At 44.3% G+C, this 70,836-nt stretch overlaps 1 protein-coding gene and 16 non-coding genes across 17 annotated transcripts; 5 read left to right on the top strand and 12 right to left on the bottom strand.

The window, feature by feature from the left end:
* Positions 1-2,389: 2,389 nt before the first annotated feature.
* Positions 2,390-2,462, top strand: trnav-aac (transfer RNA valine (anticodon AAC)). Its single transcript has one exon. It is a non-coding gene; the product is annotated as a tRNA-Val (tRNA).
* Positions 2,463-2,860: 398 nt separating this feature from the next.
* Positions 2,861-2,933, top strand: trnav-aac (transfer RNA valine (anticodon AAC)). The gene has a single exon. It is a non-coding gene; the product is annotated as a tRNA-Val (tRNA).
* A 5,516-nt stretch (positions 2,934-8,449) lies between these two features.
* On the top strand, positions 8,450-8,523 carry trnat-ugu (transfer RNA threonine (anticodon UGU)). The gene has a single exon. It is a non-coding gene; the product is annotated as a tRNA-Thr (tRNA).
* Positions 8,524-21,213: 12,690 nt separating this feature from the next.
* trnat-agu (transfer RNA threonine (anticodon AGU)) lies at positions 21,214-21,287 on the top strand. The gene has a single exon. It is a non-coding gene; the product is annotated as a tRNA-Thr (tRNA).
* Positions 21,288-25,554: 4,267 nt separating this feature from the next.
* Positions 25,555-25,636, bottom strand: trnas-uga (transfer RNA serine (anticodon UGA)). The gene has a single exon. It is a non-coding gene; the product is annotated as a tRNA-Ser (tRNA).
* A 6,127-nt stretch (positions 25,637-31,763) lies between these two features.
* Positions 31,764-31,837, top strand: trnan-guu (transfer RNA asparagine (anticodon GUU)). The gene has a single exon. It is a non-coding gene; the product is annotated as a tRNA-Asn (tRNA).
* A 10,173-nt stretch (positions 31,838-42,010) lies between these two features.
* On the bottom strand, positions 42,011-43,212 carry LOC137335569 (zona pellucida sperm-binding protein 4-like). Its single transcript, XM_068000883.1, has 3 exons — positions 42,981-43,212; positions 42,182-42,360; positions 42,011-42,112 (listed from the first exon to the last, which is right to left on the bottom strand). Exons 1-3 carry the CDS (start codon positions 43,201-43,203, stop codon positions 42,011-42,013), a joined length of 504 nt encoding a protein of 167 aa, XP_067856984.1. The 5' UTR covers positions 43,204-43,212.
* A 4,901-nt stretch (positions 43,213-48,113) lies between these two features.
* trnak-cuu (transfer RNA lysine (anticodon CUU)) lies at positions 48,114-48,186 on the bottom strand. The gene has a single exon. It is a non-coding gene; the product is annotated as a tRNA-Lys (tRNA).
* A 2,873-nt stretch (positions 48,187-51,059) lies between these two features.
* On the bottom strand, positions 51,060-51,132 carry trnaf-gaa (transfer RNA phenylalanine (anticodon GAA)). Its single transcript has one exon. It is a non-coding gene; the product is annotated as a tRNA-Phe (tRNA).
* A 1,077-nt stretch (positions 51,133-52,209) lies between these two features.
* On the bottom strand, positions 52,210-52,282 carry trnak-cuu (transfer RNA lysine (anticodon CUU)). The gene has a single exon. It is a non-coding gene; the product is annotated as a tRNA-Lys (tRNA).
* A 2,869-nt stretch (positions 52,283-55,151) lies between these two features.
* trnaf-gaa (transfer RNA phenylalanine (anticodon GAA)) lies at positions 55,152-55,224 on the bottom strand. The gene has a single exon. It is a non-coding gene; the product is annotated as a tRNA-Phe (tRNA).
* Positions 55,225-56,242: 1,018 nt separating this feature from the next.
* Positions 56,243-56,315, bottom strand: trnak-cuu (transfer RNA lysine (anticodon CUU)). The gene has a single exon. It is a non-coding gene; the product is annotated as a tRNA-Lys (tRNA).
* Positions 56,316-59,164: 2,849 nt separating this feature from the next.
* Positions 59,165-59,237, bottom strand: trnaf-gaa (transfer RNA phenylalanine (anticodon GAA)). The gene has a single exon. It is a non-coding gene; the product is annotated as a tRNA-Phe (tRNA).
* Positions 59,238-60,255: 1,018 nt separating this feature from the next.
* Positions 60,256-60,328, bottom strand: trnak-cuu (transfer RNA lysine (anticodon CUU)). Its single transcript has one exon. It is a non-coding gene; the product is annotated as a tRNA-Lys (tRNA).
* Positions 60,329-63,176: 2,848 nt separating this feature from the next.
* trnaf-gaa (transfer RNA phenylalanine (anticodon GAA)) lies at positions 63,177-63,249 on the bottom strand. Its single transcript has one exon. It is a non-coding gene; the product is annotated as a tRNA-Phe (tRNA).
* A 1,019-nt stretch (positions 63,250-64,268) lies between these two features.
* Positions 64,269-64,341, bottom strand: trnak-cuu (transfer RNA lysine (anticodon CUU)). The gene has a single exon. It is a non-coding gene; the product is annotated as a tRNA-Lys (tRNA).
* A 2,849-nt stretch (positions 64,342-67,190) lies between these two features.
* trnaf-gaa (transfer RNA phenylalanine (anticodon GAA)) lies at positions 67,191-67,263 on the bottom strand. Its single transcript has one exon. It is a non-coding gene; the product is annotated as a tRNA-Phe (tRNA).
* Between the last annotated feature and the right edge of the window lie 3,573 nt (positions 67,264-70,836).

Genomic DNA, 70,836 nt, shown 5'->3' with positions numbered 1-70,836 from the left:
AGCAACATTTTTGGGCCACCCCCTCTGCCTCCTTGAGTCGATCTCATTTGTGCTCCCGAATCAGAGTGCTGTTCTTACTACCCGTTCACATAAGAACATAAGAAATGGGAGCAGGAGTAGGCCAATCGGCCCTTCGAGCCTGCTCCGCCATTTAATAAGATCACGGCTGATCTAATCCTAACCTCAAATCTGAATTCATGTCCAATTTCTTGCCCGCTCCCCGTAACCCCTAATTCCCTTTACTTCTAGGAAACTGTCTATTTCTGCTTTGAATTTATTCAATGATGTCGCTTCCAAAGCTTCCTGGGGCAGCAAATTCCACAGACCTACTACCCTCTGAGTGAAGAAGTTTCCCCTCATCTCAGTTTTGAAGGAGCAGCCCCTTATTCTAAGATTATGCCCCCTAGTTCTAGTTTCACCCATCCTTGGGAACATCCTTACCGTATCCACCCGATCAAGCCCCTTCGCAATCTTATATGTTTCAATGAGATCGCCTCTCATTCTTCTGAACTCCAATGAGTAGAGTCCCAATCTCCTCAACCTCTCCTCATATGTCCACCCCCTCATCCCCGGGATTAACCGAGTGAACCTTCTTTGTACTGCCTCGAGAGCAAGTATGTCTTTTCTTAAGTATGGAGACCAAAACTGTATGCAGTATTCCAGGTGCGGTCTCACCAATACCTTATATAACTGCAGCAATACCTCCCTGTTTTTATATTCTATCCCTCTCGCAACAAACGCCAACATTCCGTTGGCCTTCTTGATCACCTGCTGCACCTGCATACCAACTTTTTGATTTTCTTGCTCTCGGACCCCCAGATCCCTTTGTACTGCAGTACTGTCCAGTCTCTTGCCATCAAGATAATAACTTGCTCTCTGGTTTTTCCTGCCAAAGTGTATAACCTCACATTTTCCAATATTGTATTGCATCTGCCAAATCTCCGCCTCCTCGCCCAGCCTATCTGTATCCCCTTGTAGGTTTTTATGTCCTCCTCACTCCCGACTTTCCCTCCCATCTTTGTATCATCTGCAGACTTTGATATGTTACAATCGGTCCCCTCCTCCAAATCGTTAATATAGATTGTAAAGAGTTGGGACCCAGCACCGAACACTGCGGAACACGACTGGCCACTGGTTGTTCGTCCGAGAACGAACCATTTATCCCAACTCTCTGCTTCCTGTTCGATAACCAATCCTCCACCCATGCCAGAATATTACCCCCAATCCAGTGATTCTTTATCTTGAGCAATAATCTTTTATGTGGCACCTTGTCGAATGCCTTCTGGAAGTCCAAATACACCACGTCCACTGGTTCCCCTTTATCCACCCTGTACCTTATGTCCTCAAAGAACTCAAGCAAATTTGTCAGACATGACTTCCCCTTCGTAAAGCCATGCTGACTTTGTCCTATTAAATTATGTTGATCCAAATGTTCTACTACTGTCTCCTTAATAATAGATTCAAAAATTTTACCAAAAACAGACGTTTAATGTTTACATGCCTGTTGAAGGCTTTGGGATTGCATTTTATGTTGGCCGCCAGTCTATTCTCATACCCTGTCTTTGCCCCTCTTATTTCCCCTTTCAGTTCCCCTCTCAAATTTCTTTGTTCTGCCTGGTGAATGAAGAAAAAAAAAGTTAGGATTTCCGTCAGCCTGAAACAGAAAGTTATTCGTTGATTAATGGCGATTTGAACAACTATTCATCTTTTTTCAGAGTTTAATGAGTATTGCGAAATTAATACAGTTAACTATTTTGTAGAAGTTAATTCCCTGAACGGGAAAGGGACCCGTCTCCCACACTGAGAGCATTTGCAGACGGCAGCTATCTTCTGAGGGTTTCCTAAAACCAACGACGCAGCAGAGTTTCTGTAGTGTGGTGGTTATCACGTTCACTTAACACGCGAAAAGTTCCTGGTTCGAAACCGGAACGAAACATTTTTGGGCCACCCCCTCTGCCTCCATGAAACGATTTCCTTCATGGTCGCGAATCAGAGTCGGGTTCTTATTGCTCGTTTAATGTTTACATGCGTGTGGAAGACTTTTGAATTCCCTTCAATGTTGGCCGCCAGTCTATTCTCAAACCCTCTCTTTGCCCCTCTTATTTCTCCTTTCAGTTCCCCTCTCAACTTTCGATATTCTGCTGGTGAATGAATAAAAAATAGTTAGGATTTCCGTCAGCCTGAAACAGAAAGTTATTAGTTGATTAATGGCGATTTGAACAACTATTCTTCTTTTTTCAGAGTTTAATGGGAATTGAGAAATTAATACAGTAAACTATTTTGTAGAAGTTAATTCCCTGAACGGGAAAGGGACCCGTCTCCCACACTGAGAGCCTGTGCAGACGGCAACGATCTTCTGAGGGTTTCCTATAACAATGCGAGCAGCAGAGTTTCTGTAGTGTAGTGGTTATCACATTCGTCTAACACGCGAAAGGTCCCCGGTTCAAAATCGGGCAGGAACATTTTTGTGCTGCCTCCATGAATCGATCTCCTTTGTGGTCCCGAATCAGAGTCGGGTTCTTACTACCAGTTTAATATTTACATGCCTGTGGCAGACTTTTGGATTGCCTTTTATGTTGGCCGCCAGTCTATTCTCATACCCTCTCTTTGCCCCTCTTATTTCCACTTTCAGTTCCCCTCTGAACTTTCTGTATTCGGCCTGGTGAATAAATAAAAAAAGTTAGGATTTCCGTCAGCTTGAAACAGAAAGTTATTAGTTGACTTTATTGCGAAATTAATACAGTAAACTATTTTGTAGAAGTTAATTCCCTGAACGGGAAAGGGACCCATCTCCCACATGAGAGCATTTGCAGTCGGCAGCTATCTTCTGAGGGTTTCCTATAGCAACGTGTACAGCAGAGTTTCTGTAGTGTAGTGGTTATCACGTTCGCCTAACACGCGAAAGGTCTCCGGTTCAAAACCGGACAGAAACATTTTGAAAAAGTTACCCACTAAAAATCAATCCGTCTGAAAAAAGCAAGAATTCGGTCTGTGGTTAAATGTGAATAAAATACCACACCTAACTGAACCGATATATTTTCCATTCTCTGTATAGTTCAATACACATTCAATCACTACACATATACAGACAGTGTCTCGCCCTCATTCACGTTTCATGCCCCGACTGTGCAGGAAGCCCCTTTCAAAGCTGCACATTGCGATTGTATTCAGTTGATTTGTGAGAGGTCATTAAAGGATCCTGCAGCGCTGCCTCGGTTTATAAATGCAGTTATAAACAGCATTGCAGCCGCGGCAACAAACAGATCAGTTTTTCGATGTTTGATGTTCCCCAGCTCCCGCATTGAGTGAAGCCACGAGAGCAACAACATTCAGGCCGCCTGTCCGATCACACGTTGCTGGCGGGAAGCTGCAATTGCCGCTTCAGGTCGCGCATTACTACCCATCCCTGGGAAACAAGATAACACATAAGCTTTGACAACACATCGCAGGCATCGTCTGTCCCGTCGTTGTTGCTCCGCTGCGAAGACAGAACTTGCCAGCTGTTTCAAAATTTACAACCAGAACACTGGAACCTCAGATCACTACCCGTTTTAAAAGTTTGTTGCTCTACCGACTGAGCAACGCAGGCTCCCAATTTGTTAAGTTCCTATCGTACATATTCAATGTAGGACTCTGAATTATCCATCGTCGATGTCGAAATTGGGTGAGGATCCATGTTATAAAATTGTCAGCAACGTGTTGAGGAGAATCCTTGTTTCTGTTGAACATGATGTAAGAAACATGGACAGTGAACTCGTGAGTTTACAATTCTCGTGTTTGTGCCAAATAAGAACATAAGAACATAAGAAATAGGAGCAGGAGTAGGCCAATCGGCCCCTCGAGCCTGCTCCGCCATTCAATAAGATCATGGCTGATCTGATCCTAACCTCAAATCTAAATTCGTGTCCAATTTCCTGCCCGCTCCCCGTAACCCCGAATTCCCTTTACTTCTCGGAAACTATCTATTTCTGTTATAAATTTATTTCATGATGTAGCTATTATTTAACAATGTCTTGTCATTCGTTAGCAGCAATTAAAATAACACTTTACATAGTGGCTCAAAAGCTAAATTGTCCCACACGGGAGCTGGAAAAGGCCTCTCGACCTTTCAGCGTATTAACATCTGTGAGCTGAATAATTTCACCCGTTACACAGTGACACCAGGGAGAATATTTCCCTTCCAGATTTTCCCCACACGAAACTTCCAACTGATGAATATCCGCTGAACGAAAAGAAGAACTGTATGTTTAGTTCTTTGGATTGAAAGTTCTCGTACCGGCCCCTTTGCCATATCAGCTGCCGCTAATCGCTCCCTCTCCCCCTATAAACAAATAAATTCACACCTACTATTGCAAGACGGGAGGCCAGAGGAACCCAAGTGCTCACATGGGAACATTAAGAAGTAGATGCGTTATGGAACATACCAGTTGTACCTTGAACTCAAAATGTTCGATTGTTCCAGATGAGGCTCAAACTCACAACCTGGGCATTTCTGGAGTTCATAAAAGTACCGTACGCTGAGCGCTTGCGCCACAAGAGCAGCGCACAATCGGTTCGATCAGTGCTCCCGTCAAACAGCTTCATTTTCCGTCTCTGAATTATCGCTTTGTGATCTTTCTCCGATTTCTCCAAGAAGCGTCCAATCAAGATGCGCTTCGATAAATATCCGCAGTGAACTTTAAAAGCCCTGGAATCTGAAACAAAACCCCAGAAGATAAGAACTTTTATTGATCTTATTATTAACTAAAGGACAACTTTTGATGGTGCTTTAAAGAGGATTTGGATAAAGTGTGAAATGAAACTGAGAATCTCTCCCTGGGATGTCGTTGATTGAAGAGATGGGCGTTATTTCATTTAAAAACCGAGGCTCGGAACTTTCTGATGGAGAATTGTGACAGAAGATTGTGGTTAGTGGCAGTTACCGGGGAGATCAAGAGCAGAGGGAGAAAAGTCAAAGTCACAGCTGTGACAGCTCAAGTGCTCTGCTTATCTGTAATATTTTTAAAAAGTAATGTACAGTACAGGGCAAACCGATTTGGTATCGGTTCTCAAAAATACTAAAGGATACAGGTTCAAAGGGGGATTTGTGAAGAGGGAACGGATTTAACCGCCAGACCGAAATCATTCCCCATGAATCTGAAGTGTCTTGAGGAAAATGGCAGCGCGAACTGTTATGTTCGTGTCATCACTTCAAAGACCCTCCAATTACCGACAGTATCTTTGAATGAGTTGTGCACAAAACCGTGAGTGAAGCCGCTTTGCATTTGTCAAACGTGCAGGTGACGATATTGGCGTTAATAAGGGTGGATTTCAATTATTTGAAATCTCACCAGAACTCTTGACCCGAAAATCGACTGTAAAATTGAGGTTTTCATGTAAGTCGTGAATTGTAGGCAAAGCCGCATCAAACAGATCAGAGAAATGAAGAGCAGAAAATGTGGATGAAATTTGCACGAGTGAAAATCCCTGTTTTTCGGAAGACTCTGTCCCCACTGGTGGAGAGGATTGATATTTCGAGCTGTTATTCACCAGCCTTAACTTCAGTAATTTCCTGTTTGCTGAGAATGAGATGAGACGGAATGAACAGGTCTAACGAGCCGGTCTGTAACACAGGACAATGATTCAGTGCAGCTCGTTACCCAGTCACTGGGCTCCGTTATAGCCGCTCCTGTCAGTCACACACAAAGAGAAATTGTAAATCGGAAACAGAAAGAGTTAATGTATAACACTTAATATCAACCACGAGTTTTTCCCTCTTTCCGGCTTTTAAAACAATCTGTTTCACAGTTTGTCAAACCCAAAACAGCCTCTGGTATTTGCTCATCGAGAATTTCAGTGGAAATTGGGACCGTCACTTAGTATCGGAACAAATATACCCGCTGAGGTTTCGGGGTTGTTACTGATTTATTTATATCAGTGAGTGGCTGATTTTAAACTAGGTGAGGGTCTAAACCTGAGGTAAGAGCCTGGGATAGACAAGAGATTCTAAAATATATCAAGTTAAATTACACTGATTCCACCAACACTGTACATCACATCCCTTAAAGATTGTTACCTGTTACTGTATAAAACTGGTGAGAGTGGAAATGGGAAATAACTGAAAAAACCTTCATTGTATCAAACGTATTATTATTATACAAACAATGTACAGCCTATCCCATAAAAAAGACTCAATGTAAAACCAGTCGCCAGTCCCAGACCCGCTGTGCCCGTGATGTGATTTGCATCCGATTCTGACTGACTTAGTATCAGATGCGCTCCCGTCAACAGTAAACGGATGGGGCCGGATCCTGAAGAGAAAAATGAGGACCGACGTCCGCATAACCTGTCTTCATAATTTAACCATTTTAGCCCCGGTATCATTCTGGTCATTCGGCGCTGCACCACTCCAAGGCCAATATTTCCTTCCTGATGTGTGGTGCCCAGAGCTGAATGCAGTACTTTAAATGGGGTCTCAGCAAGGATTTCTATCTGTAACATACTTCCCCCCTTTGAATACCAGCTTCCTTGAGATAAAGGCCAACATCCCATGAGACATTTAAATCAATTTTTCTACCATTCCACTGGATTTAGCGATTTATGTCCTTGGACCCCTAAATCTCTCTGCTCCTCCACAGTTCCTAGCTTCTCACCATTTAGAAAATACTCTGATCTATCTTGCTTCAGTCCAAAGTAGATGAACTCACACTTTTCCATATTGAAAGTTTGAACAGACTGGGGCTCTTCTGCATAGAAAAGAGAAGGCTGAGGGGTGATCTGATATCGGACTTTAAGATTATCCAAGGGTTTGATAGGTTCGACGTAGATAAGGTGTTTGCATTTGTGGAGGTGGGAACTCCAAATCATTGAGGCAATGAATATAAGGTAGTCACTATTTAATTCAACATTGCATTCAAGAGGAACACATTTACCCAGAGAGAAGTTAGAATGTGCAATTCGCTCCCACAAGGAGTAGTTTAGGCGAATAGCATGGATTCGTTTACAGCGAATCTAGAAAAAGAAATGGAGGAGAAAGGAATATAATGGTTTGCTCATCGGGCTAGATTAAATGGGGATGGCGGAGGCTTGTTTGCAGCATAAACACCGGCATTGTCTAGCTGGGCCGAATTGCCTGTTTCCGTGATGTACATTCTATGTAATTCTATGTAAGCTCCATCTGCCACAGTTTTGCCAACTCACTTAATTTATCAATTTGCCTTGGCAACTTTATGCTTCCATCTACATGACCCACCGTGACACCTATCTTGGTGTCAGCGACACACGTGGATATACGGCTCTCTATTCCTTGGTCTACGTCATTTATATGCCGGGTCTCTGTCTCCCACCTTCTAACCAACTCCCTACCCATTTCATTAGGTTGCCATAAATTCTACGCACTGTCATTGTCGTTAACAGTCTCTTATATGGTACCTTATCGAATACCTCTGGAAGTCAATATCATATAACAACCATGGACACTCCATTATATACCACGTTAGTTACATCTTCATAAAGTTCAACTAGTTTTGTTAGACTTGACTTACAAAATATCCATGCTGGCTCTCTCTGATCAATTCATGTTTATCCAAGTGCTCAATCTTTCTTTCCCTAATAACGGATACTGGCAACTTCCCCACAACGGATGTCAGACTAATGGGTCTATAATTTCCAGCATCATCTCTGCTACCCATCCCAAATAATGGAGTGACATTGAAATTGTTTCCATCAAAGGAACAATTCCTGAACCAAGAGAGTTTGAACGATCATGACTAAAGCATGTACAATTTCCTCACCTAGTCCTCTCAGTCCCCTGGGATGGTCACCATCAGGTCCTGGAGATTTGTCTATCTTTCATCTAATTATTTTCTCCATTGCCATTATTTTACTTATACTGAATCCCCTTGATTTATTTACAGTTTTCCACATATCTCTGATATGTCAGCCTCATTTATTTCTGTGAAGAACGAAGCAAAGTAAATATTTAGCAACTCTACATTTCATGATTTTCAATTACAATATCACCTCCATCTGTCTTTAAGCGGCCCACATTACTCTAAGCCTCCATTCTTTCACTTAATATACTGGTAAAAATCTTGACTGTTGTCCTCATTTTCCCTCACAGGTTTTTCTCCTTTTCCCTGTTTGGGCCTCTTCCGGTTTTTAATTTTCAGCACCAAAATAAACAATACTTTGCTGTAAAGTTCGTCTCAATATTTCTTCACTTTCAGTGAGAGAATTGTCCAAACCGGTAATTTACTTAATGTAACAAACATAAGTACACATAATCATCCCCATATCAACGCATTGATGGACACACAAAGATAAACACAACGAGATCTCCAGGCAGCATCGGGATGAACAGGTGAACGAACAAGCTGAACAGACAAAGATGAAACGGTCTGAACCCCAAACAGTGACGTATCGCTGATAGATATTAGTGAGAGGAGGTGGGACTTAGCTATCATGAATGGGCGCTGTGGCTTAGTTGGTTAAAGCATCTGTCTTGTAAACAGAAGAGCCTGGGTTCAGCTCCCAGCAGTGCCTTGCGTAACTACTTATTTTTACCTAATTTGTGGAATTAAGCGACAAAATGGCACTTTGGAATTGGTATTTGTTCAGATTTGAGGAGGAAACGGATATCAGATTGACTCTTCTAACACGCCCTTTCATTGCACAGTCAGACCTCTCATAGAATGTGTCAGCAACGGGTTAACTTAAAGACACGTTCTTGTTTCTGGGCTCGTTGAGGTCAGGGTATAATTCACAATTTGAGGTTCAAACCCGGAAGTAGTCCTAATTTGGACCTTGATTTGTGATCTTGACCTGCGGTGAAAATCTTTGCAAAGAGGAAAATGAAGTCACCAGAACACTCCACCTGAATCTCCAGACCCCAATGAAATATATCCCAGGCTGTTAACAGAAGCAAGGGAGGAAATAACGGAGGCTCTGACCATCATTTTCCAATTCTCCCTGGTTACAGGTGATATGCCGAAGGATTGGAGGGCTGCTAAAGTTGTGCTGTTGTATAAAAAGGGAGAAAAGGATAGATAAAGTAATTATAGGCCAGTCAGCCTAACCTCGGTCAGGCTGAAGGTATTCTATTAAATCTACTCTGCACTTCCTCCGCGGCCAATACAGGGAGGAGGGGACTCTTGACTGACAAGCCTCAGCTCGATCAGGAGAGGGAGACTGACCCACGCTCTCTCTTGCTTCTGGGATGTGCCACTTCTGAAAAAAAAGGTGAATTTCTCTATATCTTTAAACGCTCTGTCTCACTGCACATGATTTAAAGTGTATTGTGGGACGCTGTGAGTGTCTCTGAACCTGTAAACTCTTTGGCTCACTGCACGGATGTTTAATGTGTACTGTCGGATAGTATGTAAGTATCTCTGTATCTTTAAACTCTCTGTCTCTCTGCACAGCATTGACAGTGTATTTTAGGATGGTGTGTGTGTCTTTTTACCTTTAAACTCTCTGTTTCACTGCACAACATTGACAGTGTATTGTAGGATGGTGTAAATGGGATGAGGGTCTGTGGGGCGAAGTGTAGCCGATTGGGAGCAGCGCCCGTTTGCGGGGTGAGTATTGCACGCTTGATTTTCTCGCTCCCTTCTATCTTTCTTTCTCTCTTTCTTTCTTTCACCTCCCTCTCTCCCCTTCCTCTTCTTTCTTTCTTTGTCTTTCTGCCTCCAGCACATTTGTCTGTATCCTGTTTTTGTTCTCCATGTGTCTCTGTTGGATGATCCAAAATTCAGACCCGCCGCTTCTTCCAGCTTTTCCTTCCTTCCACAATCATGGTCTATTTCATTGAAACTTTACTGCGGCCTTGCCTACTCTAACATTCACTTTCACATTCTTACGCCTTTAAGTTTGCTCTCCATCGACCGCTGTTTCTCGGGGGCACATGTCCCGTTCGCACCAATGTACATTTGTGCCTTGAAACCAATCGATACATTTCGATCTGCTCCAGAGACAAGCTCTAAGAAAGCAGGTCTGGCATTCGGTAGGACAGCGCATACTTTTCCGTGAAATTTCCATGGGGTATCTTGTGACACGGGGGATGTTAACTGAAGAACTGGGTTTTGTTTTCATGGTCGTTGGCGCTTTTCCCCGAGCAGTTGATGTGCGGGAGAGACGGGCGGCGCTGCATAGCTGCGAATGACGGCTGGAAGGTGCATTATTGGCAATCTGGGCGGAAATGTTTCGCTTGATCTTAATAGGTCTGTGGAAATGTCCGATTGAAAAGGAATGAGGAGAAATGAAAAGAGCGGCAATGGTGAAAAAGTGTCGATTACAGGAGATTGGCCGTGAGCGAAAGGTCCTTTGAAAGCTCGGCGCGGAGGGGATTTTGTTCGGAAACGGCAGACTTTAAGCGCGTGAGGAAAGTGAAGTGTGAGCTGCGTCCTTGGGTCAAATTGGGTGTTTTCAGGAAAACAGCCATTGTGAAATCACAAAAATGAAAATAGAAAATGCAGAAAACGCTGAGCAGGTCAGGCAGCACCTGTGGAGAAAGAACCAGAGGGAACGTTTCAGCTCTATGACATTTATCATCAGATCTGAATGGCTTATCAGATGCGTGAGTTACTGCGCTGTCTCAGATGCTGGTTTCCATCTCTGAATTATGTGGGTTCGAATCTCACTGCGGCCAAAATTTGTGCACCCTTCCATTTTGGCCGCCTCATCAAAAACCCTTCTTTGATAAGAAGTGCTTTTCCGCATTGCTGGTTTACAACTTTTTGCACAATTCAGCAAAGTCTGGATTGCCACCCAACTGTTTCTTGGACGGAGGTGTTGGGACTGTAAGGTGTGATCTCGGCGAAGTATCAACCAATGTGCACAATGGCGCCCTGGTGAACCGAGTACCTCTTCTAGTCAGTATAATATAAAAGTTATGTACCATAATTATGAATTTCTTCTTTGCATCACACTAGGATTTATTATCAGGTAATGTACGTGAGCAGGTCGATTCACGTCACACTCAGATCGCTTCGCATCGCCTCCCACAAATAGAATAGAATCAATGAAAGGTCACAGCACGAAAAGAGGCCATTAGGCACATCGAGTCCGTGCCGGCTCTCTGCAAGTGCAATCCAGGCAGACCCACTCCCCCACCCTTTCCCTGTAGACCTGTATTCTCTTTCGTTTCAAATACTTATTCAGTTCCTTATTGAAGACCATGATTGAATCTGCCTCCACCACCCCCTCGGGCGGTGTATTCCAGATCCTAAACACTCGCTGTGTGGAACAGTTTTTCCTCATGTCACCTTTGGTTCTTTTGCCAAACACCTTAAATCGATGTTCTCTGGTCCTTGAACCTTCCGCCAATGGGAACAGTTTCTCTCTATCTCCTCTGTCCAGATCCTTCATGATTTTGAATACCTCTATCAAATCTCCTCGTAACCGTCTCTGTTCCAAGCAGAACAACCCCAGCTTCTCCAATCTATCCATGAAACTTATCCCCCTCATCCCTGGAATCTTTACAGTAAATCTCTTCTGTGGGGATTCGGTATTAACATGTCCGAATCCCCCACCATCAACATACTAGTGGTTACCATTAACCGGAAACTTAACTGGACCAGCCACATACATATTGTGGCTGCAAGTTCAGGTCAGAGGCTGGATATTCTGCGCCAAGTGACTCACCTTCTAACTCCCGAAAGCCGTTCAACCATCTACAAGGCGCAAGTTGAGTGAGTTGGAATACTCATGTGATGGCCATCGAACTGAAACGTTAACTCTGTCTCTTTGATTAAAGCCCTGCTGAGGATATACACAATTATAGTTTTTAGTTCAGTATTTTCATTTTGAATAATGGGGCTTTCGGTTATTTGCACATGTGGGGAGGTGGTCGAGAGGTTAAGGCGATGGACTACTAATCCATTGTGCTGTGGGTTCGTATACCATCTTCATCGTTATTGTGTTTACGTTTTTTTTCTCTCATTCAGTCCTCCCAGAAGGTCTGGTCAAAGTCCCAGCCTTCTCGAAACGGCAGACGGAGTGTTTTGCATTGTTTGCTGAAATCAGCAACAGTTCCTTCCAGGAAGGTGTTGAGATTGTATGGTCGCGAAGTATCAGATTGTACATTGGTGTAATTGTAAAAAGAGTAAATCTTATGGTCAACGTAAGAGAAACTTATGTACCATAATTATGATTTATGTCCGGATCATTCCGTGTCTGTGTCTGTTTAAAAGCGGTGTGCTGTAAGTCCCGGATCATTCTGTGTGCGTTTTACCCGATTTTCTTGATACCTTTTTCCTTCTGAACTGAAATGACGATCCTTTCTCGAGAAGAAGGTTCACCGCCTGCTTCGGGCAACTGGTTGGAAAAATAACAAAAACTGATGAGACCAAGTTCATTCTGCTGGACTTCCATTCCAATCTCCGCACTCTATCCCCCATTCAGTCCCACCCCCGCCTGGACAGTATAATCTGCGATATTCAGAAGGGAATGGAGAAGCCGAATATCACGGTTATAATTTTCTTGGTTGCTCAACACTGAATAGCTTCAATTGCAATGATTCAGTAGGTAATCATGGAATCATAGAAGGCCATTCGGCCGTCGTGCCAGTGTCGGCGTTTTCGAAGATTTGTCCAAATTAGACCCACACGCCAGATTTTTCCCCATAACCCTGCAAATTAGACCTCTTCAATTATGTCCAATTGCCTTTTGAATGATCCCATGGAATCTGCTTCCACCACTCTTTCAGGAAGTGCGTTCCTGATCTTAACAAACCCTCTGTGTGAAAAAAAAATTCTCCTCAATTCCCCTCTAGTTCTTTTGCCAATTATTTTAAATCGATGACCCCTGGTTACCGACCCACTTGCCAGAGGAAACAGTTTCTCCCTACTTGCTCTTTCAAAACCCCTCATTATTTTGAATATCTCTATTAGGTCTCCCGTTAACCATCTCTGCTGCAAGGAGAATAATCCCAGCTTCTCCAATCTCTCCACATAACTGAAGTCCCTCATCACTGGTATCTTCCAGGTCAACCTGCTCTGAATCCTCTTCAATGCCTTTTCATCGTAAAGAGTGGTGCCCAGATCTGTACAAGATACTCCAGCTGAGGCCTAACCACTGATTTGTAAGGATTAGTATGATTTCCTTTTTTATATTCAATGCCCCTATTTACAAAGCCAAGTATCCCATACGCTTTCTTAACCGCCTTATCAACTTGCCCTGTTTTATGTATATGAACCCTCAGGTCCCTCTGCTCTTGGAACCCCCCATAAATTGTTCCATTTACATTATACTGCCTCTCCATGTTCTTCTTCCAAAAGTGCATCACTTTACACTGATCGGCGTTAAATCTGTCACGTGACCGCCCATTTCACAAGTCTGTCAATGTCCTCCTGAAGTCTGCTATTATCTTGTTCACTACTTACGACGTTGCTAAGTTTTGTATCATCCGCAAACTTCGAATTTGTACTCCCTATTCCCACATCCATGTCATTTATATACAAGAAAAGCAACAGTCCTAATACCGACCTCTGGGGGATTCCACTGCATATTTCTCCCCAGTCAGAAAAATATCCGTTCACCACTAATCTCTGCCTCCTATCCCTCAATCAATTACTCGCCCACGTTACCACCGGCCCTTTAATCCCACGTGCTTCTAGTTTTCGAATAAGTCTTTTATGTTTTAATTTCTAAAATGGATCCTGAAAATAATTGTAACCATGTAATTTTATTGCAAACAATGAGAATACAGATATTAAGACCGAGTGATAGATCGGGTTCATTCCCATTACCCGGAGGTGACGGGACCCAAGGAGGGGAAATCCCATCTGGGTTTATATTTTCCGAAAGTGGAGACGGAAAATAGCAAAACCCATCCCCTCGAAATCCAACAATTGGACGAAGAACCGACAGTCTTTTCCCATCCCGGGTTTCCAGACCTGGCCGTTGAAGGAAGCCTGATATGTCCATTAGGGAGCAACACCGAAAGTGAAGAAACGCAAACCGAGATGGAGAGATACATGAAAAGAAAAATAGTATAAATCTCCAAAACTGTGATTGAGCAGAATTTAAGCTGCTGCTTAAAGCAAATTCGTCGCATATCGTGAAATCTTAGAGTTTAACATAGGGCTGGATTATAACTTTATTTCTGACAGAAGTAAACACTGCCTGGTAACGACAGCTGTGATTTATTTAACCATTTTACAGTGGCGGTGTGAAGTGATTTCGAATCTCAGTGAATTTCAAGACCTAGCTTGACCCACTCGTTTGGTCACCCACAGGTAGCACGCGGTTGTAGACTGCGCAGGCTCATCACAGGAACTCTGCCAGACTGCATGTTCCAGACTTGTATTCAACGCTTCACGTGCAACCTGCAGCCGTGTTTACATTGGTCGTTCAGTGTCGAACCCTCGCCAGCCGTTTGTTTCCAGGCCAATGCAGCTTCCTTTACCTTTTGTATCTGTACCCATGAGATCGCCTGAATTGGGATAAATTCATGTGCCGGCTTCAATCTGCACAACTTCTTGAAAGATTATCTTCATTTCGTCTACGTGTCTTTCGTGGACAAACCCTCTGCATTCTGTCCTCTGGTGTTCAAACATGCTCGGCTGGAGATAAGTCAAACCTGCCTTCTGCACTTACTTCAAAGATATGAGAAGCCAATTGGTGGTTTTTGACGAAAAATGGGGACGCAAGGGGACTCATACCGGGATTTGAACCAGTGAAACTCCCTGAGCGATAATCAGATCCAAATCCAACTGGCAACAGAGCCGTGCAGCCACTGTAAAATTTCGCTGCCACGCAGCCGATCCGCCATCCTTTCAGAACACCATGGCCATCCAAACTCGCTTTCTTGTACGATATACGATGAAGAGCAATATCAAGTTCTAAACTAATTATTTCAGATCAAAAATATTAGTCTCTCTTTATCAAATTTGTTTTGAATGTACGACTTGTATTATCAAGGAACACTTTACAGAATGAATTACTCTGAAACGACATTGTCGTCTGTCTCGGCATCGTCATAGTTTACACTCCACCATAAGTACACTTTACTCAAATTGCTGCTTTCATTCACCACGAGAACGAAGAGTCATGAATGTGGAAACATTAGCTACGAATTTATCAGCTGGGTTGCACCCTTCCTTTTCCTACTTCCTCAGTCTTTTTTTTCTTTACCCTTCTCTGCTATTGTTGCAGGTTAGATCAGCCATCGCCGTTCAAGGAAGCCTGAGAAGTCCATTGTGGACAATACAGAGAGACAAGAGACGGAGACATGGAGAGATAGAGAGATGCATGCAAAGAAAATAAAGAGTATAAATGTCAGGTTTTGCAAACTAGCAGAATTTATGTTACGGATTGGGAGAGATTCCTTCTTGGGTCTTGAAATCTTGCAAGAGAAGATTGGAAACAAGTTAAAAGCATAGGCCTCGCTGGAGAATCTCTCATTCTGGGAGAGAGATAAATGCGGTCAATTAACTCCAATTAATCTATTTCAGCACTGATGGGATCTTTAAACAGTTGCTCTGCGAGCAGAATTCAAACCTGGGCAGGAAAACCTCAATTGAATTTTGAGTCCAACGCTTTAAACACTCGGCCACCGCAGCTGTAAACGGCATGTTCATTCAGATCGGATTCCAAATGGACACATGCTGCTGTTACAAACGCGCGCATTGATGGTGCTTGGGATCGAATTCTTACTTGTTGCGCTGGAGACCTTGGTTCGATTCCCAATACAATGCAGGATCATTCTGTAACAATGAGGAACTGAAGAGCAAAAGTATACTATTTCGCCCCTCGAGCCTTATGCGCAATTCAGTGAGACCCTGGTTGATATGTAACCTAACTGCATATTATTGCCTTAGCCCCATGTCCCTTAATGCCTTTGGTTAACAAAAATCTATCAATTTCAGTTTTAAAATTGACAATTGAGCTCGCATCAACTGCCGTTTGCGGAAGAGAGTTCCAAACTTCTCCCTCCCTTTGCTTGCAGAGGTGTTTCCCAACTTCACTCCTGAAAGTCCTGACCCTAATATTTAGGCTGCGTCCCCGAGTCCGAGACACGTTAACGGGCGGAAATCTTTTTTTTTCTATTTACCCCATCAGTTCCCCTTAATATTTTGAAATGTTCGATCAAATCAGCACTTAATCGACTGAATTCGAGGCAAACCCGAGTTTATGTAATCTCTCCGCGTAATTTAAACTGTGGAGTCCAGGCAACATTCTAGTAAATAGACGCTGCACTCCCTTCATAGCCAATATATCCTTCCTGAGGTGCGTTGCCCAGAACTGAAGGCAATACTCCAGGTGTGGTCTAACCAGAGCTTTGTATAACTGTATCATAATGCCTATCCCCTTGAATCTGGTCCTCTGGATATAAAGACCAAAATTCCATTAACCTTTTTGATTATTTTTTGTACCTGTCCATGACATTTTAATGATGTATGTTCATGGACCCCAAAGTCTTTTTGGACCTCCATTGTTTCGAGCTTTTCACCATTTAGAAAGTACTCTGATTTATCCTTTTAGGTCCAAAGTGGATGACCTCACACTTGACGAAATTCATATCGATTTGCCACAATTTTGCACATTCATTTATTATATTAATGCCTCTCTGTAATTTTATGCTTTCATCTGCACTGCTTACAATGCTGCCCATCTTGGTGTCATCGGCAAACTTGGATATGTGGCTTTCTATCCCGTCATCAAATGTCCGCCGAAATTGGGAAAAATCCAAATTCAGTTTCAATCTCCTCATCATCTTGAGACATTTTATTTGCTTCATGTGTATTGCGTCGACGAAACTTCGGCATTCAGTCCACTGGAGCTCAAACATCCTCTGGATATAATTCAGTTCCACCAACAGCAAAACTGAAAAGATGTGAGAAGACAATTGGTGACTTTTCACTAAAACAGAAACACATGCGGGCTCGTCCGGGATTTGAACCCGGGATCTCTCGCATATCACTCACTGAAACTCCCTCAGCGAGGATCATACCCCGAGATCAACGAGCCGCTGTTACTGTAGCTGTGCAGCCAGTGTAAAAGTTGGTTGCGTCTCACAGCCGATCGACCATCCTTTCAGACCACTTCGATCCATTCAATCTCGTTTTCTGTTCGGGTGCACAGCAATATCAAGTTGTGCACCAACTATTCCCATTCACCAATATTAGTCTCCCTTTACCAAATTGCTTTCAAGTGCACGACTTGAGTTATCAAGTAAGACGTTTCAGAATTAGTTGCTCTTAAAATACATTGCTTGTGAGGATACTCAGAGTCGTATCGAATTCTGGCACGCTCTGTTCCCTTTGAATTGCAACCCACACATAGAATTGAATCATAGAAAGCTTACAGCACGGAAAGAGGCCATTCGCGCCATCGAGTCCGTGCAAGATCTCTGCAAGAGCAATCCAGCTAGAACCACTCCCCTGCCTTTCCCCGAAGCCCTGCATTTATTTTCCTTTCAAGTACTTATCCAGATCCCCTTTGAAGGCCATGATTGAATCTGCCTCCATTATACCCTCGGGCAGTGCATTCGAGATCCGAACCTCTCGCTGTGTAAAAAAGTTTTTCCTCATGTCACCTTTGGTTATTTTACCAATCACCTTAAATCTATGTCCTCTGGTTCTTGACCCTTCCGCCAATGGGAACAGTTTCTCTCCAGCTTCCATGTCTCGATCCTTCATGATTTTGAATACCTCTATCAAATCTCTACAAAACCGTCTCTGTTCCAAGGAGAACAACCTCAGATTCTCCGATCTATCCACGTGAGTAAAGTCCCTCATCCCTGGAATTATTATCGTATTTTTTCCGGAACCCCCTCGAAGGCCTTCACATCTTTCCTGAAGTGCGGTGTCCCGAACCCCACACAACATTTCAGTTGTATTCGAACCAGTGTGTTATAAAGTTTCATCCTGACTTCTATACTTTTTGTACTTTTGTACTCTTTATATCTATTTCTAAAGCCCAAGATCCCGTATGCTTTTTAACCGCTTTCTCAACCTGCCCTGCCACATTCAATGATTTGTACACATAAATCCCTCTTTGTTCCTCTACCGCTTTTACATTTGTGCCCTGGAGTTTATTTTGCCTCTCCTCGTTTTTCCGACCGAAATGTATCACTTCGCATTTTTTTTGCGTTAAATTTCATCTGCCCCGTCTCCGCCCATGCCACCAGCCTGTCTATATCCTTTGAAGTCTATCACTATCCTTATCACTGTTTACTACCCTTCCAAGGTTTGTTTCATCTGCAAATTTTGAAATTGAGCCCTGTGCACTCGAGTCCAAGTCATTAATATATATCAGGAAAAGCAGTGGTTCCAGCACTGATCCCTGGGGAACGCCACTGTACACCTCTCGCCAGTTCGAAAAACAACAGTTCACCAGTAATCTGTTTCCTGCTGTTCGTCAATTCTGCATTCATGTTGTTACTGCCCCCTTTATTCCATGGGCCGCAATCTTGATGATAAGCCTACCATGCGGCACTTTATCAAACACCTTTTGAAAGTCCTTATACACCACATCAACTAAATTGCCCTCATCTATCCTCTCTGTTACCTCATCAAAAAACTCTAACAGGTAAGTTAAGCACGATTTACCTTTAACAAATCCGTGCTGCCTTTCCCTAATCAATCCACCCTCGTCCAAGTGACTGTTAATTCTGTCCCGGGATATCGTTTCTAAACGTTTCCCCACCACTGAGGTTAAACTGACTGGCCTATAGTTGCTGGGTTTAATCGTACACCTTTTTTTGGGCAAGGGTGTAACCTTTGCAATTCTCCAGTCCTCTGGCACCACCCACATATCTAAGGATGTTGGTAGATTATGGTCAGTACCTCCGCAATTTCCACCCTAAAATCCCTCAGCAACCGAGCATGCATCCCATCCGGACGTGGTGGTTTATCTGCTTTAAGTACAGCCAGCCGTTCAAGTGCCTCTTCTTTATCAATTTTTAGACCATCCAGTATCTCAACGATAACTTCCTTTGCTGATACTCTGTCTTCTTGGTAAAGACAGATGCAAAGTACTCATTTGGTACCAAGGCCATCCCCTCTGCCTCCATGAGTAGATCTCCTTTATCGTGCCTAATCGGCCTCACCCCTCCTCTGACTACCCGTTTACTGGATGCATGCCTGTCGAAGTCTTTTGGATTCCATTTTATGTTGGCCGTCAGTCAATAGTCATATTTCTCTGTGCCTCTCATTTCCTTTTTCCTTCCCCTCTGAACTCCCTAAATTCTGCCTGGTGAATTAACGCATAAAAAAGTTAACATTTCTTTCAGCCGGAAACAGAAAGTTACTGGTTGATCAATGGCGATTTGAACAAGTATTCGTCTTTTTTACAGAGTTTAATGAGTTTTGCGAAATACAGTGAACTAATACAGTAAAGTTGAATTCCTGATCGGGAACCGCCTCAGACAGCGCATTACTGCCCATCCCTGGGAAACAAGATACGATCGAAACTTTGACAACACAACTCAGATCCCCCTACAAAGTCACAGCTTGCCAGCTGTTCCGAAATCTGGAGCCTGGACAGGGAGTTAAACGTTGGACCTTCAGCTCACTGCCCACTTTAAAAGTCTGATACTCTACCGACTGAGCTACCCAGGCTCGATACTACATAAGCTCCCATCGTACATATTCATGGGAGATCTCTGAATTATCCCTGCAGCCGTCGAACGAGCGTGAGGTCCGTTTGATAAAATTCTCAGCACCGTGTTGAGGAGAATCCTTGTTCCTGTTGAACAAGATGTAATAAACATGGACAGTGAACTCGTGAGTTTACAATTCTTCTTGTTTGTGCCAAATGTCTTGTCATTCGTTAGCAGCAATTAAAATAACACTTTACCCAGAGGCTCAAAAGCTGAACTTGTCCCACACGGGAGTTGGAAAAGGCCTCTCGACCTTTCAGCGTATTAACATCTGTAAGCTGAATAATTTCACCCGTGACACAGTGAAACCAGGCAGCATATTCCTCTTCCAAATTTTCCCCACACGAAACTTCCAACCGATGAATATCGGCTTAAAGAAAAGAAGAATTGTTTGTTTGGTTCTTTAGATTTAAAGATCTCGTACCGGCCCCTTTGCCATATGAGCTGCCGCTAAAAGCCCCCTCTCCCGCTATGAACAACTAAACTGGCACCTGCTATTGCAAGACGGTAGGCCAGAGGAACGCAAATGCTCACATGGGAAAACTAAGAAGTCGATTGTTGACCTCCATACGTTTGTCCCACAAGAGCGTATTGTAAAAACGACTGGTTGTGAACAAGATGCGTTATGGAAGATACCATTTCTACCTTGAACTCCGATCAAAATGTTCGGCGTAAAAGGTTTGGTTGTTTTAGAAGACGCTCGAACTCACAACCTGGTCATTTCTGGAGCCCAAACTGCTATAAATATTTAACGCACGCTTAACAATTGTACAATACGAGAGCAGCGAACAACGGACGGCATCAGCACTCCTGCCAAACAGCTTCATTTTCGGTCTCTCAATTATCACTTCGAGATCTTTCTCAAACAGAAGCTTCCAATCAGATGCGCTTCGTTAAATAACAATTCCTAAATCAAGAGAGTTTTGATCGATCATGACTAAATTTCCTCACCTGTTCCTTTTAATCACCTGGAATGGTGACCATCAGGTCCTGGAGATTTGTGTATCTTCAGCCTAATTATTTTCTCCATTGCCATTATTTTACTTATACGAATCCCCTTGATTTATTAACAGTTTTCCTCGTGTCTCTGGTATGTTAGCGTCATCCATTTCTGTGACGACCGATGCAAATTAAAAATTTAGCAACTCTGCCATTTCCTGATTTTCAATTACAATATCACCTCCATCTGTCTTCAAGCGGCCCACATTACACTAAGCCTCCCTTCTTTCTCTTAATATACTTGTAAAAACCTTGAGAGTTGTCCTCATTTTCCCTCACAAGTTTTTCTCCTTTTCCCTTTTTGCTTCTCTTGGGATTTTTTAGTTTCAGCACCACAATAAACAATACTTCGCTGTAAAGTTCGGCTCAATAGTTCTCCAATGTCAGAGCGAGAATTGTCTGAAGCCCTAATTTATTTAACGTAACAAATACAATCACACATAATCATCCATGTATCAACGCACTGATGGATGCACAAAGATAAACACAGCGAGAAATCCAGTCAGTGTCGGAATGCACAGGTCAACGGACAAGCGAAATGGACAGTGAGAAAACGGCCTGAACCCCCAATAGTGAAGTGTCGCTGATAGATATTAGTGAGAGGAGGTGGGGCTGTTGCATCATCAATTGGCGCTGTGGCTTAATTGGTTAAAGCATCTGTTTAGTAAACAGGAGATCCTGGGTTCAACTCCCAGCAGTGCCTTGTGCAGCTTATTATTTTACCTAATTTGTGGAATTAAGCGACAAAATAACACTGTGGTATTTGTCTTTGTTCAGGTTTCAGGAGGAAACGGATAGCAAGATGACTGTTCAAAAACGCCCTTTCATTCCACAGACAGACCTCTCATGGAATGTGTCTGTCACACGTTAATTTCAGGACACGTTCTTGTTTCTGGGCTCGTTGGGGTCGAGGCATAATTCATGATTTGAGGTTCAAAGTCGGTACTCGTCCAAATTTGGACCTCGACTTGTGATCTTGACCTGCGGTACAAACGTTTGCAAATAGGAAAAATAAGTCTTCAAATCGCTCCACCTGAATCTCCAGACCCGGATGAAATATATCCCAGGATGTTAACAGAAGCAAGGAAGGAAATAGCGGAGGCTCTGACCATCATTTTCCAATCCACCCTGGCAAAAGTTGTCGTGCTGGAGGATTGGAGGATTGCTAACGTTGTACCATTGTTTAAAAAGGGAGAAAGGGATAGATCGAGTCAATACAGGCCAGTCAGCATAAACTCGATGGTGGGTAAATTATTTAGCACAATTCTGAGGGACAGTATTAATCGTCATTTCGAAAGGCACGGATTAATCAAGGACAGTCAGTGTGGATTTGTTAAGGGAAGGTCGTTTGAATTGAATTACTTGAGGAGATATCAAGGAGGATCGATGAGGTTAGCGCGATTGATGAAGTCTACATGGGTTTTAGCGAGGCTTTTGACAAAGTTCTACAGGGCAGATTGGTCAAAAATGTAAATGCCCATTGCATCCAAGGGACATTGGCAAGTTAAATCCAAAATTGGCTGAGTGGCAGGAAGCAAGCAGTTGTGGTCGACGGGTGCTTTTGTGACTGGAAGGCTGTTTCGAGTGGGGTTCCATGCGGCTTCGTAATAGGTCCCTGCTTTTCGTGGTACAGATCATCGATTTAGACTTAAATGCAGGGGGCATGATTAAGAAATGTGCAGATGATACAAAAATTGGTCCTGTGGTTGATAGTGAGGAGGAAAGCTGTCGACTGCAGGAAGATATAGATAGAGCGGAACGGTGGATAGAAAAGTGGCAAATACAATTCAATCTGAAGATGTGTGAGTGAGTTGTGGGGGGGCAAAAAGGCAAAGGAGTGCACAACAAATATTGTTATTAATTTGCCATTTATACGCCCATTCTGCAAAGTTGTTAATGTCGTCCTTATTTTTCTCATTTTTCCTTTGTATTAACTATAGCTCGCAATTAGGTGTCATCACTAATTTTGGAATTGTACTTCCGATTCCCGTGTCCAAATCATGAATGTAAATTTTGAACAACAGCGGTCCCACCACTGATAAATTGTAAACAACAGTGGTCCCAGAACCGATACATTGTGAACAACAGTGGTCCCAGAACCGATAAATTGTAAACAAAAGTGGTCCCACAACCGATAAATTGTGAACAACGGTGGTCCCAGGACAGATAAATTGTGAACAACAGTGGTCCCAGCACCGATAAATTGTGAACAACGGTGGTCCCAGCGCCGACAATTTGTGAACAGCTGTGGTCCCACGAATTTTGATCTTGAACTGCAGTTGAAACTTTTGCAGAAAAAGAAATAACGTCCCCAAATCGTCCCACGTGAATCTCAAACGCTTTGGGAAGAAGTTTAATAGAAACAATCAGGACTTTAAAGGCACCTCAACGACCTGAACTTCCGTTGAATGAATTTTGTTAGCCATTACATTCGACCGTGAAATCGCTCTTGACTTTCATCTCACTGAAGCAGAGTGTGACCGCTTTGTATCTGTGAGCATGTCGGTGACGTGTTAGCTTTGATATTGATCGCTTCCAATTTGCAAAATTCATCAATCGTCAGGGAAAAGAAATCGAGAATCGAAATGTCCCTCTAAGTGATGAACTGAAGGGATTGGTGCTCCATGCAGATCTGGAAAATGCGTGGTGCAATCGGTCAGGAGTTCCAAATACACGCTCCAGCCACTCGGCAATCATATTAACTGAGCTTTACTCTGGCCCAGTGTCGCCGCACTGAAATCGAGTATTTCTCCGGCATGTTTTTCTTCATAGTTGCTGGTTTAAGAGTGAAGACTGGCTGGTTGGATTTTCACTCCTACAAGCTTTAATCATTCATTTTTCACTGACTGTAGACAGTTGTTATATTGGTCGCTGCAAACTCAAAGTTTAGCCCAGTGAATTATTGGTTTAGCAGGTGATCTCTTCACCTGTTCTCGGCGGTGTTATCGGTTAGCGTGAAAGTTTGATGGTTCGAGCCCTTATTTTATTTTTCCTCAGGATTCATCGCCTCAAAGTTCCAGGGTTTCAAGGCATGTTTTGGAATCAAGAAAATGTACCGGAATCATTGCCAGCTGAGCAGGGCTGATATTCTACCATTTACCCTGCGGTCGGAAATCAGGCACATGAATCATGTAAAGGAATGGAATATTGGCTTCACGGTAATTACAATTCTCCTTGACAGGCAACCCCCCGAAAGGCCCGAAGGGAGGCCGCATTCGCAGCAGGAGAGCTGGTTCGCTGTGACATGGAGATTTCTGTAGTGAGTGAGACCAGACTGTTCCTATGTTCAGAGAATAAATTTCACACCCTTTATTTTGGAAAAGCAAAACGTTGGAGATTTTTGTCACAGCCCGATGCCTTTCGTGTTGTATCAGATGTTCCTCGTTGCGTTACTTTCATCATGATCGGAGAACCAGTTCGGGCGCTCCTGTGATAAACAGCGACAATTGCCAGTTAATGTTAAATTTAACAACGACTCCACTGCGTTTTTAATCCCACTCTTAAGATGCAGTCTATAAAATGAAAAAAAATCATCACATTCAAAGCATAAAAATCTTATTAAAGTTTTGACTGTCTCTCGGGAACCACGTCAACATCGCCATCAGTCTGAAATAGAAAGTTATCGATTGATTCATGGTGATTAAAACAGGGATTCAACTACGAACAGGATTCAATTAGCTTCATGTAATTAATTTAATAAGTTCATAACTCTTTTTAAAGTTAATTCCCGAACTGGGAATCGAACCTCGCGGCAGTGAGAGGACAGAATTCTCACCACCAGGCCATTGGGGAGCTCCCAAGATTGCGCAAGAGACAAAGTGGAACTGATGACATTAGTTTTTCTTTCGCTCTTTCAAAATTCATTCAGCTCTGTGTTTATTCTCAGGCCTCTTATCTCTCCTTCTTTTCAGCTTCTGACCGCGGATATTCCTGTGGCTAAATATCAATAATATAGAACATCTCACAGCCCCGGTATATTTGCTGTTTCTCTGTGCAGTTCTGTGCAAAATCAAACTGCACGCAAATACCGACAGTGCCTCTCTCTCACTCCCCACAGAAGCAGCAGGAGATGCCACTTTAAACTGCCAGTTGCTTCAAACGATTCATGACGGACCTGCGTGACCTTGCAGCTTTCCCAGGAGCTGCATTCAGTGCGTGAATTTTGGAAATTGAAACATGTCCATCAGCAGCTTGTGGGAGTATTTTACCTCACTTTCCATTTCATGTACATGCCTACTTGCACTTGGTGATGTCATTGCCTGAACATCACCTCTGTCGCGATATTATTTCGAACAGAAAATGCCATTTTGTGCCAGCAGTTTGTCTGGCAGGAAAATGACCTGAATTACAAAGGACCAAGTAGGAAAGGCTGCGTTGCTCTGCTTGTTGGCAGCAAAGAATTTTCAGCGTTTCCTTGGGGTTTAGTGTTTAGGATTCGGCGCTTTCATCACCACGGCAATGGTTCGATTGTCGGTGTCAACATCCGCATATTATACACTCTACCATAAGTGTTCTGTACTCAAATTGCTGATTTTTTCATTGTGAGGGGAAGAAACATAAATGTGTGGACATTAATTTCGAATTCATCAGCTGGGTTGCACCTTTTCTTTTCCTACCGTCTCAGTCTTTCCATCTTTACCCTTCTCTGCTGGTGTTGCAGGTTCCATCATTCTTCGCTGTTCACGATGCCTGAGAAGTCCATCAGGAGAAAACAGGCAAAGTCAAGAGACAGAGACAGGGAGAGATTAAAACATAGAAATAAATTGTATAAATGTCAAGTTCTGCGAACAAGCAGAACTTCGAATGGAGCTTGGGAGAGATTCCTTCACGTGTCTTGCAATTTTGCAAGAGATCGTTGGGCTCCGAGTTAAAAGCGTCGTTGGCGATGGAGCACCTCTCTGAGGGAGCGAACAAGGTCCGTTCGTTCAAGTTCAGATTAATTTGAACACTGAACAAACATTAAAAAGTAGCGCTGCGAACAGGATTTGAACCTGTGCAGGGAAACCCCATTGGATTTCAAGTCCAACGCCTTAACCACTCGGCCATCGCAGCTTCAAATATCGATGATGCACAGCTATAAATCAGAATGCGTCGGGTTATCACACGAGATCTGTGACACTTTGTTCTCTCAGACAGGTTTCCAACTGGAAACTTACAGCTTGTTCATGTGCTGACTTTGCTGTCTCGGTGATAGAATTCTCATTTATCACGTGAGAAACCGGGGTTCGATTTCCGGTTCGTTTACGATTATTTTCATTCTCCATTCATAAGATCGCGTGAATTGTGCGACATTCGCCCTCAGCTAAAATCTGCGCACCATTTGAGACATTTTCCATTCTCCACGTGTGTTGCGGCGAAGCTGGGTTGGAAAATCACATTGCAAGTCCTCCGCCTTCATCATTGGGTCATCGCTGCTGCAAGCGACAAATCCGACACCGCTGCAGAAGAGAATGAAGAAGGTTATGACAGGAGAACTCTGAGACTGTGTGTTCTTTTAGACAGGTTTCAAACTGAGCGCATGCCGCCGGCTGCTGTGCGGACTTTGTGATTTCAGTGATCAAATTCTTGCTGTCTGCGCGGGAGGCCCGGGTTCGACCACCGCTCAATAGAGGAGCATTTTTCATTCTCCATTTATGCGATCATGTGAATTCGGATACGTTTACATCAAGCTTCAATTTGAACACCATGTTTTGACATTTTCCTTTCTCCGTGTGTGTTGTCGTCGACAGAACCTCTGCATTCTGTCCTCCATGCACTGGAATTAAGACAATCCTGCCGACTGCACTGCTGACAAGACGTGAGAAGCCAATTAGTGATTTTGAACTAAAAATGGAAACACCGCAGGGCTCGTCCGGGACCTCTCACATAGCAATCAGCAAATCCCCAAAGCGAGAATCATACCCCAAGATCAACGAGCCACTGATAACAGAGGGGTGCAACCAATGCAGAATTCTGTGCCACCCACAGCCGATCGGCCACCATTCTGTCCATCCTATCACTTTTTCTATTCCGATGTACGGCAATGTGAAGACGTACATTAACTATTTCATATCAACAATATTAGCCTCTCTTTACCACATTCGTTTCGAATGTGCGAGTTGTAATGTCAAGTGAGACTTTGCAGAATTAATTGCTCTAAAGCTACATTGTTGTCTGTCTCGGCATCCGCAGATTATCCACTCTACCACAAGTATAACAGTGACTACACTTCAAAAATACTTCGTTGGCTGTAAAGCGCTTTGGGACGTCTTGATGTCGTGAAAAGCGCTTTATAAATACAAGACTTTGTTTTTATACTGGGCTAAAAGCACTGATAATTTCACTATGAGGACGAAGAGACATCAATATGTGGACATTGGCTACGAATTCATCATCTGGGTTGGTCCTTTACTTTTCCTACCGTCTCATTCTTTCAATCTTTACCGTTCTCTGCTGGTGTCGCAGGTTCGATGAGCTTGGGCCGTTCAATGAAGCCTGAGAAGTCCATCAGGAGAAAACAGAGCGGGACAGAGACAGGGAGAGATAGAGAGATAAAAGTAAAGAAAATAAGCCTGAATATCAAGTTAGCAGAATTTGAAATGAAGCTTGAGAGAGATGGAATCATACACTCATAGAATCGTTACTGCACAGAAGGAGGCCATTCGGCCCATTGAGCCTGCCCCGGATCTCTTCAAGAGCAATCCAGTTCGGCCCATTTCCCCGTTCTTTCCCTGTGGACCCGCAAATATATTTCATTCAAATACTTGTCCAATTCCTTTTAGAAATTAACGATTAAATCCGCTTCCACCACCCTTTCAGGAGATGCATTCCAGATTATAACTACTCGCTGATTTAAAACGTTTTTACTCATGTCGCCTTTGGTTCTTTTGTCAACCACCGAAAATCTGCGTCCTCTGGTTCTCGACCCTTCCGCCAACGGGAGCAGTTTCTCTTTATTTACTTTATCTAAACCCGTCATGATTTTGAACACTTCCATCAAATCTCCACTCAAACTTCCTGCCCGAAGGAGAACAACCCCAGATTCTGCAGTCTATCCACGTAACTGAAGTCCCTCATCCCTGAAACCATTCCAGTAAATCTTTTCTGCGCCACCTCTCAGGCCTTCACATCCTTCCTAAAGTGCGGTGCTCAGAATTGGACACAATATTCCAGTTGTGGATTATTGTGAAGTTTCCTTCAAGCACCTTGAAGTTTTGCAAGAGACCATTGGGCTCCCAATTAAAAGGCTCTGCCGCGGTGGAGAATCGCTCTGAGAGAAGGAAATGCGGCCCGTTATCTCCAGTTCATATTTATTTGAGCATTGAACAAAACTTTAAACAATAGCACCGCGAGCAGCATTCCAATGAATCACAGAAAGACCCTGTCGATTTTCAGATGTAACGGCTTAACCACTCGGCCATCACAAGCAGCGAGTGCAAGTAATGCACGGCTGTAAATCAGAATGCGCAAGGTACTCAGAGGAGGTTTGTGAAATTATATGTTGTTTCAAACAGGTTTCCAACTGGACACAGAGAGCACGATCCCATGCAAACGTTGCTGTTTCACTGGTAGAATTTGCACTTTCCACGCGAGGGAACAGGGTTCGTTTTCCCGACCAATTAAGGCGCATTTTTGTTCTGCACCTCTGAGATCGCCTGAATTGGGATAAATTCACCTTCAGTTTCAATCTGCACACCGCCGTGAGACATTTTACTCTCTCCGTGTGTGTTGCGTCGATAAACCGGCTGCATTCTGACCTCTGGACCTCAAACATGCTCGAGGATTAAATCAATCCTGCTTTCTGCAACGCTGAAAAGATGTGAGAAAGAAATGAGTGAATCCTCACTGGAAATAGTGAAACAGGAGGGTTCTGGGATTTGAACTGGGGAACTCTCACATATCAAACAGTGAAACGGCCAAAATGAAAACCATAATCCGAGAACAAGGAGCCGTCAGTAACACAACCGGACAACCAGTCGATAATTTCCCTGTTACCCACAACCGATCGCCCATTCATTCAGACCGCTTCTGTCCATCGAATCATAGAATGGTTACAGCACAGAAGGAGGCAATTCGGCTCATCGAGCCTGTGGCGGCTTTTTATAAGAGCCATCCAATTAGTCCCATTCCCCGGCCTTTTCCCGGTGCTCTGTATTTTTCCCCTTGAAATTCCTTTTTTAAGTCACGATTGAATCTGATTCCACCACCCTTTCAAGCAGCGCATTCCAGATCAGAACTACTCGCTGCGTAATTAAGTTTTTCCTCATATCGCCTTTTGTTCTTTTGCAATCACCTCAAATCTGTGTCCTCTGGTTCCCGAGCATTCCGCCAATTAAAACAGCTTCTCTTTGTTTACTTTATCTAAACTCTTCATGACTTTGAACACTTCTATCAAATCTCCTCTGAACCTTCTCTGCTCTAAGGCGAACAACCCCAGCACTAGGCAAATGCGGTCAAATGGCTTCAATTAATTTGTTTGATCATTAAACAGACCTTTAAAGACAGGCCTTGTTTTGTGGAAGTGTGAGCTCGTGGTTTAAATCGCTGGTTTCAATGTTTGGTGCGTTTCTCGATTCTAATTTTACCACTGACAGAATTTCTGCAAATATCCATTTTGACCTGTTCACATAAATCCCGATTGCAGTGCAATGGAGCAGAGGATGTGAAAGAACCTGAATGTGAAAGTGCAGATATTAGTTTCATCACAGTGACTGGACACGTTTCCACAGGTAATGGCCTCTCACCTTAAGATTCTTTCCAGCAGAGTGGGACAGGTGATCAGAGTGACTGGGCTCTCGCGGCGCAATCAGTCCTTATATTAGTTACAGGCTTAGGAAATGCCGTGGTTTTTAATTCGCATCTCAGCAAGATCAAACAATCCTTTTCCTTGTGAACATTTCGACCGGAGTTGAAGGTAAAATTGATGTGCTCCAAAATTCATTTAATTATCTGAATTGCCATGTGGTTCCTCCGGACTACGCGGTTGCAAGAGCAGATGAGATGTTTAGTATTACTTGTTTACAGGAGGGAGGCTGCAGTTTTGTAGACACAAACTATGATTTTGATCCATCTTCAAATCGTGGGATTTAACTGGAGCTTTAAACCAGCGCCAGAGGCCGCTCAGCCAGGATACTTTCCATCTTACACTTCAGGAGCTAGTTTTACAGGAATAGAATTACTGCAAGCAAGAATTCTACCCCTGAAGCACCAATGCTCGCACGGCAGCAGGATGCATGTGTCCAGTTAGAAACCTGTCTGAAGGAACATGCAGACTGACAGAGCCGGAAGTCCAGCAGATTGACTTTCGGTCTGAGCAGATGATGAGTCTCCTTCTTGAGAGAGTTTCGCCAATCCAGCTCAGAGTGGTTTAACAATCATGAATTCGGGTGTGACTGGAGCCACTTGTGTCAGATGAAGTGTCGGGGGCAGTTTCACATCCTTGACGGACATTAATGATCCTGTTGCGGTTTTGCTGCAAAATTTCACTTCCCAGCTCCCGAACTAAAATCCAACGCCGTTGCAACTCGAATCCACAACCTTTGAATAGCTTATCAAACAAAACAAGTAGAAGTCCAACACACCAGCCGTTGCGTCACAGGGTCAGTTGCCAAAAAAACCCGAATAAAAAGAAAGACGTGTTTCTCCGGTCCAGGGGCAAAGTGACAATGGATGTTATTCAAAAAACTGTCCCCTCGAATCTGTCTTCATTTTTTTTTGTAAAGCTTCGATTTTAAAAGTTATGAAAAGCCGAAATAAATAAAGTAAATTATAAGAATCGAATCCATGATCATGGCGTTACAACATACTCTAAGCAACTGAGTTAACCGGCCGTACTGACGGTCCATTAGACATTTTAATTAATTACTGTACCTGTACGCTAGTTGGTAGCGCTTTCTGTACTTGGACCCCTAAATCTCTCTGCTCCTCCACAGTTCCCAGTTTCTCACCATTTAGAAAACATTCTGATTTATCTTTCTTAGATTTAAAGTGGATGACCTCGCTCTCCCCCACATTGAACTATATTTGCCGCAGTTTTGCCCACTCACTGAAACTATCAATTCCCACTTTTCAACTTCCTGCTTCGATCTGCATGACTGTTGCGTCACCAGAAGGCTGCGTGTTCAAATCACGGGGTAACCGTTACTTTTCGAGCTGATCGGATTCTGGATCGTTCCGGAATGAATATTTCATCTGCTTTTTCTCAATAAACAGAACCTTGCTGTAAAGTCTGCTTCCCTGGTTCTCAAATTTCAGGAAGGCGTCTCATTCTGCCCTCGACTTTTGATCTTGACCTGCGGTTGAAACTTTTGCAAAGAGGGAAAAGAAGTCCCCAAATCGCTCCACGTGAATCTCAAACGCTTTGGGAAGACGTTCAGTTCAAACAATCAGGAATTTAAAGGCACCTCAATGACCTGCACTTTCTTGGAATGAGTTTTGTCCGCCATTGCATTCGACCGTGAAATCGCTCCCGGCTTTCATCTCACTGAAGTGAAGAGTGTGACCGCGTTTCATCTGTCAGAGTGGAAGTGACGAGTTTGGGGTCGGTATGGGTCGTTTACAACTTTTGAAATCTCACCAAGCAGCAGAGAAAAAGAAACTTAGAATCAAATTGTCCCTGTCAGTGATGAATTGAAGTGAATATCGCTCCAAGCAGATCTGGACAACTCGCAGTGCAGCCGCACAGGAGTTCCAAATCCACCTTCTCGCCACTCGGCAATCGAATGAACTGAACTTTACTCTGACCCCGTGTCACCGAGCTGCAATCGAGCATTTCTCGGCCACACTTTTTCTGAACATCATAGTTACTGGTTTAAGAGTGAAAACTGCCGTCCGCTTCACTGTAAGTGCAAGAGACAACTTTGTAGACACCGTGTAGTGTCACAGACCTGCTCGTCGGACCTGCTCATTTCATCTCATCTCATTTTCAGTGAACCTGAATATTACTGGAATGGAGAATGGCGAATCACAGCTCGATAAATCAATCCTCTCGACCACGAGGTGACTGAGTCTTCCAACGCACAGGTGCTTAATGGCAAAGTGAGTTTAATGTTCAGGAATAACAGAGCACAGATTTTCACTCGTGCAAACTTCACACACTTTATTTTGGAAAAGTAAACTGATAGCAGAGAGAGGTGATATTAATCGCTGCAACCTGATTTTTTAGCTCGTTGAATCAGTGGTTCAGTACTACACGGGTACTGTCTCTGTGGCGCAATCGGTTAGCGCGTTCGGCTGTTAACCGAAAGGTTGGTGGTTCGAGCCCACCCAGAGACGGTGGGGTAACTTTTATCTTCATGGTCTCGCATTTCATGGTTTCTGATATTTGTTTTGGCTATAAAACAAATGCCCGCTTTCGATGGCCAGCTGAGGACGGCCGATCTTCCACCATTTAACCTGTGATTGGCTTCGGGGAAATCTGAATTCTTCTTGACAGACAAGGTCCGAAGGTTGCAGGAGAGGCGCTTCACTCTGACATGGATATTTCTGCAGTGAGCGACACCAGACTGTTTCCACAATGAATGTCACTCCCGTTTATTTTGGAAACGCAAAATTGTATTCACATTCCGATGGGTTTCACATTGTATTCACATTCCGATGGGTTTCAGTTGATTTGTGAGAGATCATGAAAGGATCCTGCAGCGCGGCAACAAATCCTTACATCCGAGTATCTGCACCCTTAAATCCGAGTATTTGCACCCTTACACCGGAATATCTGCACCCTGACAACGGAGTATCTGCACCTTTAAATACGAGCATCTTCACCTTTACAGCAGAGTATCTGCACCCTTACAACGGAGTATCTGCACCTTTAAATACGAGGATCTGCACCTTTACAGCAGAGTATCTGCACCCTCACACCGGAGTATCTGCACCCTCACACCGGAGTATCTGCACCCTCACACTGGAGTATCTGCACCGTTGCACCGGAGTATCTGCGCCTTTACAACCATTAACTCATCAATTGTCCCCAATCATCTTTATCAGCGTCAGGAGCCCCAAACAAAACTCAACAGTGAAGAAATTGGCTTTATGATTCTTCACTAATGTACGGACACACTTTTATTTACGGCACTGAAAGGGAGGTTTGGGGAAAGTGGCCGCTGATACTCAGAAACTACTGCTTGTTGCTTTTTCTTTCCAGCGGGCTTGTTGGTATAGGGGTATGATTTTCACTTTGGGTTTGTTGTTTGAAACATGTGAGAGATCCAGGATTCAAATCCCGGTCGAGCCCTCATTTCCCCCCGAACTTTTGATCTTGAGCTGCTGTTCAAACTGGCAGGGTGTTTGGAGGTATCTCATTGATCTCATGTCCTCTGAATGCATTTTACTTGCAATTACAATTGACCTTGAAACCGCTCTCGGATTTCATCTCACTGAAGCAGAATGCGGCCGCTTTTTATGTGTCAGCGTGGAGGTGACGAGGTTGTGGTTTATAACCGCGGGCACACCTGTCCGGACATTGGTGTTCAGAATGTACAAAATGCTGTCTCAAATATTCTGTTGTCATCCAGGGAGCTCTAGTTTTGCATGCCCAACCTTTCCAATGGAAAGAATGTGTCCAGTCTGCACTAGAAATATCTCCTCACTCAAGGCCTCCCATTGCTCATTTACTGTTTTACCTGCCAATCTTTGATTCCAATCCACCTGGACCCGATCACTTTTCAACTCGCTGAAATTCGCTCTTCCCAGTTGAGTATTTTCATACTTGATTTTTCCTTGCATTGTCCATAACTACACTAAACCTGCTGCAAATGCTCCCCCAGAGAATCATGCTCCACTTGCCCCACTTCTTTCCCCTAAATAAATCCAACACTGCTTCCTTCCTCGTTGGGCTGAAAACATACGGATTAAGAAATTTCTCTTGTACACATTTCATGAATTGCTCGCGCTCTTTTACTTTTACACTGCTATTTCCCAGTCTATATTCGGATAAATGAAGTTCCCTTTTATCACTACTCTAAAATTATTGCATCTTTCTGCAATTTACCTGCCAATTTGCTCCTCTTTCTCCTTCCCACTATTTGGTCGCCTGTAGAATGCATCCAGCAGCGTAATAGCTCCTCAATTGTTCCTTGATTCTAACCAAAAAGATTCTGCCTTTGAACCCTTAAGCATGGCGACCATTTCTACCGCTGTAACAGTATTTTTGATCAATAGTGCCTGCTCCCCTCTACCCCCTCCCCCCACTTTTTTCTCTGCCTTTCCTGAATACGTTGCAGCCAGGAATATTTAAGTGGCCATTCCTCCGCTTGTTTGAGCCAGGTCTCCATTACTGACACTATAACATAATCCGATGTTACCACTTGTGTCTGCAGCTCACCAACATTATTTACGAAGTGTGTTAAACACAATATCAGGGCATAAGGGTGTTACAAGTTCTATTGCCCAATTAAATGTTCTATGCATTAATGTACGTAGCATAAGAAATAAAACAAGTGAATTAGAAGCGTAAATTCAGCTTATAGTGCATGACGTAGTGCTCATCACTGAGACCTGACTACAAACTTGGCATGACTGGCAGATAAATATTTCAAGTTATAAGCCGTTTAGAAAGGATAGGGACATTGGAAATGGCGGTGGAGTAGCGATATTTAGGAGTGATACTATTACTGCATTAGAAAGAAGAGATATCAGTAAAGGTGAGCACGCAGTAGAAAGGCTTTGCGTAGAAATTAGCAACAGAATAGAATGCAAGACGTTGGTGGAGTTGTTCATAGACTTCCGGACAGCAGTGAAAAAGTAACAGGATACACAGAATCGGAGAGGGTGTTAGGGGTCTGGAACTCACTGTCTGAAAGGGTGGTCGAGGCAGAAAATCTCAACTCATTTAAAAAGTACTTGGATGTGCATCTGAAGTGCCGTAACCTGCAGGTCTATGGACCAAGTGTTGGAAAGTGGGATTAAGTTGGTAGCTCTTTTTCGGTCGGTACAGACACGATGGGCTGAATGGCTTCCTTCTGTTCTGTAACTTTCTATGATTCTGTGATCCGTGTGTGGAGGATTCGCTCAATCATCAGACGTGCTGAGACACCAGCGAGTTCACATCTGATTGCAGGGCTTGGATTCTGCTGTTAATCGCATCCAGGACTGCTGATATTAATAACCCCTATAACTGAGCTGGAGTTTAATATTCTGGATATCTGTTAAATAAATCAGCTTTGTTTTAAACACCTTGTTGTGGATTTTGGTTTTTCCCACCTGAGTGTTCAGCATCACCTGGCGAGAGCTCAGAAAGGACAATCTGGGAGGAGGATCGGCCTTTGGGAACAGAACTTCTGCCTGGACACAGTCCTTCAGGGCCACACTGAGAGTGGTAAACGGCACTTTGGTCTTTCCCGTCTCTCTTCACTGACAGCAAAGTCGCCGTCCGGCGTCCAGTCTAAAAATGACTGTGGTAATTATTCTATGAAGATTTAACCTGTTTGTGAGACAGTCCTGAGTCAACTATTTAAGGCAGGCGTTAACTGATTTAAAATAAACCCGATTAAAAGAAATGGGTTCTGAATTGTGATTTCCGTGAAGCCAATGTTCCATTCCTTTATATGTTTCATGTGCCTGATTTCCGACCACAGGGTAAGTGGTGGAATATCAGCCCTGCGCAGCCGGCAATGATCACGAAACATTTTCTTGCAGACCAAACACACATTGAAACCCTGGAAATTTGAGGCGATGAATCCTTAGGGAAAATGAAATAAGGGTTCGAACCATCAAACTTTCTCGCTAAGTGATAGCACCACCGAAACAGACGAAGAGATCACCTGCTAAACCAATAATTTACTGAGCTAAACTTTAAGATTGCAGCCACCAATATAACAGCTGTCTACTGTCAGTTTACTTCTCCAAAATGAATGGTTGAAGCTTGCAGGAGTGAAAATCCAACGAGCTGGTCTTCACTCTTAAACCAGCAACTGTGAAGTTAAGAGAAACGTGCCGGAGAAATACTCGATTTCAGCGCGGTGACACAAGGCCAGTGTAAAGTTCAGTTAATATGATCGCTGAGTGGCGAGAGGGTGGATTTGAAATTCCTGAGCGACCGCACTGTGCATTTTCCAGATCTGCTTGTTGCACCAATCCCTTCAATTCTTCACTTGCAGTGACAATTCGATTTTCGGTTTCTTTTCCCTGAGGCTTGGTGAAATTTTTAAAATTGAAAGAGACCAATATCAAAGCAAACCTCGTCAATGACATGCTCACAGATATAAAGCGGCCAGACTCTGCTTCAATGAGATGAAAGGCCAGACCGGTTTCAAGGTCGAATGCAATTGCAAGCAAAGCTCGTTCAATGAAAGTGTAGGTCATTGACGTGCCTTGAAAGGTAGTGATTGTTTGAACTGAATTTCTTCCGAAGGCGTTTGAGATTGAGGTGGTGTGATTTGGGGACTTCTTTTCCCTCTTTGCAAAGTCTGAACCGCAACTAAAGATAAAAATTCTCAGGCTAAAATGGGGATTCTCCGGAATATGAACCTCGAATCGAGAATTATACCCCCACCTCAACGAGCCCAGAAACAAAAACTTGTCCTTAGGTTAAGATGTTACGCTCACATTCTATGAGAGGTCAGTCTGTAAAATAAAAGGGCATTTTGAAGAGATATTCTGAGAAGTTCCGTATTGGACCCTGAACAAAGTACAAACACCGCACGCTGTTTTTGCTGGTCAAATTCATTACATATCATAAATTCCACAAAAGCACCACGGGGAGTTGAATCCAGGACCGGAGTTCTTTAACCAACTGAGCCACGGAGCCAATCCACGGGAACGCTTCTCACTTCCTCTCATTAATATCTATGCTACACGTCATATTCTGTTGGGGGTTCAGACTGTTTTATCTTTATCAATTTCATAGAAACATAGAAAATAAGAGCAAAAGTAGATCATTCGGCCCTTCGGGCCTGCTCCGCCATTCAAAATGATAATGGCTGATGTCTAACTCAGCACCCTGTTCCCGCTTTTTCCCCAGATCCCTTGAACATTAAGAAATATATCTATCTCCTTCTTGAATACATCTAATGACTTGGCCTCCACTGCCTGCTGTGGTAGAGAATTCCACAGGTTCAGCAGCCTCAGCGAAGAAATTTCTCCTCATCTTGGTTCAAAATGACATACCCCCTATCCTGAGACTGTGACCCCTGGTTCTGGACTCCCCAACCAACGGGAACATCCTCCCTGCATCTAGTCTGTCTAGTCCTGTTGGAATTTTATATGTTTCGATGAGATCACCCCTCATTCTTCTAAACGCTAGTGAATACAGGCCTAGTCATACATCATCCTGCCATCCCAGGAATCAGTCTGGGAAACCTTCATTGCACTCCCTCCATGGCAAGGACATCCTTCCTCAGATATGGAGACCAAAACTGCACACAATACTCCAGATGTGGTCTCACCAAGGCCCTGTACAACTGCAGTAAGACATTCCCTGTTCCTGTACTCAAATCCTCTTGAAATGAACGCCAACATACCATTCGCCATCCTAACTGCTTGCTGCACCTGAATGCTCGCTTTCAGCGACTGGTGTACAAGGACACCCAGGTCTCGTTGCACCTCGCCATTTTCCCAATCTATCACCATTCAGATAATAATCTGCATTTCTGTTTTTACAACCAAAGTGGATAACCTCATTTATCCACGTTATACTGCATCTGCCATGTTCTTGCCCACTCACCCAACTTGTCGAAATCACATTGGACCCTCTCTGCATCCTCCTCACAGCTCACATTCCACCCCAGCTTTGTGTCATCTGCAAACTTGGAAATGTTACATTACGTTCCCTCATCCAAATCATTGATATATATTGTGAATAGCTGGGGCCCCAACCACTGATCCCTGCGGTACCCCACTCGTCACTGCCTGCCACCCGGGAAGAGACCTATTTATTCCTTCTCTTTCTTGTCTGTCAAACAATTCTCAATCTATGCCAGTATATTCCCCCTATCCCATGTGCATTAATTTTGCACACTAACCTCTTGTGTGGGACCTGATCAGAAGCCTTCTGAAAATCCAAGTACACCACATCCACTGGTTCACCCCTATCTATTCTACAAGTTACCTCCTCAAAAAAGTCCAGTAGATTTGTTAAGCATAATTTCCCTTTCATAAACCCATGCTGACTTTGTCCAATCCCGTTAATGCCCTCCAAGCGTTCTGTTATCGCATCTTTTAAAATAGACTCGAGCATTTTCCCCACGACTGATGTTAAGCGAACTGATCTTTAATTCCCTGTTTTTTCTTCCTCGTTTTTTCAATAGTGGCGTTACATTTGCCACCCTCCAATCTGTAGGAACCGTTCGAGTCAGTAGAATTTTGGAAGATGATCACCAATGCATGCACGAGTTCCAGGGCCATTTCGTTTCGTACTCTGGGATGTAGATTTTTTAGCCCCATTAATTTCCCGAGCACTTTTTCTTTAAAACTAATCCTGGTTTCCTTCAGTTTCTCCCTCAGTGGACCCTTACTTCCCTAACATTTCTGGAAGGTTGTTTGTGTCCTCCTTTGAAGACAGAACCAAAGTATGTGTTTAATTGTTCTCCCATTTCTTTGTTCCGCAATTGACTGTAAGGGACCTACATTTGTCTTCACTAATCTTTTTCTCTTGACATTTATATAACCTTTTACAGTCAGTTTTTGTGTTGCCGGCTAGTTTACTCATACTCTACTTTTCCCCCTCTTAGTCCACCTTTGCTGAATTCTAAACTGCTCCCAATCCTCAGGCCTGCAGCTTTTTCTGGCAATTTTATATGTCTCCTCTTTGGAACGAATACTAATGGCTAATTTCTTTTGTAAGCCACGGTAGAGCCACCTTTCCTGTTTTATTTTTGTGCCAGACAGGAATTAATAATGGTTATAATTTCTCCACATGTTCTTCATATATTAGCCATTGCCTGTCCACCGTCATCCCTTTTTGTCAAGTTCTCCAATCTATCCTAGCCAACTCACTTTCGTAATTTCCTTCATTTAGATTCAGTACCCTAGTTTCGGATTTAACTACTTCACTCTCCATCTTAATGAGGAATTCTATCATGTAATCGTCGCTCTTCCCTAAGTGAGCCCGCACAAGATTGTTAATCAATCCTTTCTCATCGCACAATACCCAATCTAGGATCACCTGCTCGCTAGTTGGTTCATCAATGTATGAGTGTACATGATTTATTTCTAGACTCCAGGAATTCCTCCCCCACTTTATTATTGCTAGTTTGGTTTGACCAAGCTGTATGTAAATTTAAGTCAGATTATGTTTTACCTTTCTTACCTGTGTCTCTAATTTCCTGTTTAATGCCCTCCACTACTGTTTGGGGCCAATAAACAACCCCAACCAACGTTTTCTGCCCCTTGGTGTTAACCCCATCCATACAGATTCCACATCGTGATTTTCCGAGCCAATATCCTTACTCACTATTGCATTGATTTCCTCCTTTACCAATAACGCTACCCCACCTCCTTTCCATTTTTGCCTGTCCTTCCTAAATATTGAATACCCCTGGATGTCTCTATAATCGCAATTATATCATACCCGTTAATATCTATCTCAGCTGTAAATTCATCGACCTTATTGCAAATGATCCGCACATTAACACATTTAGACTGTTCAAGATTGCTAGTCAGCTATTTGTTTATCACCATGTTTTCTCTGCCTGCCACTATTGCTTCTTCCCGTTCTGTCTTGTTTCTATCATTGTTTCCCCCTCCTCCGTCTTCCTGCTCTGGTTCCCATCCCCCTGCCATTCTAGTTTTAACCTTCCCTAACAGCACTAGCAAACAGCCCCCATGAGGACATCAGTCTTGGTCCGGTGTTACCCATCCCATCTTCCGCCGAACCGGTCCCAAAGTCTCAGGAATTTAAATCCCTCCCTCCTACACCATCCCGGTAGCCACGCAATCATCTCGCCTATTCTCCTGTTCCTGTTGCCGGAGAGACCAGCAGCCAGTGGTCGTGCAAGGAGAGAGCCCAACATTCTCCCGGCTTGGCAAACTGGTCAATCGATGCCCTTAGGGAAGAGGCAATTCCAGAGATATGGGCCCAGGCCCAACCCACAGGATCAGAGTTAGAGGCAAGGGAACCAGTCATTCCTTCCCGACACCATTTTACGACAAACCCACCACAGCTTTGACCCGGATCTCAGTGCGAATTGGGGAAGGTTGCAATTGTTGGCTGCAGCAAAAACAATTCTCAAACCAGACATCAAGTTAACTCACTGCAAAGAGTACAACCCAGCGAGCATTTGGAAGATAACACGAGACCAGAATCATCAATAACAGGATTTTATTATCCAACAGACACATCTACAGTTCCATGGAGCTGCACTCGGAGCCCACCCTGCGGCCCTGCTCCATTTTCCATACAGCAACAGTCCCGACCAACAGGGCCACGGAGAGCAGCGCTGCCCCAACCGCTAATCCAGGAACACGGAAGGGGGAATCAACAGCAGTATCTGTGGGGAGAAGCCAGGGTTAGATGGGCACCAGTTACTCCATCACGAGACACGGTTGGAGCTCCCTGCTTTACCTTTCTCGTCCTGGTGGATCAGAGCAGCCAATCTCGCCTCACCTTCCAGGAAAAGGATGGGTCCATCAGCGGTCACCAATACCCCAGACTGGTCATCGGCGCTTCTTCGCCTCTCTGGGGCGAAGGAGAGAAAGAGACAAGAGTTCATGGTTAATGATTAAATCTTAATCTGTCTGGAAATCCTGAATCAGATGGCCTCATGCAAAACACATCAGGGCCCTGGGTACCGGACAGAGTTTGGAGATCGCAGTTCCGGCTATAATTCCATCCGGATTCTCAGAAGGACGTGCCAACTGAGCAGAATTCGCAATTGCTGCTGCCACAATGGCCAGTCTGGTCTCCTGGTGAAGGAGACACTGTTTGATGCACTACTTTGACCCGCAGTTTTATGAGACACTCAATTGGACAGGTGTCCGGCCCCGGGACATCCGTTCGGTTCCACCCTGAATTCCCAGTGTCAGAATGATAGTAAGATGCTGGTTTAATGTTCTCCAAGGCCAAGGGTGGACTATTCCGAACCGGATGTGGAACACACTCGTGCCAACAATTGGAGGATTCTGCTCCTCAGGGGTCGGCAAGTAGGGCAGCTCAGCATCCGGGCAAGTAGCAAGGAACCAAAAATACCTCATTCATCCCAGCTCAAGGATCAGAGCATCCTTCACAATTACTGACCTGGTGCAAGATGTGCTCAGACCCGCTGCCCTAGATTGCTATTCGAATGGAAACCTGCACCGAATGGAAATGGACAAGTTCCCAGACCCGCCAGATTCGGGACATTAACCCTGTGCCCAGTGTTCGGCCTCTTGCTGAGGGAGCCCCATGTACAGATGTCCCACACCCAACCCTCCCCATCAGCGTTTAGTTTCTATTCATATCACAGGTACTTACTGGGGCTGCAGGGAGCCGTGCAGTTCTCTCGAGTGGAAGGGTAGCAAACCTCAGCACTGCAGTGGAAATAAACCTGCAGAGAGACAGTGCGGTATGGTCAATCCCACAGCTCCCAGTTCGGAGATCAATGCTTCTGCAGCCAACCGAAAAACAGGGGCCTGCTCACTTCTTAAGCCCGGGGAGCAGGTGATACAAAGTGACCGGGAAAGAAGCACTGAAGGAAACTCACCTCCCCGGACAGAGCCCGGCCCGAAACTCGGTCCCAGAAAGCGAACGTGCTGACTACAAAACGATTATGGTGAGTTGGGAACCGCAAATGTGAAGCAGCGTTTACCGGGAGTAGGCGGGTTTTGTAGTTATCACCAGCAAAGGGGCACCTGGAACAGAGACAGAGGGGGAGTCACACGGTTATAGGTTTACATCAAACCAATTATACCAGCGTCTGGAACAAAATAGCAACTTCGAAGGAATATTTCCCCAATCACTAACCCGGACTGAAGTAATGATTTCTGTATTAATCCCCGCCCATGTCGCCCCCTCCCCAATCCCCACACTGCCTCAAGCCCCCTCACTCGCTCCCTTACCTCTCCACCAGGAGGTCCCATCGGAGCCCCGAGTACGGCTCGGCAGTGGGGGTCGCCCAGCAGTCATTGAGCACCAGCACAAGGGACGGATCGTTCCGGTTCAGGACACGAACCTCCACAAACACGGGGTCCCGGAGCACACTCAGGATCGGGTAGTCACTGGCCACATACCAGCTCCGGTAACCACCATCTGGAAAGAGAAAGATGAAGGGTGGGCACTATTTGGAGAGAGAGACTGAATTTGGACACTACTATCAGCGAGCACTCGTTACCTCTCGCTATTCTCAGCTCCAGAAGCAGGATCCCGGCCTCAGTGGCTGGCAGTGGTGGAGAAAGGGTGTAAACTCTGGGCTTCACCTGCAGATCAGACTCCTGGCTTCCCTTGTAACTGCACTGGACATGGAGCCTGCAAGAGAACGGACACGGCTGAAGAATTCAGGTACTCACTGTCTCTGCCCGCTGAATGTGCTCCTATTCTCACCTGAAAGGGCTGTCCCGGGTCACCGATCCCAAAGCGCCATCCAAGATCTCAAACTCACCCAACACATCCGTTTCATACAGGATGTTCATGCCGTCCAGCTACAAGAGACAGAAGACCATTATTCCCGAACTGAGCCATTGATGGGACTACCAGCACACAATACCTACCCGCTGAGTAGCGCCACATTCAGTGACGGCGAACTGAAAGAGCACAGTGTCTGCAGAGGCCACGATCGGATTGCACTCAGCTCCTTCTCCATCCTTCAGATGGACCGTTGTCAGGTTTACAGGAGGCAGCGTCAAATCCTTGGAGATAGCGATGAGGACCTGCCCATCCTTGGTGCAGACTGCAAGAGAGTCAATGAAAGGCGGTTAGTTGACCCACGGGGAGGGTCAAGGGAACCGTTACAGGAAAGGGGACAAACCCCATCCATGTTTCAGTTTCTATCCCGTCCCCTTATCTGTCTAATGGAAACCAGTTGACCAATTACAGCTCGTCACCACGCTGCTTGGATTAAAATTGCTCGCATCTCCGATAGAAATTAAATATCAAATTCAAATGGTCAGTGGCAGCAGGGGCCGGGGCTCATTCACTCTGCCCCCCCCCCCCCCCCCACTACTACCTGGACAATTGCACCGGGCAGAATTCAACCAGTGTGAGTCCCAAGTCACCGAGCAACGGCGGAATGATTCTAACTGCAGATATTGCGTCAAAGGCCGATTAATTATTTCCCTTTGTTTGATTACCAGCCCCCAATCCCACAATCAATTATACTCTGCGGGATTAGAGACTCTCAATCACACCACCATTTCCACTCCGGACTGGAAAGGTTTGAAATTCCAACTGACGTTGCATGACAGGAAGGAGAAAGAGGAAACTGTACAGGGAAACCCCTAGTACAGCTAGATTGCGGGTGAACCTGGAAAGTCCAGGCCCAGAATATAAACGGACTGAGAATACACCCACCTGGAAGACGGTCCAGTGAATAGAAACACGGCGGTGCATCCCGGTTCCCCGCATCAAAGCAGCAGCCTCTCTGCACACACTCACTGGCTTCAATTCCCGGAAATCCGCAGTCTTTGCGGTTTTTGGGAGACAGCCAACATTTATCGGCGGGGAAAAGGAGAGAGGGCGGCTGAGCTGAACAGATTACAACAAGTAACAAACCAAGAATCCCCAAACCCTCCATTATAACAAACAAACCCTCTCAGGTAAGTGAGAATGGAGAACCGACTCCCTCTTTTTATCGCAGCGCTGTTAATTGGCAATAATTGAATGTGCCAATCAGCCTGAGGCAGAGTCCGAGGCCCACGGGCTCCGGAACATCAACCAGCATTCGCACGGCTCACACGGAGATGGGTCCAACGACAGCTGCACAATTCGCCCCTGGACTTTTTGTTTGTTTGCATTGAAATTGTTGCTTTTTTCCCCCTTGATACCTTTATTTCTTCATCACAAAATTAAACGAAACTGGAACCAAATCACATTATTAGTTTCTATTTTGCTTTTTTAGTCACCTTTATTTCTTAGACCCAACGTCACCTTTAATAGTTTATTAAAAATAGGCCCCATCTCAGTGTGACCCGTGGGAATGCGGGTTTTTTAATACTAATTAATAAACAGAGTCAAATCAATATGTTATTGTCCAGATACAGTACGGTAGCATTAGTGGTTATGTTACTGACCTTGTAATCTAGCAGGCCTGGACGAATAATCTACGTGTCATAAGTTCAAATTCTGCCACGGCAGCTGGGAAATTTAAATTCAATTAATTAATTAAAATCTGGAATTAAAATACTACTATCAGTAATGGTGGCCATGAAACGACCGGATTGTCATAAATAAATCCCATCTGGTTCACTAATGTCCTTCAGAGAAGGAAACCTGCCGTCCTTACCCGGTTGGTCTATGATGTGACTTCAGGCCCACAGCAATGTGATTGATTCGTAATTGCCCTCTGAAATGGCCTAGCAAGCAATTCAGTTGTAAAAACTCGTTTAAGAAAAGTCATACTAAGAATAAAACTGGACATGAAAAAGGCACCCAAGCCCAGTTGACCCTGCAATGTCCTCCTCACTAAAATCTGGGGACCAGTGCCAAAATTGGGAGAGCAGTCAAGCAACAGCCTGACATAGCCATACTCACAGAATCATACCTTTCAGAAGAGGTCCGTGACTCTTCCATCACAATCCCTGGGTATGTGCTGTCCCACTGGCAGGACAGACAAACCAGAGGTGGCGGTGCAATGATATACAGTCAGGAGGGAATGGCCCTGGCAGTCCTCAACATTGACTCTGGACCAAATGCAAATCTCATGGCATCAGGTCAAACATGAGCAAGGAAACCTCCTGCTGATTACCACCAACCGCCCTCCCTCAGCTGATGAATCAGTCCTCCTCCATGTTGAGCACAACTTGGAGAAAGCGCTGAGGGTAGCAAGGGCCACAGAAGGTACTCTGAGTGGGGGACTTCAATGTCCATCACCAAGAGTGGCTCGGTAGCACGACTACTGGCCGAGTCCTGAAGGGCAAAGCTGCCAGACTGGGCCTGCAGCAGATGGTGAGCGAACCAACACGAGGGGGAAAATTACTTGACTTCGTCCTCACAAATCTACCTGTCGGAAATGCATCTGTACATGACAGTATTGGTGGGAGTGACCACCGCACAGTCCCCGTGGAGACCAAGTCCCGTCTTCGCACTGAGAACACCAATCAGCGTGTTGTGCGAACAGATCTGGAAGCTCAAAACTGGACCTCAAATGCCTGTTATCCGGCCGCAGATTAAATGGTGGAAGATCAGCCGCGCTCAACTGGCAATGTTTACGGTGCATTTTCATACAAACAGAACACACATTCGAAACCGGGAAATGCGAAACAACGAATGTTAAGATGAAAGCTCTCTGTCATCCGCGGGTGGGCTCAAACCACCAACTTTTCAGTTAATAGCCAGACGCGCTGACCAATTGCGCCACAGAGACACGACGTTTGCCCTTCTGAACCACTAATTCACCGAGCTAATTCAGCTTGCAACGATCAATGAAACAGCTGTCTTGCCATCAGTTTACTTTTCCAAAATAAAGGGTGTGCAGCTTGCACGAGTGAAAATCGTTGCCGTCTTATTTCTGAACATCAAACTCCCCTTGTCCCTAAATGCCTGTATGTTGGAAGACTCGGTCACCCAGTAGTAGAGAGGATTGATTTTTCGAGCTGTGATTCACCATTCTCTATTCCAGTCATGTTTCGGTTTGCAGGTAATGAGATGAGATTAAATGAGCAGGTCCAACGAGCAGGTCTGTGACACTACACGGTGTCGACAAGTTGTCTCTTCCACTTACAGTGAAGCGGACGGCAGTTTTCACTCTTAAACCAGTAACTATGATGTTAGGAAAATATGTGGCCGAGAAAGACTTGATTTCAGCGCGGTGCCACTGGGCCAGAGTAAAGTTAAGTTTCTCTGATTGCCGAGTGGTGCGAGGGTGGATTTGGAACTCCCGTGCGGCTGCACTGCACATTGTCCAGATCTGCTGCGAGCGATATTCACTTCAATTCATCACTGACAGGGACAGTTTGATTCTAAGTTTCTTTTTTCTGGTGCTTGGTGAGATTTCAAAATTGAACGCGACCCAGACCGACCCCAAACTCGTCACTTACACGCTGACAGATACAAGGCGGCCACACTCTTCACTTCAGTGAGATGAAAGCCGAGGCCGATTTCACGGTTGAATGTAATGTCGAAGAAAACTCACCCAAAGAAAGTGCAGGTCATTGAGGTGCCTTTAAATTCCTGATTGTTCGCACTGAACTTCTTCCCAAAGCGTTTGAGATTCAGCTCAAGCGATTTGGGGACTTCTCCCTCTTTGCGAAAGTTTCAACCGCAGTTCAAGATCAAAAGTCGAGTGCAGAATGAGACACCTCCCTGAAACCGGGGAACAAAGAAATCAAACTTTCGAGCAAGGTTCTGTTTGTTGAGAAAAAGCAAAAAAACATTTATTTTGGAAAGATCCAGAATCCTATCAGCTCAAAAAGCAACTGTTACCCCGGCGTAATTTGAACACGTAGCCTTCTGGGGGAGCAATAAGTAATGGAGATAGAAGCAAGAAGTTGAAAAGTGTGAATTGACAGATTCAGTGAGTGGCAAAAACTGCGGCAAATAGAGTTCAATGTGGGGGAGAGCGAGGTCATTCATTTAAATCTAAGAAAGATAAATGAGAGTATTTTCTCAATGGTGAGAAGCTGGGAACTGTGGAGGTTCAGAGAGATTTCGGGGTCCGTGTTCAGAAACCGCTACCAACCACTATAGGTACAAAAACGATTGAAAATCGTTAATGGGATATAAGCAACGGTTCGTTAGCTTGCTTAGACCTGCCATAATATCACGATCGCGGTTTGATTCCTGTATGAGCTGATAAGGGGCTTTGATTCGGGTTTATATGATTTTAAAACCAAGCTTCACAAATGGGGCCTCAGACGAAGTGACGGGGACAGTTTTTTGAATAACATCCATTGTAACTTTACCCCTGGGCCGGAGAAACACGTCTTTCTTTTTATTTGTCATTCTCAGGTTTGCAGAGAAACGTTTAACTCGCGGCCTGTTCGCATCAATGATCATCAGCAGCAGCAGACAGACAGAGCGGGTCTGACCGCCCCGAGATGTGGAAAAGGCATCGGGTTTGGACACGTGAATCAAATCAAATAATCACCCGCCACCGAGAGAGACAAAACCAAGAGAAAAAGATGGAGGGGAATAGAGAAATAAAAACTATATCAAGTCGATAGAAATATTTTCCATCCTTGATGTCTCTCTATTCCGTTCCAAATCCTTCAGTGGCGGGAATCAAACTTCACTGTAAATAAATGCGAGAATCGACGCAAAGAAGATGAAACCAAATAACCAAAAACTGCCGAAACCCGGGATTGAATGAACAACCTTTCGATCTTCAGTTTAACGCAATTCCAACTCAGCGATTTTGACCCCACAGCAAATGCAACTTTGCCTCATTGTCCTGCAAGAAAATATAACCCCCGCGACGCCTTGCTCTTCCTGTTCATTACCGCATTTCATATATAAACATCGCACTCATATATACCCAACCAGAGTTCATATTTAAACATCGCAATCATATATCCCAACCACAGTTCATAATTAAACATCGCAGTCAGTCATATATAAAACCCCACAGTTCATATATAAACACCGCACTCATATACGCACCCACAGTTCACATATATTAACATCGCACTCAGATATACACACCTGCAGTTCATATATAAACATCGCTTTCACATATAAACTCCCACAGTTTATAAATCACCAGCGCACTCATACATCCACACCCAGTTTATAGGAGGAAGATCAGCACCGACCGCCAATCGAGCTCTCAGAGTGGGAGAGGCGGAGGTAGCAGCGACCGAACAAACTCTGGATCTCATCCTTAAGACAGACCGGAAGATCCACCTGTGAAATTACATCGCACGAATGTATCAGGGAGGGTAATGGGATCTGAGAAGGTATCAGGGAGCCTAATGGCTTCATCGTGGCGATTCATTGGGCCAAGGGGGTCTCAGAGAGAGGAAGGGACAGTCAGATGGCATCAGAGAGTGCATTAAGATCTGAGAGAGGGGAAGGACTGCCGAGTATGGGAGAGTGTAAGGGGGCTCAGGGCGCATCTGTCTAAGGGGCATTCAGTGGGTATCAGAGCAGGTGAATGGCGCTGGCAAGGTTCAAAGTGGATCATGGACTCTCTGAGGGTATCGGAGAAGGTAAGAGACAGAGCGTATCAGCGATGATAAGGAGCTCAGGGAGAATCAAACAGGGTAAGGGGGGATCAGGAGGTATCAGAGAGGCCAATTGTTCCAGAGTTGGCATCTCCTAAATATTACATTTTCTGACCTTCAACATTTTTAATAACAGCAAAAAATGAAACCGATTGAACCGATAACCTGTCCGTGTCCCATGTGGAGAGAACGAGACGGTCGAAGATATTTGGCAACGCTCACGGTTTCCTTTCACACAGCTCAGGGTTGTGTCTGGTTCGAATCTGGAGAGAAGAGATTGCACTTTGAAACTTTCATCACCCAGTGTGAAAAATAGAACACAAATCGCCCAACGTGGGGCTCGAACCCACGACCCTGAGATTAAGAGTCTCATGCTCTACCGACTGAGCTAGCCGGGCCGACTGTTGAAATTCTTCCCATCTTATTATTGCAGAGAGACAGCTGTTGGCTTTGCTGCAGGAGTTCAGTTCGTTCCACTATCTCAGGGTATCTCCTTCTGAACACCCGTTTTTTTCATTCTGGATTTAGTCTGATGTCTTTTACCATTCGTCCCGCTCCGCGCTGAGCAGTATAGGAACACCGGGACAAGAGACGGCCATTCAGCCCCTCGAACTTGCTGCCCCATTCAATTGGATCATGAGTTGATCTGCAATTCATCTCTGTTTCTCCGCCTTGGACTCATATTCCTTGGTACCCGAATCGAAAAACGATCTATCAATATCTGACATCATATTATGAATTGAGCCACAATCCACATCCTTTGGGATGAGAGAGTTCCAGCTTTCGGCCGTATATTGTTTGCTGAATTGATTCCTGATTTCTTGCATGATTTGTCCAGCTCCAATTTCATTTTGGATTCGGCCAACAGAGAGAGAGAAAAAGGCCGTCTTAACCGGAGATTGATCCTTTAACGATCTCTCACAAATCAACTGTAACCAGTCGTAATGTGAATACCATTTCACTTTTCCAAAATAAATCGAGTGACATTCATTTTGGAAACAGTCTGATGTCGCTCACTGCAGAAATATCCATGTCAGTGTGATTCAGTCTGAAGGAGCTCGCCTGCAACCTTCGAACCTTCTCTGTCAAGAAGTGTTCCGACTTCGTTCAAGCCAATCTCGTTTTTTTTTGGATATTTTTCATATGCCTGTTATCCAACCGCAGAATAAATGGTGGAAAATCAGACGCACTCAGCTGGCAATGTTTGCGGTACATTTTCTGGCAGACAAGACACACATTCGAACCCAAGAAATGCGAGACAATGAATGTTAAGGTGAAAGGTTGCTTTAGTGTTCTCAAGTGGGTTCGAACGACCAAATTTTCAGTTAGCAGCCGAACGCGCTAACCAATTGCGCCACAGAAACAGAGTTTGCAAATGTTCAAGGACGAATTCATCGAGCTGAAGCTTCAGGTTGCCGCACTCAATGTAACAGCTTTCTTCCAATCAGTTTACTTTTCCAAAATAAAATGTGTGCAGATTGCACGAGTGAAAATCTGTGCTGTATTATTTCTGAAAATTAAACTCACCTTGCCATTAAACACCTGTATGTTGAAAGACTCAGTCCGCTCGTGGAAGAGAGGATTGATTTTTGAGCTGTGATTCGCCATTCTCTGTTCCAGCAATATTCAGGTTTGCTGAAAATGAGATGAGATGAAATGAGCAGGACAAACCAGCAGGTCTGTGACACTACACGGTGTCCACAAAGTTGTCTCTTGCACTTACAGTGAAGTGCACGACAATTTTCACTCTTAAACCAGTAATTATTATGTTAAGAAAAAATGTGGCCGAGAAAGACTCGATTTCAGCGCGGTGACACGGGCCAGAGTAAAGTTCAGTTAATGCGATTGCCGAGTGGCGAGAGGGTGGATTTGTAACCCCTGTGCGGCTGCGCTGCACATTGTCCAGATCTGTTTGGAGCGATATTCCCTTCAATTCATCACTTACAGGGACAGTTTGATTCTAAGTTTGTTTTCCCCGGTGCTTGGTGTGATTTCAAAAATAAACGCGACCCGTGCTTAACCCAAACTCGTCACTAACACGTTGACCGATACAAGGCGGCCACACTCTCCACTTCCGTGAGATGAAAGCCGACAGCGATTTCACGTCGATTCCAATGGCGAAAAAAACTCATTCAATGAAAGTGCAGGTCATTGAGGTGCCTTTAAATTCCTGATTGTTTACACAGAACTTCTTCCCAACGCGTTTGAGATACACGTGGGGCGATTTGGGGACTTCTTCTCCCTCTTTGCAAAAGTTTCATCCGCAGCACAAGATCAAAAGTCGAGAGCAAAATGAAACGATTTGCTGAAATTTGATAACCAGAGAACCAGAATTTAGAGCAAGGTTCTGTTTATTGAGAAAAAGCAGATGAAACATTCATTCCGGAACGATACAGAATCCTATCAGCTCTAAAGGCAACGGTTACCCCGTGTTTTGAACACGCAGCCTTCTGGTGACGCAGGAAGTAACGCAGATGATAGCAGGAAATTGAAAAGTGGGAATTGATAGATTAAGTGTCTGGACAAAACTGTGGCAAATAGAGTTCAATGTGGGGGAGACCGAGGTCATACACTTTAAATCTAAGAAAGATAAATCAGAGTATTTTCTAAATGGTGAGAAACTCGGTGCTGTGGAGGAGCAGAGAGATTTAGGGGTCCAAGTACAGAAATCGCTGCAGGTACAAAAATTAATTAAACAGACTAATGTGCCGTTGGTCCGGCCGGTTAACTCGTTTGCAAAGAGTATACTGTAACATAATGATCACGGACTCGATTCTTGTAATTTACTTTATTTATTTCGCGTTTTTATAACTTTTCAAATCGAAGCTTTGCAAAGAAAATCCACAGAAAAATTCACGGTGACCGTTTTTTTGAATTACATCCGTTGTAACTTTACCCCTGGGCAGGATAAACACGTCTTTCTTTTTATTTGTCTTTCTCCAATTTGCAGGTAAACGTTTAACTCGCGGCCTGTTCCCATTAATGATCATCAGCAGCAACAGACAGACAGAGCGGGTCTGACCGCCCCGAGATGTGGAAAATGGATCAGTTTGGGACAAATCAAATTGTCACCCGGCACCGAGAGAGACAAAACCAAGAGACAAAGGCAGAAGATAACAGAGAAATAAAAGCCAAATACAAACGATATAAATATTTCCCATCCTTGATGTCTCTCTATTCAATCCCCAATCCTTCAGTGGCGGGAATTAAATTTCACTGTCAATAAATCCGAGAATCGAAGCAAGGAAAAAGAAAGTAAACAACCAAAAACTGCCGAAACTCGAGATTGAACCAAAGACATTCAGATCTTCAGTCTAACGCTCTCCCAACTGAGCTATTTCGGCTCCACACCCAATCATTACTTTGCGTTATTGTCGTGGAAGAAAATATAACCCCAGGAGGAATTGCCCCTCCTGCTCATTCCACAATTCATATATAAAAATTACACTCATCGAGATACACCCACAATTCATATATAAACATCGCACTCATAGAGATACACCCACAGTTCATATATAAACATCGTACTCATAGAGATACACCCACAGTTCTTATATAAACATCGCTGTCATACGTAAACTACCAAAGTTTATAAATCAACAGCGCACTCATACATCCACACCCAGTTTGTGGGAGGAAGATCGGTACCGACCGCCGATGGAGCTCTCAGAGGCGGAAGGAGCAGCAACCGATCAAACTCTGGATCTCATCCTTAACACAGACCAGCAGATCCACCTGTGAAGTTACACCGCACTTTGATAGCAGGGACGGTAATGGGTTCCGAGAAGGCGTCAGGGCGTCTAATCGCTTCTTAGTGGCGATCCATTGGGGAAGGTACTATCAGAGGGCATCAGAGTGTGTAAGGGGGCTCAGAGAGAGGAAGGGACAGTCAGATGGCATCAGAGAGTGTATTATGATCTGAGAGAGGGGTAGGACTGCCGAGTATGGGAGAGTGTAAGGGGGCTCAGGGCGCATCTGTGTGAGGGGCACTCAGTGGGTATCAGAGCAGGTGAATGGCGCTGACAAGGTTCAAAGTGGATCATGGACTCTCTGAGGGTATCGGAGAAGGTAAGAGACAGAGCGTATCAGCGATGATAAGGAGCACAGGGAGAATCAAATAGGGTAAGGGGGGATCAGGAGGTATCAGAGAGGCGAATTGTTCCAGCGTTGGCATCTCCTCAATATTACATTTTCTGACCTTCAACATTTTTAATAACAGCAGAAAATGAATCCGATTGAACCAATAACCTGTCCGTGTCCAATGTGGAGGGACCGAGATGGGAGAATCGGGAGGGAGTGGATATTTGGCAACGCTCACGGTTTCTTTTCACACAGCTCAGGGTTGTGTCTGGTTGGAATCTGGAGACAAGAAGTTGCACTTTGAAACTTTCATCATCCAGTGTGAAAAGTAGAACACAAATCGCTCAACGTGGGGCTCGAAAACACGACCGTGAGATTAAGAGTCTCATGCTCTACCGACTGAGCTAGCCGGGCCGACTGCTACTATTTTTCCCATCCTATTATTGCAGAGAGACAGCTGTTGGCTTTGCTGCAGGAGTTCAGTTCGTTCCACAATCTCAGGGTATCTGCTTCTGAACACCCGTGTTTTCATTCTGGAGTTCGTCTGATGTCTTTTACCATTCGTCCAGCCGCGCGCTGAGCAGTAAAGGAACATCGGGACAAGAGAAGGCCATTCAGCCCCTCGAACCTGCTGCCCTATTCAATTGGATCATGAGTTGATCTGCAATTCATCTCTGTTTCTCCGCCTTGGACTCATATTCCTTGGTACCCGAATCGAAAAACGATCTATCAATATCAGACTTCACATTATGAATTGAGCCACAATCCACATCCTTTGGGATGAGAGAGTTCCAGCTTTCGGCCGTATTTTGTTTGCTAAAATGATTCCTGATTTCTTGCATGATTAGTCCAGCTCCAATTTCATTTTGGATTCGGCCAACAGAGAGAGAGAAAAAGGCCGTCTTAACCGGAGATTGATCCTTTAACGATCTCTTACAAATCAACTGTAACCAGTCGTAATGTGAATACCATTTCACTTTTCCAAAATAAAGGGAGTGACATTCATTGTGGAAACAGTCTGACGTCGCTCACTGCAGATATATCCATGTCAGTGTGATTCAGTCTGAAGGAGCTCGCCTGCAACCTTCGAACCTTCTCTGTCAAGAAGTGTTCCGACTTCGTTCAAGCCAATCTCGTTTTTTTTTGGATATTTTTCCGATGCCTGTTATCCAACCGCAGAATGAATGGTGGAAAATCAGACGCACTCAGCTGGCAATGTTCGTGGTACATTTTCTGGCAGACAAGAAACACATTCGAACCCAAGAAATGCGAGACAATGAATGTTTCGGTGAAAGGTTGCTTCAGCGTCCTCTGGTGGGTTCGAACCACCAACTTTTCATGTTCGGAGTCGAACGCGCTCACCAATTGCGCCACAGAAACAGAGCTTGCAAATGTTCAAGGACGAATTCATCGAGCTGACGCTTCAGGTTGCCGCGCTCAATGTAACAGCTTTCTTCCAATCAGTTTACTTTTCCAAAATAAAGGGTGTGCAGCTTGCACGAGTGAAAATCTGTGCTGTATTATTTCTGAAAATTAAACTCACCTTGCCATTAAACACCTGTATGTTGAAAGACTCAGTCCGCTCGTGGAAGAGAGGATGGATTTTTGAGCAGTGATTCGCCAATCTCTGTTCCAGTGATATTCAGGTTTGCTGAAAATGAGATGAGATGAAATGAGCAGGACAAACCAGCAGGTCTGTGACACTACACGGTGTCTACAAAGTTGTCTCTTGCACTTGCAGTGAAGTGGACGACAATCTTCACTCTTAAACCAGTAATTATAATGTTAAGAATAAATGTGGCCGAGAAAGACTCGATTTCAGCGCGGTGACACTGGGCCAGAGTTACTTTCAGTTAATGCGATTGCCGAGTGGCGAGAGGGTGGATTTGGAACTCCTGTGCGGCTGCGCTGCGCATTGTCCAGATCTGTTTGGAGCGATATTCACTTCAATTCATCACTTACAGGGACAGTTTGATTCTAAGTTTCTTTTCCCCGGTGCTTGGTGAGATTTCAGAAATAAACGCGTCCCGTGCTTAACCCAAACTCGTCACTAACACGTTGACCGATACAAGGCGGCCACACTCTCCACTTCAGTGAGATGAAAGCCGACAGCGATTTCTCGTCGATTCCAATGGCGAAAAAAAGTCATTCAATGAAAGTGCAGGTCATTGAGGTGCCTTTAAATTCCTGATTGTTTGCACAGAACTTCTTCCCAAAGCGTTTGAGATACACGTGGGGCGATTTGGGGACTTCTCCCTCTTTGCAAAAGATTCATCCGCAGCACAAGATCAAAAGTCGAGGGCAAAATGAAACGATTTGCTCAAATTTGAGATCCAGAGAACCAGAATTTAGAGCAAGGTTCTGTTTGTTGAGAAAAAGCAGATGAAACATTCATTCCGGAACGATGCAGAATCCTATCAGCTCTAAAGGCAACGGTTACCCCGTGTTTTGAACACGCAGCCTTCTGGTGACGCAGGAAGTAACGCAAATGGTAGCAGGAAATTGAAAAGTTGGAATTGAGAGATTAAGTGTGTGGACAAAACTGTGGCAAATAGAGTTCAATGTGGGGGAGACCGAGGTCATACACTTTAAATCTAAGAAAGATAAATCAGAGTATTTTCTAAATGGTGAGAAACTCGGTGCTGTGGAGGAGCAGAGAGATTTAGGGGTCCAAGTACAGAAATCGCTGCAGGTACAAAAAATAATTAAACAGACTAATGTGCCGTTGGTACGGCCGGTTAACTCGTTTGCAAAGAGTATACTGTAACATAATGATCACGGACTCGATTCTTGTAATTTACTTTATTTATTTCGCGTTTTTGTAACTTTTGAAATCGAAGCTTTAAAAAGAAAATCCACAGAAAAATTCACGGGGACCGTTTTTGAATTACATCCGTTGTAACTTTGCCCCTGGGCAGGATAAACACGTCTTTCTTTTTATTTGTCTTTCTCCAATTTGCAGATAAACGTTTGACTCGCGGCCTGTTCCCATGAATGATCATCAGCAGCAACAGACAGACAGAGCGGGTCTGACCGCCCCGAGATGTGGAAAATGGATCAGTTTCGGACAAATCAAATAGTCACCTGGCACCGAAATAGACAAAACCAAGAGAAAAAGGCAGAAGGTAACAGTGAAATAACAGCCAAATACAAACGATATAAATATTTCCCATCCTTGATGTCTCTCCATTCAATCCCCAATCCTACAGTGGCGGGAATTAAATTGCACTGCAAATCAATCCGAGAATCGAAGCAAGGAAGAAGAAAGTAAACAACCAAAAACTGCCGAAACTCGGGATTGAACCAAGGACCTTCAGATCTTCAGTCTAACGCTCTCCCAACTGAGCTATTTCGGCTCGACATCCAACGATTACTTTGTGTTATTGTCGTGGAAGAAAATATAACCCCAGGAGGAATTGCCCCTCCTGTTCATTCCACAATTCATATGTAAACATCACACTCATAGAGATACACCCACAGTTCATATATAAACATCGTTGTCATACGTAAACTACCAAAGTTTATAAATCAACAGCGCACTCATACATCCACACCCAGTTTATGGGAGGAAGATCGGTCCCGACCGCCGATGGAGCTCTCAGAGGCGGAAGCAGCAGCGACCGATCAAACTCTGGATCTCATCCTTATCACAGACCGGTAGATCCACCTGTGAAGTTACACCGCACTTTGATAGCAGGGACGGTAATTGCTTCTGAGAAGGCCTCAGGGCGTCTAATCGCTTCTTGGTGGCGATCCATTGGGGCAAGGGCATCTCAGAGAGGGGAAGGTACTATCAGAGGGCATCAGAGAGTGTAAGGGGGCTCAAAGAGGAGAGCGGGCAGTCAGATGGCATCAGAGAGTGTATTAAGATCTGAGAGAGGGGAAGGACTGCCGAGTAATGGAGAGTGTAAGGCGGCTCAGGGCGCATCTGTGTGAGGGGCAATCAATAGGTATCAGAGCAGGTGAATGGCGCTGACAAGGTTCAAAGTGGATCATGGACTCTCTGAGGGTATCGGAGAAGGTAAGAGACAGAGCGTATCAGCGATGATAAGGAGCACAGGGAGAATCAAATAGGGTAAGGGGGGATCAGGAGGTATCAGAGAGGCGAATTGTTCCAGCGTTGGCATCTCCTAAATATTACATTTTCTGACCTTCAACATTTTTAATAACAACAAAAAGTGAATCCAATTGAACCGATAACCTGTCCGTGTCCCATGTGGAGGGAACGAGAAGGTAGAATCGGGAGGCAGTGTATATTTGGCAACGCTCGCGGTTTCCTTTCACACAACTCAGGGTTGTGCCTGGTTCGAATCTGCAGTCAAGAGGTTGCACTTTAAAAATTTTATCACCCACTGTGAAAAGTCGAACACAAATCGCCCAACGTGGGGCTCGAACCAACGACCCTGAGATTAAGAGTCTCATGCTCTACCGACTGAGCCAGCCGGGCCGACTGCTGAAATTCTTCCCATCTTATTATTGCAGAGAGACAGCTGTTGGCTTTGCTGCAGGAGTTCAGTTCGTTCCACAATCTCAGGGTATCTACTTCTGAACACCCGTTTTTTCATTCTGGAGTTAGTCTGATGTCTTTTACCATTCGTCCAGCTCCGCGCTGAGCAGTATCGGAACATCGGGACAAGAGAAGTCCATTAAGCCCCTCGAACCTGCTGCCCCATTCAATTGGATCATGAGTTGATCTGCAATTCATCTCTGTTTCTCCGTCTTGGACTCATATTCCTTGGTACCCGAATCGAAAAACGATCTGTCAATATCAGACTTCAAATTATGAATTGAACCACAATCCACATCCTTTGGGATGAGAGAGTTCCAGCTTTCGGACGTATTTTGTTTGCTAAAGTGATTCCTGATTTCTTGCATGATTAGTCCAGCTCCAATTTCATTTTGGATTCGGCCAACAGAGAGAGAGCAAAAGGCCGTCTTCACCGGAGATTGATCCTTTAGCGATCTCTCACAAATCAACTGAAACCAGTCGGAATGTGAATACCATTTCACTTTTCCAAAATAAAGGGAGTGACATTCATTGTGGAAACAGTCTGATGTCGCTCACTGCAGAAATATCCATGTCAGTGTGAAGGAGCTCGCTTGCAACCTTCGAACCTTCTCTGTCAAGAAGTATTCCGACTTCGTTCAAGCCAACCTCGTTTTTTTGAATATTTTTCATATGCCTGTTATCCAACCGCAGAATAAATGGTGGAAAATCAGACGCACTCAGCTGGCAATGCTTGCGGTACATTTTCTGGCAGACAAGACACACATTCGAACCCAAGAATTTGCGAGACAATGAATGTTAAGGTAAAAGGTTGCCTTCGTGTCCTCCAACGACCAACTTTTCAGTTCGCAGCGAAACGCGCTAACCAATTGCGCCACAGAAACAGAACTTGCAAATGTTCAAGGACTAATTCATCGAGCTGACGCTTCAGGTTGCCGCACTCAATGTAACTGCTTTCTTCCAATCAGTTTACTTTTCCAAAATAAAATGTGTGCAGCTTGCACGAGTCAAAATCTGTGCTGTATTATTTCTGAAAATTAAACTCACCTTGCCATTAAACACCTGTATGTTGAAAGACTCAGTCCGCTCGTGGAAGTGAGGATTGATTTTTGAGCTGTGATTCGCCATTCTCTGTTCCAGTAATATTCAGGTTTGCGGAAAATGAGATGAGATGAAATGAGCAGGACAAACCAGCAGGTCTGTGACACTACACGGTGTCTACAAAGTTGTCTCTTGCACTTGCAGTGAAGTGGACGACAATTTTCACTCTTAAACCAATAATTATTATGTTAAGAAAAAATGTGGCCGTGAAAGACTCGATTTCAGCGCGGTGACACGGGCCAGAGTAAAGTTCAGTTCATGCGATTGCCGAGTGGTGAGAGGGTGGATTTGTAACTCCTGTGCGGCTGCGCTGCACATTGTCCAGATCTGTTTGGAGCGATATTCCCTTCAATTCATCACTTACAGGGACAGTTTGATTCTAAGTTTCTTTTTCCCGGTGCTTGGTGAGATTTCAGAAATAAACGCGACCCGTGCTTAACCCAAACTCGTCACTAACACGTTGACCGATACAAGGCGGCCACACTCTGCACTTCAGAGAGATGAAAGCCGACAGCGATTTCTCGTCGATTCCAATGGCGAAAAAAAGTCATTCAATGAAAGTGCAGGTCATTGAGGTGCCTTTAAATTCCTGATTGTTGACACAGAACTTCTTCCCAAAGCGTTTGAGATACACGTGGGGCGATTTGGGGACTTCTTCTCCCTCTTTGCAAAAGTTTCATCCGCAGCACAAGATCAAAAGTCGAGGGCAAAATGAAACGATTTGCTCAAATTTGAGATCCAGAGAACCAGAATATAGAGCAAGGTTCTGTTTATTGAGAAAAAGCAGATGAAACATTCATTCCGGAACGATACAGAATTCTATCAGCTCTCAAGGCAACGGTTACCCCGTGTTTTGAACACGCAGCCTTCTGGTGACGCAGGAAGAAACGCAGATGGTAGCAGGAAATTGAAAAGTGGGAATTGATAGATTAAGTGTGTGGACAAAACTGTGGCAAATAGTGTTCAATGTGGGGGAGACCGAGGTCATACACTTTAAATCTGAGAAAGATAAATCAGAGTATTTTCTAAATCGTGAGAAACTCGGTGCTGTGGAGGAGCAGAGAGATTTAGGGGTCCAAGTACAGAAATCGCTGCATGTACAAAAATTAATTAAACAGCCTAATGTGCCGTTGGTACGGCCGGTTAACTCGTTTGCAAAGAGTATACTGTAACATAATGATCACGGACTCGATTCTTGTAATTTACTTTATTTATTTCGCGTTTTTGTAACTTTTGAAATCGAAGCTTTAAAAAGAAAATCAACAGAAAAATTCACGGGGACCGTTTTTGAATTACATCCGTTGTAACTTTGCCCCTGGGCAGGATAAACACGTCTTTCTTTTGATTTGTCTTTCTCCAATTTGCAGATAAACGTTTCACTCGCGGCCTGTTCCCATTAATGATCATCAGCAGCAACAGACAGACAGAGCGGGTCTGACCGCCCCGAGATGTGGAAAATGGATCAGTTTCGGACAAATCAAATAGTCACCTGGCACCGAGAGAGACAAAACCAAGAGAAAAAAGCAGAAGGTAACAGTGAAATAACAGCCAAATACAAACGATATAAATAATTCCCATCCTTGATGTCTCTCCATTCAATCCCCAATCTTTCAGTGGCGGGAATTAATTTTCACTGCAAATAAATCCGAGAATCGAAGCAAGGAAGAAGAAAGTAAACAACCAAAAACTGCCGAAACTCGGGATTGAACCAAGGACCTTCAGATCTTCAATCTAACGCTCTCCCAACTGAGCTATTTCGGCTCTGTACCCAACGAATACTTTGTGTTATTGTCGTGGAAGAAAATTTCACCCCAAGAGGAATTGCCCCTCCTGTTCATTCCACAATTCATATATAAACATCGTACACATAGAGATACACCCACAGTTCATATATAAACATCGTTGTCATACGTAAACTACCAAAGTTTATAAATCAACAGCGCACTCATACATCCACACCCAGTTTGTGGGAGGAAGATCGGTCCCGACCGCCGATAGAGCTCTCAGAGGCGGAAGCAGCAGCGACCGATCAAACTCTTGATCTCATCCTTAACACAGACCGGTAGATCCACCTGTGAAGTTACACCGCACTTTGATAGCAGGGACGGTAATTGCTTCCGAGAAGGCCTCAGGGCGTCTAATCGCTTCTTTGTGGCGATCCATTGTGGCAAGGGCATCTCAGAGAGGGGAAGGTACTATCAGAGGGCATCAGAGAGTGTAAGGGGGCTCAAAGAGGAGAGCGGGAAGTCAGATGGCATCAGAGAGTGTATTAAGATCTGAGAGAGGGGAAGGACTGCCGAGTATGGGAGAGTGTAAGGCGGCTCAGGGCGCATCTGTGTAAGGGGCAATCAATAGGTATCAGAGCAGGTGAATGGCGCTGACAAGGTTCAAAGTGAATCATGGACTCTCTGAGGGTATCGGAGAAGGTAAGAGACAGAGCGTATCAGCGATGATGAGGAGCACAGGGAGAATCAAATGGGGTAAGGGGGGATCAGGAGGTATCAGAGAGGCGAATTGTTCCAGCGTTGGCATCTCCTAAATATTACATTTTCTGACCTTCAACATTTTTAATAACAACAAAAAGTGAATCCAATTGAACCGATAACCTGTCCGTGTCCCATGTGGACGGAACAAGAAGGTAGAATCGATAGGGAGTGGATATTTGGCAACGCTCACGGTTTCCTTTCACACAGCTCGGGGTTGTGCCTGTTTCGAATCTGGAGACAAGAGGTTGCACTTTAAAAATTTTATCACCGAGTGTGAAAAGTCGAACACAAATCGCCCAACGTGGGGCTCGAACCCACGACCCTGAGATTAAGAGTCTCATGCTCTACCGACTGAGCTAGCCGGGCTGACTGTTGAAATCCTTCCCATCTTATCATTGCAGAGAGACAACTGTTGGCTTTGCTGCAGGAGTTCAGTTCGTTCCACAATCTCAGGGTATCGACTTCTGAACACCCGTTTTTTCATTCTGGAGTTCGTCTGATGTCTTTTACCATTCGTCCAGCTCCGCGCTGAGCAGTATCGGAACATCGGGACAAGAGAAGGCCATTCAGCCCCTCGAACCTGCTGCCCCATTCAATTCGATCATGAGTTGATCTGCAATTCATCTCTGTTTCTCCGTCTTGGACTCATATTCCTTGGTACCCGAATCGAAAAACGATCTGTCAATATCAGACTTCAAATTATGAATTGAACCACAATCCACATCCTTTGGGATGAGAGAGTTCCAGCTTTCGGACGTATTTTGTTTGCTAAAGTGATTCCTGATTTCTTGCATGATTGGTCCAGCTCCAATTTCATTTTGGATTCGGCCAACAGAGGGAGAGAAAAAGGCCGTCTTCACCGGAGATTGATCCTTTAGCGATCTCTCACAAATCAACGGAACCAGTCGGAATGTGAATACCATTTCACTTTTCCAAAATAAAGGGAGTGACATTCATTGTGGAAACAGTCTGATGTCGCTCACTGCAGAAATATCCATGTCAGTGTGAAGGAGCTCGCTTGCAACCTTCGAACCTTCTCTGTCAAGAAGTATTCCGACTTCGTTCAAGCCAACCTCGTTTTTTTGGATATTTTTCATATGCCTGTTATCCGACCGCAGAATAAATGGTGGAAAATCAGACGCACTCAGCTGGCAATGTTTGCGGTACATTTTCTGGCAGCCAAGACACACATTCGAACCCACGAAATGCGAGACAATGAATGTTAAGGTAAAAGGTTGCTTTCGCGTTCTCTCGTGTCTTCGAACGACCAACTTTTCAGTTAGCAGGTGAACGCGCAAACCAATTGCGCCACAGAAACAAAACTTGCAAATGTTCAAGGACTAATTCATCGAGCTGACGCTTCAGGTTGCCGCACTCAATGTAACAGCTTTCTTCCAATCAGTTCACTTTTCCAAAATAAAATGTGTGCAGCTTGCACGAGTGAAAATCTGTGCTGCATTGTTTCTGAAAATTAAACTCACCTTGCCATTAAACACCTGTATGTTGAAAGACTCAGTCCGCTCGTGGAAGAGAGGGTTGATTTTTGAGCTGTGATTCGCCATTCTCTGTTCCAGTAATATTCAGGTTTGCGGAAAATGAGATGAGATGAAATGAGCAGGACAAACCAGCAGGTCTGTGACACTGCACGATGTCTGCAAAGTTGTCTCTTGCATTTACAGTGAAGTGGACGACAATCCTCACTCTTAAACCAGTAATTATTATGTTCAGAAAAAATGTGGCCGAGAAAGACTCGATTTCAGCGCGGTGACACGGGCCAGAGTAAAGTTCAGTTCATGCGATTGCCGAGTGGCGAGAGGGTGGATTTGTAACTCCTGTGCGGCTGCGCTGCACATTGTCCAGATCTGTTTGGAGCGATATTCCCTTCAATTCATCACTTACAGGGACAGTTTGATTCTAAGTTTCTTTTCCCCGGTGCTTGGTGAGATTTCAGAAAAAAAACGCGACCCGTGCTTAACCCAAACTCGTCACTAACACGTTGACCGATACAAGGCGGCCACATTCTCCACTTCAGTGAGATGAAAGCCGACAGCGATTTCACGTCGATTCCAATGGCGAAAAAAAGTCATTCAATGAAAGTGCAGGTCATTGAGGTGCCTTTAAATTCCTGATTGTTTACACAGAACTTCTTCCCAAAGCGTTTGAGATACACGTGGGGCGATTTGGGGACTTCTTCTCCCTCTTTGCAAAAGTTTCATCCGCAGCACAAGATCAAAAGTCGAGGGCAAAATGAAACGATTTGCTGAAATTTGAGAACCAGAGAACCAGAATTTAGAGCAAGGTTCTGTTTATTGAGAAAAAGCAGATGAAACATTCATTCCGGAACGATACAGAATCCTATCAGCTTTAAAGGCAACGGTTACCCCGTGTTTTGAACACGCAGCCTTCTGGTGACGCAGGAAGTAATGCAGATGGTAGCAGGAAATTGAAAAGTGGGAATTGATAGATTAAGTGTGTGGACAAAACTGTGGCAAATAGAGTTAAATGTGGGGGAGACCGAGGTCATACACTTTAAATCTAAGAAAGATAAATCAGAGTATTTTCTAAATGGTGAGAAACTCAGTGCTGTGGAGGAGCAGAGAGATTTCGGGGTCCAAGTGCAGAAATCGCTGCAGGCACAACAATTAATTAAACAGCCGAATGTGCCGTTGGTACGGCCGGTTAACTCGTTTGCAAAGAGTATACTGTAACATAATGATCACGGACTCGATTCTTGTAATTTACTTTATTTATTTCGCGTTTTTGTAACTTTTGAAATCGAAGCTTTAAAAAGAAAATCCACAGAAAAATTCACGGGGACCGTTGTTTGAATTACATCCGTTGTAACTTTGCCCCTGGACAGGATAAACACGTCTTTCTTTTTATTTGTCTTTCTCCAATTTGCAGATAAACGTTTAACTCGCGGCCTGTTCCCATTAATGATCATCAGCAGCAACAGACAGACAGAGCGGGTCTGACCGCCCCGAGATGTGGAAAATGGAACAGTTTCGGACAAACCAAATAGTCACCTGGCACCGAGAGAGACAAAACCAAGAGAAAAAGGCAGAAGGTAACAGTGAAATAACAGCCAAATACAAACGATATAAATAATTCCCATCCTTGACGTCTCTCTATTCAATCCCCAATCCTTCAGTGGCGGGAATTAAATTTCACTGCAAATCAATCCGAGAATCGAAGCAAGGACACAAACAAAAACTGCCGAAACTCGGGATTGAACCAAGGACCTTCAGATCTTCAGTCCAACGCTCTCCCAACTGAGCTATTTCGGCTCTGTATCCAACGATTACTTTGTGTTATTGTCGTGGAAGAAAATATAACCCCAGGAGGAATTGCCCCTCCTGTTCATTCCACAATTCATATATAAACATCGTACTCGTAGAGATACACCCACAGTTCATATATAAACATCGTTGTCATACGTAAACTACCAAAGTTTATAAATCAACAGCGCACTCATACATCCACACCCAGTTTGTGGGAGGGAGATCGGTCCCGACCGCCGATAGAGCTCTCAGAGGCGGAAGCAGCAGCGACCGATCAAACTCTTGATCTCATCCTTAACACAGACCGGTAGATCCACCTGTGAAGTTACACCGCACTTTGATAGCAGGGACGGTAATTGCTTCTGAGAAGGCCTCAGGGCTTCTAATCGCTTCTTAGTGGCGATCCATTGTGGCAAGGGCATCTCAGAGAGGGGAAGGTACTATCAGAGGGCATCAGAGAGTGTAAGGGGGCTCAAAGAGGAGAGCGTGCAGTCAGATGGCATCAGAGAGTGTTTTTAAGATCTGAGAGAGGGGAAGGACTGCCGAGTATGGGAGAGTGTAAGGCGGCTCAGGGCGCATCTGTGTAAGGGGCAATCAATAGTTATCAGAGCAGGTGAATGGCGCTGACAAGGTTCAAAGTGAATCATGGACTCTCTGAGGGTATCGGAGAAGGTAAGAGACAGAGCGTATCAGCGATGATAAGGAGCACAGGGAGAATCAAATGGGGTCAGGGGGGATCAGGAGGTATCAGAGAGGCGAATTGTTCCAGCGTTGGCATCTCCTAAATATTACATTTTCTGACCTTCAACATTTTTAATAACAACAAAAAGTGAATCAAATTGAACCGATAACCTGTCCGTGTCCCATGCGGAGGGAACGAGAAGGTAGAATCGATAGGGAGTGGATATTTGGCAACGCTCACGGTTTCCTTTCACACAGCTCAGGGTTGTGCCTGTTTCGAATCTGGAGAAAAGAGGTTGCACTTTAAAAATTTTATCACCGAGTGTGAAAAGTGGAACACAAATCGCCCAACGGGGGGCTCGAACCCACGACCCTGAGATTAAGAGTCTCATGCTCTACCGACTGAGCTAGCCGGGCCGACTGCTGAAATTCTTCCCATCTTATCATTGCAGAGAGACAACTGTTGGCTTTGCTGCAGGAGTTCGGTTCGTTCCACAATCTCAGGGTATCGACTTCTGAACACCCGTTTTTTCATTCTGGAGTTAGTCTGATGTCTTTTACCATTCGTCCAGCTCTGCGCTGAGCAGTATCGGAACATCGGGACAAGAGAAGGCCATTCAGCCCCTCGAACCTGCTGCCCCATTCAATTGGATCATGAGTTGATCTGCAATTCATCTCTGTTTCTCCGTCTTGGACTCATATTCCTTGGTACCCGAATCGAAAAACGATCTGTCAATATCAGACTTCAAATTATGAATTGAACCACAATCCACATCCTTTGGGATGAGAGAGTTCCAGCTTTCGGCCGTATTTTGTTTGCTAAAGTGATTCCTGATTTCTTGCATGATTAGTCCAGCTCCAATTTCATTTTGGATTCGGCCAACAGAGAGAGAGAAAAAGGCAGTCTTCACCGGAGATTGATCCTTTAGCGATCTCTCACAAATCAACTGAAACCAGTCGGAATGTGAATACCATTTCACTTTTCCAAAATAAAGGGAGTGACATTCATTGTGGAAACAGTCTGATGTCGCTCACTGCAGAAATATCCATGTCAGTGTGAAGGAGCTCGCTTGCAACCTTCGAACCTTCTCTGTCAAGAAGTATTCCGACTTCGTTCAAGCCAACCTCGTTTTTTTGGATATTTTTCATATGCCTGTTATCCAACCGCAGAATAAATGGTGGAAAATCAGACGCACTCAGCTGGCAATGCTTGCGGTACATTTTCTGGCAGACAAGACACACATTCGAACCCAAGAATTTGCGAGACGATGAATGTTAAGGTAAAAGGTTGCCTTCGTGTCCTCTAACGACCAACTTTTCAGTTCGCAGCGAAACGCGCTAACCAATTGCGCCACAGAAACAGAACTTGCAAATGTTCAAGGACTAATTCATCGAGCTGACGCTTCAGGTTGCCGCACTCAATGTAACAGCTTTCTTCCAATCAGTTTACTTTTCCAAAATAAAATGTGTGCAGCTTGCACGAGTCAAAATCTGTGCTGTATTATTTCTGAAAATTAAACTCACCTTGCCATTAAACACCTGTATGTTGAAAGACTCAGTCCGCTCGTGGAAGAGAGGATTGATTTTTGAGCTGTGATTCGCCATTCTCTGATCCAGTAATATTCAGGTTTGCGGAAAATGAGATGAGATGAAATGAGCAGGACAAACCAGCAGGTCTGTGACACTACACGGTGTCTACAAAGTTGTCTCTTGCACTTACAGTGAAGTGAAGTGGACGACAATTTTCACTCTTGAACCAGTAATTATTGTGTTAAGAAAAAATGTGGCCGTGAAAGACTCGATTTCAGCGCGGTGACACGGGCCAGAGTAAAGTTCAGTTCATGCGATTGCCGAGTGGCGAGAGGGTGGATTTGTAACTCCTGTGCGGCTGCGCTGCACATTGTCCAGATCTGTTTGGAGCGATATTCCCTTCAATTCATCACTTACAGGGACAGTTTGATTCTAAGTTTCTTTTTCCCGTTGCTTGGTAAGATTTCAGAAATAAACGCGACCCGTGCTTAACCCAAACTCGTCACTAACACATTGACCGATACCAGGCGGCCACACTCTGCACTTGAGTGAGATGAAAGCCGACAGCGATTTCTCGTCGATTCCAATGGCGAAAAAAAGTCATTCAATGAAAGTGCATTGAGGTGCCTTTAAATTCCTGATTGTTTCCACAGAACTTCTTCCCAAAGCGTTTGAGATACACGTGGGGCGATTTGGGGACTTCTTCTCCCTCTTTGCAAAAGTTTCATCCGCAGCACAAGATCAAAAGTCGAGGGCAAAATGAAACGATTTGCTCAAATTTGAGATCCAGAGAACCAGAATTTAGAGCAAGGTTCTGTTTATTGAGAAAAAGCAGATGAAACATTCATTCCGGAACGATGCAGAATCCTATCAGCTCTAAAGGCAACGGTTACCCCGTGTTTTGAACACGCAGCCTTCTGGTGACGCAGGAAGAAACGCAGATGATAGCAGGAAATTGAAAAGTGGGAATTGATAGATTAAGTTTGTGGACAAAACTGTGGCAAATAGTGTTCAATGTGGGGGAGACCGAGGTCATACACTTTAAATCTAAGAAAGATAAATCAGAGTATTTTCTAAATGGTGAGAAACTCGGTGCTGTGGAGGAGCAGAGAGATTTCGGGGTCCAAGAACAGAAATCGCTGCAGGTACAAAAATTAATTAAACAGACTAATGTGCCGTTGGTCCGGCCGGTTAACTCGTTTGCAAAGAGTATACTGTAACATAATGATCACGGTCTCGATTCTTGTAATTTACTTTATTTATTTCGCGTTTTTGTAACTTTTGAAATAGAAGCTTTAAAAAGAAAATCCACAGAAAAATTCACGGGGACCGTTTTTGAATTACATCCGTTGTAACTTTGCCCCTGGGCAGGATAAACACGTCTTTCTTTTTATTTGTCTTTCTCCAATTTGCAGATAAACGTTTGACTCGCGGCTTGTTCCCATTAATGATCATCAGCAGCAACAGACAGACAGAGCGGGTCTGACCGCCCCGAGATGTGGAAAATGGATCAGTTTCGGACAAATCAAATAGTCACCTGGCAGCGAGAGAGACAAAACCAAGAGAAAAAGGCAGAAGGTAACAGTGAAATAACAGCCAAATACAAACGATATAAATATTTCCCATCCTTGATGTCTCTCCATTCAATCCCCAATCCTTCAGTGCCGGGAATTAAATTTCACTGCAAATAAATCCCAGAATCGAAGCAAGGAAGAAGAAAGTAAACAACCAAAAACTGCCGAAACTCGGGATCGAACCAAGGACCTTCAGATCTTCAGTCTAACGCTCTCCCAACTGAGCTATTTCGGCTCTACACCCAACGATTACTTTGTGTTATTGTCGTGGAAGAAAATATAACCCCAGGAGGAATTGCCCCTCCTGTTCATTCCACAATTCACATATAAACATCGTACTCATAGAGATACACCCACAGTTCATATATAAACATCGTTGTCATACGTAAACTACCAAAGTTTATAAATCAACAGCGCACTCGTACAACCACACCCAGTTTATTGGAGGAAGATCGGGACCGACCGCCGATGGAGCTCTCAGAGGCGGAAGCAGCAGCGACCGATCAAACTCTTGATCTCCTCCTTAACACAGACCGGTAGATCCACCTGTGAAGTTACACCGCACTTTGATAGCAGGGACGGTAATTGGTTCTGAGAAGGCCTCAGGGCGTCTAATCGCTTCTTAGTGGCGATCCATTGGGGCAAGGGCATCTCAGAGAGGGGAAGGTACTATCAGAGGGCATCAGAGAGTGTAAGGGGGCTCAAGGAGGAGAGCGGGCAGTCAGATGGCATCAGAGAGTGTTTTAAGATCTGAGAGAGGGGAAGGTCTGCCGAGTATGGGAGAGTGTAAGGGGGCTCAGGGCGCATCTGTGTCAGGGGCACTCAGTGGGTATCAGAGCAGGTGAATGGCGCTGACAAGGTTCAAAGTGGATCATGGACTCTCTGAGGGTATCGGAGAAGGTAAGAGACAGAGCGTATCAGCGATGATAAGGAGCTCAGGGAGAATCAAATAGGGTAAGGGGGGATCAGGAGGTATCAGAGAGGCGAATTGTTCCAGAGTTGGCATCTCCTAAATATTACATTTTCTGACCTTCAACATTTTTAATAACAGCAAAAAATGAAACCGATTGAACCGATAACCTGTCCGTGTGGAGAGAACGAGACGGTCGAAGATATTTGGCAACGCTCACGGTTTCCTTTCACACAGCTCAGGGTTGTGTCTGGTTCGAATCTGGAGATAAGAGATTGCACTTTGAAACTTTCATCACCCAGTGTGAAAAATAGAACACAAATCACACAACGTGTGGCTCGAACCCACGACCCAGAGATTAAGAGTCTCATGCTCGACCGACTGAGCTTGCCGGGCCGACGGCCAAAATTCTTCCTATCCTATTATTGCAGAGAGACAGCTGTTGGCTTTGCTGCAGGAGTTCAGTTCGTTCCACAATCTCAGAGTATCTACTTCTGAACACCCGTTTTTTCATTCTGGAGTTAGTCTGATGTCTTTTACCATTCGTCCAGCACCGCGCTGAGCAATATCGGAACATCGGGACAAGAGACGGCCATTCATCCCCTCGAACTTGCTGCCCCATTCAATTAGATCATGAGTTGATCTGCAATTCATCTCTGTTTCTCCGTCTTGGACTCATATTCCTTGGTACCCGAATCGAAAAACGATCTATCAATATCAGACTTCAAATTATGAATTGAACCACAATCCACATCCTTTGGGATGAGAGAGTTCCAGCTTTCGGCCGTATATTGTTTGCTAAATTGATCCCTGATTTCTTGCATGATTAGTCCAGCTCCAATTTCATTTTGGATTCGGCCAACAGAGAGAGAGAAAAAGGCCGTCTTAACCGGAGATTGATTCTTTAACGATCTCTCACAAATCAACTGTAACCAGTCGTAATGTGAATACCATTTCACTTTTCCAAAATAAAGGGAGTGACATTCATTGTGGAAACAGTCTGATGTCGCTCACTGCAGAAATAGCCATGTCAGCGTGATTCAGTCTGAAGGAGCTCGCCTGCAACCTTCGAACCTTCTCTGTCAAGAAGTGTTCCGACTTCGTTCAAGCCAATCTCGTTTTTTTTTGGATATTTTTCAGATGCCTGTTATCCAACCGTAGAATAAATGGTGGAAAATCAGACGCACTCAGCTGGCAATGTTTGCGGTACATTTTCTGGCAGACAAGACACACATTCGAACCCAAGAAATGCGAGACAATGAATGTTGAGGTGAAAGGTTTCTTTAGCGTCCTCCAGTGGGTTCCAAACACCAACTTTTCAGTTGGACAGCCGAACGCGCTAACAAATTGCGCCACAGAAACAGAACTTGCAAATGTTCAAGGACTAATTCATCGAGCTGACGCTTCAGGTTGCCGCACTCAATGTAACAGCTTTCTTCCAATCAGTTTACTTTTCCAAAATAAAATGTGTGCAGCTTGCACGAGTGAAAATCTGTGCTGTATTATTTCTGAAAATTAAACTCACCTTGCCATTAAACACCTGTATGTTGAAAGACTCAGTCCGCTCGTGGAAGAGAGGATTGATTTTTGAGCTGTGATTCGCCATTCTCTGTTCCAGTAATATTCAGGTTTGCGGAAAATGAGATGAGATGAAATGAGCAGGACAAACCAGCAGGTCTGTGACACTACACGGTGTCTACAAAGTTGTCTCTTGCACTTACAGTGAAGTGGACGACAATTTTCACTCTTAAACCAGTAATTATTATGTTAAGAAAAAATGTGGCCGAGAAAGACTCGATTTCAGCGCGGTGACACGGGCCAGAGTAAAGTTCAGTTCATGCGATTGCCGAGTGGCGAGAGGGTGGATTTGTAACTCCTGTGCGGCTGCGCTGCACATTGTCCAGATCTGTTTGGAGCGATATTCCCTTCAATTCATCACTTACAGGGACAGTTTGATTCTAAGTTTCTTTTTCCCGGTGCTTGGTAAGATTTCAGAAATAAACGCGACCCGTGCTTAACCCAAACTCGTCACTAACACATTGACCGATACAAGGCGGCCACACTCTGCACTTCAGTGAGATGAAAGCCGACAGCGATTTCTCGTCGATTCCAATGGCGAAAAAAACTCATTCAATGAAAGTGCAGGTCATTGAGGTGCCTTTAAATTCCTGATTGTTTACACAGAACTTCTTCCCAAAGCCTTTGAGATACACGTGGGGCGATTTGGGGACTTCTTCTCCCTCTTTGCAAAAAGTTTCATCCGCAGCACAAGATCAAAAGTCGAGGGCAAAATGAAACGATTTGCTGAAATTTGAGAACCAGAGAACCAGAATTTAGAGCAAGGTTCTGTTTATTGAGAAAAAGCAGATGAAACATTCATTCCGGAACGATACAGAATCCTATCAGCTTTAAAGGCAACGGTTCCCCCGTGTTTTGAACACGCAGCCTTCTGGTGACGCAGGAAGTAATGCAGATGGTAGCAGGAAATTGAAAAGTGGGAATTGATAGATTAAGTGTGTGGACAAAACTGTGGCAAATAGTGTTCAATGTGGGGGAGACCGAGGTCATACACTTTAAATCTAAGAAAGATAAATCAGAGTATTTTCTAAATGGTGAGAAACTCGGTGCTGTGGAGGAGCAGAGAGATTTAGGGGTCCAAGTACAGAAATCGCTGCAGGTCCAAAAATTAATTAAACAGCCTAATGTGCCGTTGGTACGGCCGGTTAACACGTTTGCAAAGAGTATACTGTAACATAATGATCACGGACTCGATTCTTGTAATTTACTTTATTTATTTCGCGTTTTTGTAACTTTTGAAATCGAAGCTTTGCAAAGAAAATCCACTGAAAAATTCATGGGGACCGTGTTTTGAATTACATCCGTTGTAACTTTGCCCCT

Source organism: Heptranchias perlo, chromosome 20 (genome assembly GCF_035084215.1).
Source record: "Heptranchias perlo isolate sHepPer1 chromosome 20, sHepPer1.hap1, whole genome shotgun sequence".
In the NCBI taxonomy this organism is placed as follows: domain Eukaryota; kingdom Metazoa; phylum Chordata; class Chondrichthyes; order Hexanchiformes; family Hexanchidae; genus Heptranchias; species Heptranchias perlo.
Note: the sequence above shows the minus strand (reverse complement) of the source record. Positions and strands in the feature narration are given on the sequence as shown.

What these genes read in the sequence shown, in the direction of transcription:
- LOC137335569 (XM_068000883.1), bottom strand. Translation starts at nt 43,203, where the DNA reads ATGGAGGGTTTGGGGATTCTTGGTTTGTTACTTGTTGTAATCTGTTCA. An exon ending in TTCACTGGACCGTCTTCCAG is followed by an intron (nt 42,361 to 42,980) that starts GTGGGTGTATTC and finishes ACTCTCTTGCAG; the next exon opens with TCTGCACCAAGGATGGGCAG. An exon ending in AATGTGGCGCTACTCAGCGG is followed by an intron (nt 42,113 to 42,181) that starts GTAGGTATTGTG and finishes TGTCTCTTGTAG; the next exon opens with CTGGACGGCATGAACATCCT.